At 36.5% G+C, this 72,089-nt stretch overlaps 4 protein-coding genes across 9 annotated transcripts; all 4 read right to left on the bottom strand.

Annotated features, from left to right (window-relative positions):
- Positions 1–15,173: 15,173 nt before the first annotated feature.
- LOC111880782 (uncharacterized mitochondrial protein AtMg00810-like) lies at positions 15,174–16,034 on the bottom strand. The gene has a single exon (XM_023877194.2). The coding sequence runs from the start codon at positions 16,032–16,034 to the stop codon at positions 15,174–15,176; it is 861 nt and encodes a 286-aa protein (XP_023732962.2).
- A 2,438-nt stretch (positions 16,035–18,472) lies between these two features.
- LOC111880780 (uncharacterized) lies at positions 18,473–19,252 on the bottom strand. Its single transcript, XM_023877192.1, has one exon. The coding sequence runs from the start codon at positions 19,250–19,252 to the stop codon at positions 18,473–18,475; it is 780 nt and encodes a 259-aa protein (XP_023732960.1).
- A 1,556-nt stretch (positions 19,253–20,808) lies between these two features.
- On the bottom strand, positions 20,809–29,337 carry LOC111880690 (ABC transporter C family member 2). 6 transcript variants are annotated; one of them, XM_052765517.1, is made up of 27 exons: positions 29,095–29,337; positions 28,848–28,989; positions 28,367–28,768; positions 27,425–27,603; positions 27,305–27,344; positions 27,068–27,224; positions 26,860–26,974; positions 26,701–26,781; positions 26,590–26,614; positions 26,430–26,486; positions 26,277–26,342; positions 26,115–26,189; positions 25,922–26,033; positions 25,694–25,824; positions 25,508–25,614; positions 25,327–25,420; positions 25,085–25,252; positions 24,826–24,966; positions 24,544–24,744; positions 24,361–24,459; positions 23,738–24,264; positions 23,490–23,670; positions 23,093–23,416; positions 22,251–23,007; positions 21,802–22,169; positions 21,288–21,705; positions 20,809–21,177 (listed from the first exon to the last, which is right to left on the bottom strand). In XM_052765517.1, the coding sequence occupies exons 3-27, from the start codon at positions 28,697–28,699 to the stop codon at positions 21,077–21,079; spliced, it is 4,857 nt and encodes a 1,618-aa protein (XP_052621477.1). In that variant the 5' UTR covers positions 28,700–28,768; positions 28,848–28,989; positions 29,095–29,337; the 3' UTR covers positions 20,809–21,076. The 6 variants fall into 6 exon arrangements, with proteins under 6 accessions (XP_052621477.1, XP_052621478.1, XP_052621480.1 ...); XM_052765518.1 differs by having other exon boundaries at positions 28,848–28,915; XM_052765520.1 differs by having other exon boundaries at positions 29,119–29,337.
- A 17,759-nt stretch (positions 29,338–47,096) lies between these two features.
- LOC111880704 (DNA damage-binding protein 1) lies at positions 47,097–52,859 on the bottom strand. The gene is made up of 17 exons (XM_023877125.3): positions 52,570–52,859; positions 51,767–51,815; positions 51,614–51,673; positions 51,420–51,511; positions 51,291–51,342; positions 51,119–51,181; positions 50,909–51,034; positions 50,526–50,735; positions 50,296–50,402; positions 50,091–50,199; positions 49,796–49,996; positions 49,498–49,713; positions 49,321–49,431; positions 48,976–49,251; positions 48,607–48,881; positions 47,876–48,512; positions 47,097–47,802 (listed from the first exon to the last, which is right to left on the bottom strand). Exons 1-17 carry the CDS (start codon positions 52,671–52,673, stop codon positions 47,221–47,223), a joined length of 3,270 nt encoding a protein of 1,089 aa, XP_023732893.1. The 5' UTR covers positions 52,674–52,859; the 3' UTR covers positions 47,097–47,220.
- Positions 52,860–72,089: the final 19,230 nt, after the last annotated feature.

Below are 72,089 nucleotides of genomic sequence, written 5' to 3'. Positions count from 1 at the left end.
GAGGCGTTGAGTCGGCCTCTGAGAGTTTCCATAGCTGACGAGAGGGTGATTTATGCCACAGAGGTGATCCGAGGGTGTGTATTCGAGATTTTTGGTGTTGAGTTCCCGATTGATTTGATTCCTATCGCGATGGGTGATGTCTGTGTCATTGTGGGCATGGACTGGTTGAGTAGATTCGGTGCGGTTATCGACTGCGAGCGACAGCTGGTGACCATACGAGACCCTAGTGGGGGAGTTCTTACGGTGTACGGCGAGGGTACACGTTCTGGGTCAGCGTTTTGTTTGGCCGCTAGAGTGAGGCAGTGTCTACAGCAAGGCTGTAAGGGCTTTGTGGCGTATGTGATGGATACGCGGGTTGATTCAGAGAGACCGAGGTCAGTTGAGAAGGTTCTGATAGTGCGTGAGTTCCCGGACGTATTTCCAGAGGAGTTGTCGCGTGTGCCTCCCGTGAGGCAAGTGGAGTTCAGTATCGATTTGGTTCCGGGGGCCGCACCTATTGCCAAGGTGCCCTATTATCTTGCACCTCCAGAGATGCAAGAGTTATCCTCGCAGCTTCAGGAGCTGTTGGGAAAGGGATTTATTCAGCCGAGCAGCTCGCCGTGGGGAGCGCCTATCCTTTTTGTCAAGAAGAAGGATGGTTCACACCGGATGTGCATTGATTACCGGGAGTTGAACAAGTTGACGGTCTAGAACTGTTACCCGTTGCCGAGGATCGATGATTTGTTCGATCAGTTGCAGGGAGCATCTTGGTTCTCCAAGATCGATTTGAGGTTGGGGTATCATCAGGTGAGGGTGCGAGATGAGGACATTTAAAAGACAGCATTCAGGACTCGCTATGGGCATTATGAGTTTGTGGTGATGCCTTTCGGACTCACCAATGCCCCAGCAGTGTTCATGGAGCTCATGAACAGAGTGTGCAGGCCGATGTTGGATCGGTCCGTGATCGTGTTCATCGACGATATTTTGGTGTATTCGAGATCCAGAGAGCAGCATGAGGAGCATTTGCGGGAGATCCTCGGAGTACTGAGATCGGAAAGGATTTACGCCAAATTCTCCAAGTGTGATTTCTGGTTACAAGAGGTCTAGTTCCTAGGTCACCTCGTTAACCAGAAGGGGATATTGGTCGACCCGGCCAAGGTGGAGGCAGTGATGAGTTGGGAGGTGCCGAGGTCACCGTCCGAGATCAGGAGTTTCTTGGGGTTGGCAGGCTATTATCGGAGATTGATCGGGGATTTCTCCAAGATCGTCGTGCCACTCACCGGGTTAACCCGGAAGGGTGTTGCTTTTTCATGGGGACCAGAGCAGCAGACCTCCTTTGAGACGCTTCGCCATAGGTTATGTGAAGCCTCAGTGTTAGCCCTCCCAGAGGGGATGGAGGACTTTGTGGTGTATTATGATGCGTCGATTTTGGGGTTGGGAGCGGTGCTGATGCAGAGAGGGCATGTGATAGCATACGCATCGAGGCAGCTGAAGCCTCATGAGACGAGGTATCCCACCCACGATCTTGAGTTGGGGGCAGTGGTGTTCGCCCTCAAGATTTGGCGTCACTATCTGTACGGGGTTCGGTGTACGATATACATGGACCACAAGAGCCTGAAGTATTTGATGGATCAGCCCAACCTAAACATGCGACAGAGGAGGTGGTTGGACGTGGTCAAGGATTATGATTGTGAGATCATGTACCACCCGGGCAAGGCTAATGTTGTAGCCGATGCACTGAGCCGCAGGGCGGAGAGAACCCCTTTGCGAGATGTATGTTTGAGATTGACCGTGAGAGCTCCGGTGTTGGACGTCATTCGTGGGGGACAGGCTGAGGCTGTGCAGCCTGAGATGCAGAAGAAAGAGCGAGTTGTTGGGTTGGTATCGGAGTTCGTTACCGATGGCCGGGGACTTATGACTTCTCAGGGGCGTATCTGGGTACCGTTTGTGGGAGGGACGCGTACCATTTTGATGGAGGAGGCTCATCGGTCGAAGTTCTCGATCCATCCTGGAGCCACTAAGATGTATTTAGACCTGAAGAGGGAGTATTGGTGGCCATGTATGAAGAGGGATGTCGCACGGTTTGTTGAGAGGTGCTTAACATGCCGTAGGGTTAAGGCCGAGCACTAGAGACCGCATGGTAAGTTGCAGCCGTTGGAGGTTCCCGAATGGAAGTGGGAATAGATTACCATGGATTTTATCACCAAATTGCCAAGGACTTCTAGGGGAGTCGATGCAATTTGGGTGATTGTGGACAGGTTGACAAAGAGCGCCCACTTCCTTGCTATCAGTGAGAGCTCATCCGCAGAGAAGTTGGCAGAGATGTACGTGAGGGAAGTGGTATCACGGCATGGAGTGCCGATCTCGATTGTCTCAGACAGAGATGTGCGTTTCACTTCCAGATTCTGGAAGAAGTTTCACGAGGAATTAGGTACTAGGCTGCATTTTAGTACCACATATCACCCCCAGACTGACGGACAGAGTGAGCGGACGATTCAGACGCTCGAGGATATACTCCGGGCTTGTGTGTTAGATTTCGGGGGGAGTTGGGACACGTATTTTCCCTTGGCAAAGTTTTCCTACAACAACATCCATCATTCGAGCATTGGTATGCCACCCTTTGAGCTGTTGTATGGGAGGAGGTGTTGGACTCCCATTTGCTGGGGTGAGGTCGGGCAGCGTGTTATGGGTAGTACAGAGATTGTGCTGCAGACGACTGAGCAGATACAGCAGGTCAGGCAGAGGTTATTGACCGCTCAGAGTCTTCAGAAGAGTTATGCGGACAGGCGCCGGTCCGAGCTCGAGTTCCAGGTCGGCGACTTTGTACTCCTGAAGGTCTCTCCTTGGAAAGGAGTGATCCGATTCAGAAAGAGGGGCAAGTTGGGGCCCCGTTATATCGGTCCTTTTCGGATAATTGCAAGGGTGGGCAGGGTAGCCTACCGGTTGGATCTACCTGCAAAGTTAGGTCAGATCCATGACACTTTCCACGTGTCACAATTGCGGAAGTGTATAGCCGATGAGTCGGCAGTGGTACCGTTGGAGGATATTCAGGTGGATGCGAGCCTGAATTATGCTGAGAGACCGGTGGCAATCAGAGATCGGAAGATCAAGGTTTTGAGGAACAAAGAGGTGCCTTTGGTTTTGGTTCAGTGGCAACATCGGAAGGGATCCGAGATGACTTGGGAGTCAGAGTCGGAGATGCGAGGGCAGCATACGGAGTTGTTCGAGGAATGAGACTTCGAGGGCGAAGTCTAGTTCTAGTGGGAGAGAATTGTAACACCCCGAGATTCAGGTGCATTTCCTTCATCCTTGTTCTTTATTGTATTGTCATGTTTAGTCCTTGAGTGGAGGATGTATAGCAAGTGAGTACGCTGGGCGTACCAAGGGGGGTACGTTGCGCGTACTCACGCGCTTAATTTGGACGCGGAGTCGCCAAGGTACGCTGGGCGTACCTAGAGTTACGCCGGGCGTACCCGGCCCAGGTTCAAAAACCCTAATCCTCATTGTGCACTATTTAAAGGGTGTTATGGCTCATTCCTTAGCCTCCATATCAGTGAGTGAAACCCTAAAAGAGAGCCCCATCGTTCTTAGAGTGTGAGAGTGTTGATTTGAGCTTGTTGGTGCTTTAGTGGCTTGGTGAAGAAGGAGGAAAGGAGATCTTGGAGGCTAAAGCTTGAGGTGCCATTTTGGATCTGAGATCTACAGAGGAAAGAGCTACTCTTGGAGGTGTAAAGTTCAAAACTTTCCTCTTCTTTTGGTTGATGTTGTATGAGTCCTTTTTAGGGCTAAAAACCCCAAAGGTGGAGACTTTATGAGTGTAAAGTGCTCCATGGTCCGAGATCTGTCCCTTTTCAGTGTTATTAGTGATGTAGAGCCATAAAGTTCCCATCTTGGATGTTACTATGGAGTCATGCATGTGTTTTAAGCCTTCTAGAGTGGAAGGTTGGATCATTTTGGGAGTTAGTGACTTGTTCAGCCATGCAAAGGATTAAAGTCATCAACTTTATGGATTAAAGGGCTTAGAAGGGGTCAGATCTAAAATATGGACGTAGGTCTTAACTGATTAAGACCTCAAGAGCAAGAGGGTTGATGCAGGGGAATACGCCGAGCGCAATTCCTAGTACGCGCCGCGTACTGGGAGGCGCTCCCCGATTTTGTGGTGCATCCGGGTACGCCCAGCGTACACATCTGGTACGCACAGTGTAACCCGGAGAGTTGACTTTTGGTTGACTTTTAGGGTATGGTCTATTGTGGGGCCTTTGAGCTATGGGAGGGGTAAAATGGTCTTTTACCCTTCTGAGAGTGTCATGAGAGAGCATAGTTTAGCCTTGAGAGTTATATTAAATAGAGTGTTATTTTCATATGATTAGGCGGAGGCTAGGCCAGCATTTACCGAGTCAGAGATTTACCAAGATACCCGAGGTGAGTCTTCTCACTATACTTTACCTAGTGTGGTAATAGAGTTAAGAGACAGAGTATTATAGAGTTATATGCCAGTGTGATTGCATGTTATCATGTGTTGTGATTTATTGTGATATGTGATATGCATGATTCAGAGTTACAGAGTTGGGACTTTCGGGTCCCTAGAGTTAGGGCTAGAGGGCCCACAGAGAGTTGGGGCTAGAGGCCCCCACTGAGACACATTGACTAGAGGGTCAACAGAGTTACAGCCTCGAGTGGCTATTATGTGATTATTATGGTAGTTTGGGGAACTCACTAAGCTTATGCTTACAGTGTTCAATGTTATGTGTTTCAGGTACCAGTGATGACCGCGGGAAGGCGCCGGCTTGATTCGTACACACATATGGGATTGGATGTATTTTGATCTTGGGAGATATTTGTGAAACTAAAATATGATGTTATGACACTTTATGAATGAATGGTTTTAATTAAAATGTGTTTTTCAAATTTGAAAAATTTGTTTTAAATTTTACGGTGCTACACTACTGATCTATAATCCAAAATCTCTCGTCAATTCCACCAACTTATACTCTTGTGCCATTACCTGTAATGCAAAGAAAATTGAGTGGGTCAGGCTTGGGAGCCTGGTGAGCATATAGGGTTTTCAACCCACAATAATATAATTATTATATTTAATCATCAAATAATCGACCCAATTACTCATCCCCATTAACTTCTTTATTTCTTAAGGTTTTACCCTAAGAACCAACAATCCTTCATTCATTCCTAAGGATTTACCTAAGGAATTGGCACGGAGTCCATTGCTGTCAAAGTTTATCTATCAGGTACTAAATCCATAGCTATCAGGCGCTAACTCCATAGTCACCAAGGTTCACTTTAACAGGCGCTAACTCCATAGTCACCAAGGTTTACTCAATAGGCACTAACTCCATAATCACCAAGGTTTATACAATAGGCGCTAACTCCATAGTCACCAAGGTTAACATAACTGGCGCTAACTCCATCGTCGTCGGGGTTTATCTCGTTTATTGACAATATTGGTTATGAGACATCCTCTAGCAATACATATTAATGGGTTTTTAGAGTACACCGGTGAACATCAAGTCCACAACACCGACAAGTTGCGAGCTTGCTAGTGTTCCACAGGACTGTCTAGAATAGTCCGTGGTTGTCATCCCTTACTCTACTGAATGACGAGAGCCATCGTTTGGGTAAAGGTTTCACTCATTTTTCACCTGTCACCCTCATCTCATGATCTATATCATCTTTCGTCTCATCCTCAAACTCATCTTTTCTCACACACCAACTATTTCATCTACCCATGTTCTACCCAACATATTTGTAGATATAAATTACGTATATATAGTTTAAATCATATACAAACCTATATAAAACATTCATCCAACATCCATCTCAAATAAACAAACAATATATAAACACATATCACGTATTTCATAGCAAATACTTCATATCTATGTGTTAGAAGAAAGTAACTACACACTCACACCAAACATATACTTAATACATTCAAACAATATTTGTATTAAAATCGTGTTTATGAAAGGGACTATACACTCACTTGATCAGAATATGATCGGACAACACTACGACTTGTAGAAGTAGTATTCTTTGGTAGATCATGAAGATCTTCACAAAAATTGGCTTCTCGCGGGCAGAGCTTCGGCTCGGGAATTTCACTTCTCGGGATCTTCGGGACTTGCTTCGGGGCTCGGGAATGATATTGGGGCTTCGGGAAATTTTTTGCACGAAAAACGAGGTAAAACAGGAGAGAGAGAGAGAAGAGAAAAGGAGCAAATAACTCGGCTGCCCTTGCATCCCTTTTATAGGGGATGGATCTACACATTATGCTGGGCGTAATGCTTAGCTACGCGGGGCGTAGTGACTCCCCCCCTCCCCTTCGGATAATATCGAAATTTATAATTAAATTTAATATTTTAATTATTTAATAAACTTCAAAAATTCATATCTTTCTCATACAAACTCTGTTTTCGACGTTCTTTATATCCACTCGTAGGTGAGACTACGCTCTACAACTTTCGTTTGGGCTCCGTCGGCTAATTTTGAATTTATTTTTATTATATTATTTTAGTAGGCCGGGACAGGAAAACTCCGTTATAAATTCATAACTTCTTCATTTGACGTCCGTTTTCGTCTGTCTTTTTGCCGATGCACTACTAATAACGAGATATTCGATTCTCGTTTAGATTGTTTCGGCTAAAAACCGCTCGATCTCAAATCGAGTATTCAGGCTGCATACTGCTAAGTCGAAACTTCGGAAAATCATAACTTCCTCATACGAAGTCAGATTTGGGTGTTATTTTTACACACGCTCTCGGTTTAACATATTCTGTGACTTTTATTTAGATCGCTAAGACCAAATATCGCTCTAACGTAAATTCACTATTTACGTCGCGTTGTGTCGTGTCGGTTCTGTCGCGAAACTTTGACAGGTCATAACTTCTTCATTATAACTCGGATTTCGGCGTTCTTTATATGTACGGAATCCTGTAACATATACTACAACTTAGTTAAGATTAATCATTCTAAATAATTTTCCATCAAAAAGTCATTTTTGACGCTTATCGTCTCTAAATTGACTAGCCCGGATCTACGGGCGTTACACGAAGTCCATTCTGACTGAGTATGCATGGCGTACCCAACTGTACGTTGCACGTACACGCTTGATGGCCTGTACGTTGCGCTTACAATCTTGTACACCCAACGTACTTCTCTATTAAGCCCATTTTTTTCCATTAATCACTTAATGCCTAGCCCAAAGGTTCAAACCATGGATCTGAGTCCTAAACAATGTCTAGACCCATAAAGTCACTAACTTGGTGACTTTCCATGCCCCGAATGAACCCAAACTCAAAATATAACATTCTACAATCATGAAAATGGCCCCAACTCATTCATGGATGGATTTAAACTCTAAATATGCCAACTTTAAGGACCTTGAACATCAGAAACACTAAAAGGGGCAACTCAAAGCTCGTGGAATGGAATCAAGACCATTAGATCTCATTCTTGAGACCAAAATAAACCAAAACTCATAAATGGTAGATCTAAGACATCAATGATCAAGTGTAAAGCTTTTTACCTCCAACAAGCTGAAAATGAGACACATAAGCAAGATCCATAAGCTCTTCCTTGATTCCTATCCTTTCACCAAGCTCCATCCTCTTAGAAATGGACCAAATACACCAAAGATTGGCAGCATAAGCTCAAGATGCCACCATGAAGGCTTAAGGACGATTTCTAGGGTTTGAGAGGGTGGGGGCTGACTTAGGAAATGAAGAAATAGGCTAACATTATACGTATATATGGTACAACCCCAAAATTTAGGTTTTCAATCTTCCCCTCGTACGCCCAGCGTACGAGGTCTCGCACCCTGACCCAACCTCGCACCTACGTTGCACGTTCCTCTAGCTACGCCTTGCGTAACCCCCTTTGCCTCGGTACGCCCTGCGTACCACCTTGGTACACCCCGCGTACTAGGGTTTTCCCCAAACCTTAATTCATGCGAAGACCATAACTTTCTTAATACAATTCTGCATCCGACCATCCTTATATCCATGAAAAGGTATCAAGACGCTCAACACTATTATCAATTCATACTCTCCATAAGATATCTCTAACGAACATCTGCTTTCCATAAAAACCCGAGCTGGCAAATCACCAAAATGTCCTTTGATTCTAAAACACAAACTAAATACCCGAACCATCCAAAATACCTTATCCAACCCCAACTGAGTCCAAAAATCAACTCGTCGAAGATCTGAAGCCTGTTAATACCCAGTCCTAATCACCATCCCCGACATGAGAACAATTCGAAACAAGGCGTTACATATGCCAGTCAATCTCATTCCAGAATCATCTCACTCAAGTCCAGACTTGCTAAGAATCCCAAAGGAAATCGCTCTGTCACTGAATTTCTCAATGATATGAGACTCACCTCCGATGAACTTGTACTTGTGCAAAGCCCTGTTCATGAAGAAGATCTTTTGGTCCACATACTCAATCAACTTAGAAAAGAGTATTGACCAAGTACTGTCGCTCTGAAGGTCTGTGGAACCTTAATTTCATTCGCAAAACTATTTGATAAACTTGTTGACTTTGAAAGATCCCTCAAGGAAACCGAGGTTGCTGCTGCTCCAATCATTGCCACTGCTAACTACTTACAGTGCCAACCTAAGTCGTTCAACAATTCTTATCAAAAGAAACTTCTTTCCGTCCCAATAGATCCACTGCTAAAATTCAATCATGAAGTAATTGAGTTACCAACAACCAGAACAGGAACAATCGCTCCTCATCATTCTGTCACTTCTGCGCCATACCTGGTCATGAAACCAGAGACTGCTGAAAACTCACCCGCTTCCTTAAAGATCATCACATCACTAATCACAACCCAGTTGCCAATGCCACTTCCTCGAGTTAAACTTTCACATCCAACCCCGATCCATAGATGTTTGACAACGGAGCCTCTTATCATTTTACTTATAATTCATCTGTTATTCACACTGTATCAGAATATGGTGGATCGAATGAAATTCTTCCAGGCGATGACACTACTCTTTATATCTTTCACACCGGTCACATTAATCTTTCCACTTCATCTCGTCTTCTATCCTTATTTAATGTTCTTTGTGTTCCCCCAGTCTTTGCAAAAATCCTAAATATGTTGCTAAATTATGTCGTGCTAACCGAGTTTCTGTTGAATTCTTGTGACGTCCCCAAAATCTCGGCCAGAAAAGACCGATTTTCATTTATGCTTTTAAATATTTTCAGAGTAAATCCTTTTGATTTGAAAGAGTTGCGGAATTTGTTCCCAAAAACAAAACATGATAAAACAATGTTTACCGAAGCATTTCATAAAAGAAATGTATTTTCATTATAATCAAAACTCGGGGTGTCATGTTCCGATACAGACCAATAAGCATAAACGAATACATTACAAGTCATATAACAAATATAAACATATGCAGACTTGTAAACAAAACAACTTGATGGATCATCCATCTCATGCCCTTCCGCCACTTCCTGTAATACAATTTAAAACTGAGTGGGTCAGGCTTGGGAGCCTGGTGAGCATATAGGGTTTTCAACCCACAATAAATATCATATTTAATTTTCACCAACCAACAATAACCCAATTACCCATTCCCGTTATTCTCACTTTAATGTCCCTAAAACAACTAACATAAGGGACCTAGTCTAAGAATATTTCATCGGGGCGACAACACATGCTTCGGGGGTACCTCAGCAATATAAGTCAAATAAGGCAACCATGAGGGGGATGGAGTATAGCGAATGAACACCCAAGTTCATTAACACCTACAGGTGGCGAACCTACTAATGTTTCCACAAGACTGTCTAGAATAGCCAGTGGTCGTCATCTAAACTCCGCTAGATGACTCAATCAAACAACAACGAGGCCTCTCATCTGTTTATTACACACCAACTGTCTACCCATGTTTTACCCAACATATTAGTAGATAAAAATATACATTTGTATACATAGTTTAAAGAAAACCTGTATAGCATGCTTTAATCAACACATATATCACATAACAGATGAGGCACACACACACATAACACGTATCTCATAAAGAAATAAGCAGATCTATAAGATAGAAGAGAGTGAATACTCATTCACACATAACACAACCAAATATATACACATAGCACGTATTTTATATAAAATACTTCGTATTATTGTATTAGAAGAAAATAACTACACACTCACACTTATAAACAACAATATAATTAATACACTCGAACCAAACTCGTATTATTATTGCGTTTATGAAAGGTAGTATACACTCACTTGATCAGAAGATGATCGGACAGCACTACGGCTTATAAAAGTAGTAATCCACAGCAGATCTGGAAGATCTTCACAAAAATCGAACTTCTCACGGGCAGAGCTTCGACTCGGGAACCGCACTTCTCGGGATCTTCGGGTTCTCGGGACTTGCCTCGGGGCTAGAGTATGATACCGGGACTTCGGGATAGCTTCGGCACGAAAAACGATGCAAAAGACTAGAGAGAAGAGAAGAAATTGAACAACAAAGAAGGCTGTCTTCGGATCCTTTATATAGAGGCTGGAGCCTCGGAGTACGCGGGGCGTACTGCGTTACGCGGGGCGTACTGCCCAAAACGTCATTGCTTACGTATCCGAAGTGCTCGAGTGCGAGTGTCGACATCCCTCGGAGTACGCGGGGCGTACCTCGGATCAGATCGGTGACTCCTTCGGATAATGCTTCCGAATTTTGATTTAAATATAAATACAAAATGATTAATAAACTTCGGAAATTCATAACTTCTTCATACGAACTCCGTTTTCGACGTTCTTTATATCCACGCGAAGGTGAGACCACGCTCTACGACTTTCATTTAGACTCCGTCGGCTAATTTTGACTTTATTTTTATTAATTATTTTTAATAGGCCGGGACAGAAACTTTCGTTATAAATTCATAACTTCTTCGTTTGACGTCCGTTCTCGCCTAACTTTTTATCGTTTCAATACCAACAATGAGATCTTCGATTCTCATTTAGATTGCTTCGGCTAACAACCGCTCGATCTCAAATCGAGTAAAACAGGCTATATATCGCTAAGCCGGAACTTCGATAAATCATAACTTCCTCATACGAAGTCAGATTTGGGCGTTCTATATATATTCGGAAACCTCGTTTCAATTACTACAACATTAACCAAAGACATTAAGTTTATTTTACACTTAAATTTTGACGCTTATTTTTATTCTTAATTAATCAAACCACATAATTAAGCAATTAAGCACAAAACACATAATACTCAAATAATACACTTTTATTATTTCAAAACGGGTTACAAAGGTCAACCTAGACTATTACACTGCTACAAATGGCAAGCCCGAAACACAGGCGTTACAATTCTTTCCTTCACATTTTCTCGTGAAGGATCTATGCACAGGGGCGCCTCTAATGCGGGGGGAAGAACATAAATGATGTCTACTACATCAATCCTTCCTTGAAGTCGCAAAGCAACATCACCATTAAAGCATCACTTCTTAATGATCATTACACACTTGGCCATCCATCTACTCGCATCTTGAAACATCTTGTTAAAGATCTAAATCTTAGTTTCAAGTCCTTTTCGCAATTTAATTTTCATTTTGCTTCATGCTCCATTAATAAAAGTCACAAAGTTCCTTTTGGTGAAAACTCTTTTGTTGCAACAAAACCTTTACAACTCATTTACTCGGATGTATGGGCCCTGTGCAAAAAATCTCATTGATGGCTTTGTCTATTATGTGGTGTTTGTTGATTATGAAAAAACAAGGAGAATTTGAAATTTAAACTGAAAAACTGCATCTGTATTACATTCAGGGCTATAATTTATAGATAAGAATAAACATGGAAAGAGCTCTAATCTAGGCAAGCTAGCTATACAAATAATCACATTAAAAATAAAGATTCCCTTTGACAGATTTTTAGGGATCAATCATGATTCTGATCTGACTTTCCATTCCAACACTCCCCCTCAAGTTGGTGAATGTATATCCCAAATTCCCAACTTGGAAACATTGCATTCGAAATCTGTTTTCAGCAATGCTTTAGTGAACATGTCAGCTTCCTGCTGCTTTGTTGGTACATAGTTGAGACTGATGGTACCATTCTCTACTTCAGTCTTGATGAAATTTCTGTCTATTCGAACATGCTTCATTCTGTCGTGTTGAATAGTGTCACACCCCCGAACCAGACGGCGGAAACGTCCGGGGGCTGTTGTGACTCAATTGAATACCATCACAATGAATATACATGAAACATAACATCATTCATCACCAACATTTAAATATTACAACTGATAGTGTTTACATCCATTACATTGTCTCAAAATATTACATGCCCCAAAATAAATTGTTCATTGTTAATTAAACAACCGCAAAACATCATAAAGTACAATTCTTTCTTCACTTTATCTGTTACCTGAGAATACAAGTATTTTGAAAAACGTCAACATATGAAATGTTGGTGAGTTCATAAGTAATGTTCGAAATCCAATGTTTTGTATTGTTTGAAACCACCAGAAAATCCGATATTTTCTGAAAAGAACTTAGTATAAAAAGTGTGAAGATCCATAAGTATGCTTGTTTGTTTCTATAAATGTAAGAATACGATTTGTAAGACTCGGTATGTAGTTCAAAAGTGTATTAATTGAAAACCCTAGGAAAACCCGACGTTTTCCTATCACTTTACTTTAATTAGTTTATGTGTTGTTATTTCGTTACAACAGGTGTATTCGTTGAGCTCCGGAGGCGTTGGATTAACAGTGGGTTGTGAATTGTTGTAACGTACGTTAATGAAAACGACCAGTTGACAACCGTACTAACGATCCCTTAGGCGTCGCTCGCACTTATTCACATAATCCAACCCCCCGGACTCATGTAGCCCCACGACCGAGAGGAAAAAGAAGGTGCGAAGCCCCCGGTAATTCCCTACGTTGTTCAAAGCTATAGAGAATGCGAAGGGCCCTTAGCCCAACTCGCATTGGAGAAATCTCGACTTTGCTAGCAGTACCGAAGGACCCTTGGGGACCAGTAGCACGTTTGCCATTGAAAGCCCTTTTACGCTGTGTTGGATCATGTAAGACTCAACAACTCGTAAGGTTGATGTCTTTGGGCCTAAAGATCAGGTCATTGGGCTAGTTAGGCCCAACAAACAAAATTTTACACTTTTGGGTCCAAAGATGGTGTATCGACGTCGGTGCACTCTCACGTGTGTATTGAATTCCCAAATTTTCCGTGTATGAATCGAGTTGTCGTCGTGTTAGTAGTTTCGGATTTTGTTATTGATTCGAGACCGAATCAATTCGTTTGATAACGATTTTTGGTGTTGTTGTGTATTGTAATTCGTCGGTAGTTGCAGTGTCAATATTTGATCACAACGGATGTATTGAATTAACATTGAAATTTTTCTGTTTACAGCCCTCTTTATTTTGCAAATTTACTTTTTCAACCCTTTGAATAAATTAATTTCCGGTTTAGTCCTTAAACCATTTTTCTTGGCATTCTAACACCAAAACTTATTGAAATTGATATTTTTCAGCACATTTTTAGTTGAAAACAGTTTTAGTCCCTCAAAACACCGTTTTCTCGGCTGTAACCTCTCTTTTTCGCAATTTTTACACTTTTGGCCCAAATTGGAAAATTTTTGCAACTTTGGTCCTTTTTAATTATGAAAAGCATTTTTAACCTTTGAAGAGGACTTAGAACACTAGTAGTCCACTGTTTTACAAAAAAACACAGTTTCAGCCCCTCAAATTGGAAAATTTCGCATATTGGGCCCTATTGGGCCGAAAATGTCATTTTTAGCCCATTAAGCTTGAAATTTATATTTTTAATCCTCCAAAAGGGTATATTTCCAGAAAATACATTATTGAAACTGTTTTGACTCATTTCACCCATCAGAATTCATAATATGTCATTTTGGGCCCTTTAACTTTACATTTTTAACATTTTGTGTCCAAAAAAATGAGTTTTTAGCCCAAAGAAGATGTTATTAAGTCACTTAGCTATTTTTCTTGGAATACTTTGTATGTATAAATATAATTGATGCTAGTATCATTTAACTTAAAGTATATCTCGATTTTTAGGGGCTTATGACTAGATCCAACATCATAATCACACAAGAACACACATATAAGCATAGAAATCATACAAGGCATACACACAATAATAGATCTACACATTTGCTTGTATTCCCCCCCCCCCCCACAAAACTTATAAAAACCGAAAATAAGGGGGTATGAAGCTCACCTTGGGTGTGGTTTCGGTTTTGGAGAGGATTGGAAGAAGTTTGAAGTGATTTTCGGCCCTAGCACACTATGATGAAGATCTCGGCCTTGAGGTGTTTCTAGGATGCAAGATCATGATTTTTGCATGGATTAGAAGGAGTTTTTGATAAAACAAAATACCTAGATCATAGATCCAAACTTGATCTTACCTTAGGTGAAGAATTTGTGGAGATATCTTCTTGAAAACTCCTTAGATCTCGAAATTATGGAGGAGAAATGAGAGAGTTTCTTGAGAGAAGAATGAGTGAATTGTGTGTGTATGTGTGTTTGAAAATGGCCGAGAGCAAGAGAGAGAGGGAGAAGAAGAGGATGGATTGCTTGGAGAAATGAGTCTTGCATGGATGTTTGGGGTGTAAAGGATTGGATATCCCCCATGCAAAAGTGAGGTGGCATGAGAAAGTCAAACCCCTCTTCTCTTCTTGGATTTGGGCCTTGGGCCGAGAATATGGAAGGGAAAAAGAGTTTTTGGGCTTTACTTCCCCTAAGCCCATATAGGAGTTAAGTTGGATGATTTTTGACCTAAAAAAAATATAATATGATTTTCACACTTTGTTGGGCTAGTTTGAGTTAATTATGATTCATAATATTTAATTTATTTCATTCTAGGCCCAATATGGCCCGAAATGTTGAAATAAATAAACGTGGGTCCAATTAGAGCCCATTTAAAGGTTCTAATTCCATGATAGTCAAATTGGAGGCTTATTGGCCCAATGGGTTCAATAAGAAAGTCCTAGTCCAAAATGGACCTAGACAAGAACTTCTAGGGTTTCCAATTGCTTATTGACTATTAGTAGTATTTGTATGGTGCACTTGTTTGAAAATTAGATGTCATGGAGTAAGCATCATACATGCTCTTTGAGTTTTTGATTTCCACATTTAACTTGAGTGTATAGATTACATGACACAAAATTTCTAGTTGTGACAAATAGGATTATGGACAATTTCAATTGCGGGTTTACTATCACTATTCAACTTCATTGGACCATCAACATCTATTTTAAGATCTTCTAGCAGCCTTTTAATCCAGATTAGCTCACAAATTCCTTGAGATATTGCCCTATACTCTGCTTCAGTACTGCTTCTAGCTACCACAGTTTGTTTCTTACTTCTCCAGGTAACTATGTTTCCCCATACTTTAGTACAATAACCTGTTGTTGACTTGGCCTCAGTTGAGCCTCCCCAATCTGCATCAGCAAACCCTTCAATGTTTCGTTGTTCATTTTTCTTAAAAAATATTCCTTTTCCAGGTGTGCCTTTCAAATACCGTAGAATTTGTTGAACAACTTCGTAGTGTCTTTTTGTGGGAGAATGCATATACTGGCTTACTACACTCACACTGTATGCAATATCAGGACGTGTTAGAGATAGGTAAATTAACTTACCTACAAGGCGTTGGTACTGCTCTCGATCAACTGGAGGGTCATTATTGCTGATTTTAGATGTCCAGTTTCGCTCTTGAGGAGTACTTGCTGGTTTGCATCCAAGTTTTCCTGTTTCTTTCAAAAGATTGAGAACATATCTTTGTTGGGACACAAATATTCCTTGCTTGCTTCGAGCAATTTCCATTCCAAGGAAATATTGTAACTTTCCAAGGTCCTTAACCTTAAACATGGAATGTAACCTTCTTTTCAAGTTCTCAATCTCGTGAATATCATCCCTAGTGATGATCATATCGTCTACATACACAAGTAATATCGACTTCTTACCATCACTAGACTGTTTTATAAATAAGCTGTGATCAGCTTGACTTTGCATGTACCCAAATTGCTTCATAACTGAGCTCAGTTTATTGAACCATGCGCGTGTGACTGCTTCAAACCATACAAAGATTTTTTCAATTTACACACCTGATCCATTCCCTTATTTTCTTCAAACCCTGGAGGAAGTTTCATGTAAATTTCTTCTTCTAGCGTTCCATTGAGGAATGCATTCTTTATGTCCATTTGGTGTAGTTCCCAATCTAGATTAGCAGCAAGAGAGAGAAGAACTCGAATGGAGTTCAATTTTGCCACAGGAGTAAACGTCTATTCATAATCAATCCCATAGGTTTGGGAGTACCCCTGCGCAACTAGCCTTGCTTTGTGTCTTTCAATGGTTCCATCAGCACCAACTTTAATTGAAAAAATCCATTTGCGCCCAATTATCTTTCTTCCTTCAAGTGTTTTGACCACCTCCTAAGTCTTGTTTTCCTTAAGGGCATTCATTTCTTCCATGACAACTTTCTTCCACTTCGGATCAAGTAGGGCCTCATGGATACTTGTAGGAATCACTTCTTTATCCACCTGTGAGAGAAAGGCCTTGTATTTTGAAGATAACTTACTGTATGAAAGATGCCCTGAAATCGGGTATCTACAAGATCGAACCCCTTTCCGAATAGTAATAGGGACATCAAGATCATCAGGATCATGTGTTTGAGCTTCTTCTGGAGCAGATGTTTCAGGAGATGATGATTGGCAATTACCAGGTCGTGGCCTTCTGGAGTATAATTTGAATGTGGGTTGTTGTGGTTCTTCCCCTTGACCAAGATCCTCAATGGTTGGTGGTGTTGAAGATAACATAGGGGATGTAGAAATAGGCTCGGACAATGACACAGAAAGGGAAATTGAGGGATCCCAATGGATTTCTTCACTAAGGTTTGCCCCCTGAAGAGATGTAGGGGGATAAAAACTTTGTGTTTCAAAAAATGTGACATCACAAGTTACAAACATCCTTTTTGAAGATGGACAATAACATTTATATCCTTTTTTAGCTGACGAGTATCCCAAAAAAATGCATTTGATAGCTTTAGGATCTAATTTCCCTCGAGATGGACTTGTATTGTAAACATAGGCTTTACACCCAAAGACACGTGGCGAAAGAGAGTTTAGAACTCTGAGTTTAGGGAAACATTTTTGAAGACATTGTATTGGGGTTGAAAAATCAAGAACTTTTGAAGGAAGCCTATTAATTAAATAGGCAGCAGTAAGCACAGCTTCCCCCCAGAAAGAGTGAGGGACATGACAGTTTATCATGATAGCCCTAGACACTTCAAGAAGATGGCGGTTTTTTCTCTCAGCCACTCCATTTTGCTGTGGAGTTTTGGTACAAGAAGATTGGTGGAGAATACCATGTTCAGTTAGATAAGCTTTGAGATCATTAGCAAAATACTCTCCGCCATTATCAGATCGAAGGACATGGATTCTGGATTGGAGCACATTTTCTACATGCTTGTGGAATTTTTTAAAAACTTCACCACAATTAGATTTGTTTTTTAACAGATACACCCAACAAGCATGTGTATGGTCATCGATGAATGTGATGAACCATCGGGATCCATTTATGTTAAGAGTACGGGATGGGCCCCATATATCACTATGAACAATACTGAATGGTTGGGATGGTTGATATGCATGGCTTGGGTATGTATTTCTTGTTTGTTTAGCACGAACACAACTTTCACATTGAAACCCAGAACAATCTTTATTGATGAATAAATTTGGATTCAAACGACGCAAGTAATCAAAACTAGGATGTCCTAAACGTTGATGCCATAACAAAACATTAGACTCAGAAGTAACAGAAAGAGAAAGGTGTTTAGGGTAATGCGACATGGATGAAGAGCCTGTGAAGTAGTAGAGACCGTTGTATTCTTTAGCAATGCCAATCATCTTCCCCGAAGACTGCTCCTGAAATTCACAATGTGTAGGGAAACAAGTTACTATACAGTTTTGATCTTTAAGAAGTTTAATGACTGACATTAAATTAAACCGGAGATTTGGCACATATAAAACTGAATTTAGTTTTAAATCATCATAGATAGCATTCCCTATTCCGGTAACACGAGAGACTTTTCCATCAGCAACTATTACAGTAATGTAATTGGTGCTTGGTTTAAAGTCTTTTAGTAAATTCTTACTCCCAGTCATATGGTCAGAAGCACCAGTATTAGCAATCCATGCTTCAAATGATCCATTTTTTAACAGAAAAGAAGGTATTTGTTTACCTTGTTGTGCCCCATTACCTAATGGAGTGGAGGATGAACTGGTGGATTGTAAGAGTGACCTGAGTACTTCCATTTGATCTGCTGTAAAAGGGCTGGGAGAGGAACTATTTTCTTATGAAGTCTTTGCAACATGTGCAGATGCGGTTTTGGATTGTACCCTTCAAGGAGTCCAGTTTGCGGGTTTTCCGTGAAGGCCCCAACATTGGTCCTTTGTATGATACAGCTTCTTTCAGTGTTCACACCAGACTTTGGCGTTTGAAGACTTAGAATTCTTTTGTCCTTCTGATCTGTAGGCAGCAAGGGCAGAACCTTCAACATCGATACTTATTAGGGTATGTAGCATCACCTTCACAAGACTTTCTTCTCGTCGAACTTCTGCAAATACTTCTCGAAGAGAGGGAAGTGGTTTGGTGCCAAGGATTCTGCCCCTAACCTCGTCTAGTTCTTTGTTGAGACCTTGAAGGAAATCAAAAATTCTATCTTTTTCAAGCATTTTTGCATGAAGAGTACCGTCTTGAGGACATGACCAGTTTATGTGGTAAAACACATCCATCTCCTGCCACAGTTCTGTTAGAACGTTGTAGTATTCAGTAACCGATCGTCCTCCTTGGTTGGTACTTCGAAGAGCTGAACGAATCTCAAAACATTGTGAGGTGTTTTCAAGATCGGAATACATCTCTTGGACAGCTTTCCAGATTTCATGAGCTGTGTTATAATAGAGATAGGTTCTTCCGATATTCGGGTTCATAGAATTAACCAACCACGCCATAACAATGGAGTTTTCTGCCTCCCATATTTTGTAGTGAGCATCCTTTTTGTTCGGGGCTTCAGTTTCACCGGTAAGGTACCCGGTCTTCCCTTTCCCTCTGATGACAAGAAGAACCGATTGAAACCATTCACGGAAATTCAATCCATTAAGTTTATGTTGGGTAATTTGAAGAGAGGGATTGATATCAGATGGTGGAAAAAGAGATGAATTTGGGTTTGAAGATTCAACAGAGCCCGACATTATGGTGGTAAAAAAAATCAAGAATAAGATGATCACAAATGGTTATTTGGCAGCAACAACTTTAGCCGGCAGAGGTTACACAGCTCTGATACCATGAAAAAACAAGGAGAATTTGAAATTTAAACTGAAAAACTGCATCTGTATTACATTCAGGGCTACAATTTATAGACAAGAATAAACATGGAAAGAGCTCTAATCTAGGCAAGCTAGCTATACAAATAATCACATTAAAAATAAAGATTCCCTTTGACAGATTTTTAGGGATCAAGCATGATTCTGATTTGACTTTCCATTCCAACAGATTACTACTCCAAATACATATGGCTTTATCCAGTCAAATATAAATATGATGTTCCCAAACTATTTCCACAAATTCAAGACCTTGGTTGAAAAATATTTTAATACACCCATTATATCTATGTTCACGGATAAGGATGGGGAGTATCAAGTTCTTATTCCCATGTTTCAATCCATGGGCATCTCTCACAACACCACTCCTGTGCACACACCTGAACAAAATGGCATAGCCGGACGTTGCCATCACCACATTGTCGAAACTGGACTCGCTCTCTTACACTTTGCGGGTCTTCCTTCCTGTTTTTGGTCCCATGCTTTCTAAACAATTGTTCACCTCATCAATCGTTTACCAACACCAGCCGAACGTCGCCATCACCACATTGTCGAAACTGGACTCGCTCTATTACACTTTGCGGGTCTTCCTGTTTTTGGTCCCATGCTTTCCAAACAGTTGTTCACCTCATCAATCGTTTACCAACACCAATTCTAAACTCCCAAAGTCCATTTGACCTAATGTATGGTCGTCACCCGAACTACAAGAAACTCAAACCCTTCGGATGCTTTTGCTATCCATGGCTCCGTCCCTATTCCACCTCAAAACTTCATCATAGATCTTCCCCTTGCATCTTCTTAGGTTATTTTGCTGCAAAGTCGCCCTACAAGTGTTTTCATCCTAAAACTCGCCGACTCTACCCCATGTTGAATTCATTACACATATATTCCCTTACAAAAATTCATCGGTTCCTCCCTTTTTACCCACTGTTGAGGAATTCTTTACCTCTCTCTCTCTCTCTCTCTCTCTCTCTCTCTCTCTCCCAACCCACCACATGCTCCTGTACCATCTTCTCCCACTCTCACCCCTCCAAATACATCCATCTCCTATACTCCTCTCCAATTGGTTCCCACACCTACACACGTCCCCGAGGCCACCTCCGCTGAATCGCAACCTGATCCGGCATCTCCCACTGGCAACCCGTCACCACCAACCGAATTCCCCACCCACTCCGTCATCCCCTCCACCACCTACACGTCATCGCAAACTCAACATACAATTCATACTCTCATAGTAAGAGAGTATGATTGTAAACTTGACTAGAACATGAGGAAGAGGGTAGGAGGGTATGGTGATAAATTAGACTAAAAATATTCTCATCACAAAAAGTTGAGGATTTTTGAATCAAGTTTAAGACTTTAAGCAACTCAAAAATACATAGAGTATGTTCGGTAACAAGCTTTAGCCCTTAAGTAAAAAACTCAAATCAATGAAAATTTATGTTCTTTGCTTCAAAGTAAATTGACAAAAATCCACCTTTGGTGCAAAATTTATTTCAAACTCTATGTAAAAATCTTTCTTAAACACAATTAACAAAAATGTAGATAAGGGGCCAATCCCCGTGTGTCTATAGGCTATCTGGTCAAAATTACAGTTCCATGGAAATTACATTTTAATTATATATTTCAAATTAGACCAAAACCAATCAATCATAATTGATCTTGACTTGAGCATAGAAGCCATTCATTCCATTACTACATCTGAACATGGTCCCAATCAATCGCTTCATCTTTAAATCCCCCATATTCCGATAGCTGGAGCTTGTTACGCCCCAATTTCCCCATCACCGAAAGACCTGGAAGTGGACCCCACACAAAGTCAAATACAAGAAATAACAACCTACTTTTATTAAATACTTTTTTTGCAAAAGTACATTGCTATAATCGGGTATTAAGAATCATATACCTTCCACTACTTTATAGAGAGCAGACCACCATCTCTCCCTAGGGACCTGTGAACGTTCAAGTGACTCTTCAATCTCTTTATCATGTTCCCCTTTCAAAACACCCTGAAGAGTTACAACCGCATCCTTTGTTCTTTTAAGAATATTATTATTATCATTTTCAAACTCCATATGAACAAGGTCGTTTTGAGATGAATTCAGGGTAGCAGAAAGTGCAAACTGGGCGGCAGCCGCCCACCGCGTGGAGGCCAGCCACCTCTTCTGTCCGGCCACCGCCGCCTTCTCCGCCTTGTCACCTTCCGCTTCAAATGCTAAGGTACGCAAATACTGTGCATTTGCAGCCCCTGTACTTTGTACCATTTTTGAAAATGCAGTTTGCTCATTTTGCAATAGCTTTCCTGGAGCATCATACTCAACAACCTGGAATAAAATCAAATAGGAAATCATTTACATTTTAAAAAAAATAATAATAAATAAATAAACAAAAGGGAGATATTTTATATATAATATATATACCTGACCAGCATCAAGAAGAAGGATGCGATCACAATCAATAATGGTGTTTAAACGATGAGCAATGATGATCATAGTACATGATTTGAATTCTTCACGGATTGTTTTTTGGATAAGTGCATCTGTTCTAACATCAACAGCTGCAGTTGCTTCATCAAGAACAAGAATCTTTGATCTTCGAAGCAATGCACGTGAAAGACTTAGTAATTGTCTTTGTCCTACACTGAAATTCTCTCCAGCCTCTGACACCTCAGCATCTAACCCCAAAGGATTCCTCCTAATCACATCCTTCAAGTGGGCCCTCTCCAAAGATTCCCAAAGATCAGGATCATTATGCTCATTGAAAGGGTCAAGATTGAATCTCACAGTTCCTTCATTCACAAAATATCAATCAACAAAAACTAGATTTTATCGTTATTTAATCAAATCAGGATTCAGGAAATTCAACATACCTGAAAAAAGAACCGGTGCTTGTGGTATAATCCCAAGAACTTTCCTCAAATCAGTTAACCCAAACTTCCCAATATCACAATTATCAATTACAATTCTACCCCTCTCCAATTCCACAATCCGAAACAACGCATTCAACATACTCGATTTCCCCGCTCCTGTTCTTCCAACAATTCCAACTTTATCACTTGCAGGAATCAAGAAAGTCAACCCATGGAGGACAGGTGGCAGCTCAGGCCTATACCTCAAAACAACATCCTCAAACTTTATAGAACCCTCAGAAGGCCAGCCAGGTGGCGGCCTGTTATCCTCAATAACTCCCGGAGCCTCAGAAGGCAATTCAATGTAAGTCCCAACACGTTCAACAGCATTCAAACTGTTTTCAGCTAAACTTGCAAGTCTAAGAACAGTTGTTAACAATGTTGTGATGTTTAATGCATAACTTAGAAGCAATCCCATGGTGGATGCAAATGCTTCTTGGTTTCTTGCTTTTCCATTTTGCATAACTGCAAAAGTTGCAGTTAGCCAGATCATGAGTCCACCTACTGTTTCTAACCGAATTGCTAACCAACGGTTTGCACTCATGTTGACTAATGTGAACCGGATGTTGTTGTCCATTGAGTTTCCATTGATTTTTGCCATTCGATCGTATGCTTTATATGCACGAATTGTGGAAAGACCATTTAAAGCTTCACCAAATTGTGCGTATACAGGTGATCTTGTAATGGAATCTAATCTTTTTACTTCACGTGCTGTGCTCTGAGAGAATGAATAACGATTAATGAGTTAATGATGATGAAATTTCATATTTGAGTATAAATGTAGAAATGTGGGATTTGCAAACCTGATAATAGAGATAAGCTCCATAGAAGACTAAGAGAAGTGGTAATATGGCCCATAGAGACATGGTGCTTAATAGTCCGATTAGAACAAAGGTTGACAAAAGCTGTGACACCTGTCCCAAAAACATGTTCACAAATGGGGCAACATTTCGATCTATGTCACCAAGATCTTTTGAAAATCTGTTGATGATACGCCCAAGGGGATTCGTGTGGAAAAAGACCATAGGAGCCCTCAATATGGACCCAAGCATAGCATTATGCAACTTCCTAGCAGCATGAAGACTTGTCACAATCAACCAAAAAGAGTTCACCAATGTCACCATAACCTGAAAATCCCAAATTCTAAGTTTTGAAAGAAAAAAAAAATTGAAATTTTTGTGTGATTGATTAGTAACATACTTGACCAAGTGATAGAAGTGCATAGATGAGATTATAGAATAGTGGACTGTAGTTCTTTGGGGTGCTTTCATCTGTCCAAATACTCAACCATGAGCTACTCAGTATTCTTAAAGTTTCTGTTGCAGCATAACATCCGAATAGTATAACCACAACAAACCACCCTCCTAATGCATCTTTATACCTGAAATAAATAAATAAAGTAAATATAAGTATAGATGTATGTATGTATGTATATGTAAGTGGTTTACCTCTTCAAAACATTGAAGCTGATTACACCTGTTTCGCGTTCTTCTTGTTTAATAAGAACAGATTTTGGTCCTTTCTTTTTATCATCCTTTGCTGACTCACCATTGACACCATTAGCAACAGGTTTTGATACCTTTGTATCAGTTTCTTCAATGGCTTCCTGTTCTTCCACATATTCCTCCATCTTTCCTGCATTTTCCATTAACTTTTGAAAGAGTGCACCATGCTCTGAAAGTTCCTCAAAGGTTCCCTCCTCTTTCACCATGCCTTCATGGACCAAAAGGATCCTATCCACTTGTGAAAGAAAATGCAACTGATTTGTAACTAGAACTCGTGTTTTTCCTTTTAATTCTTCTTTAATACATTTCTCAAACACCTGTCGACCCACATGAGCATCTAGAGCACTCAAAGGATCATCAAACACGAATACATCTGAGTTGGAGTATACAGCTCTAGCCATGGAAACTCTTTGTTTTTGCCCTCCACTAATATTCACCCCTCTTTCACCAATCTCAGTAAGATCACCACCCTATACCATAAAAGATCATATATAATCTCATGAGTGACTTATGCATACAAGAAATTGGAGATCGAAAATTGATGAAACATAATGATATATACTTACAGGAAGCAAGTCTAGGTCATGGTGAAGTGCAGTTACATCTATTGTCTTCTCATATCTACCAGATTCAAAGGTTGATCCAAACAATATGTTGTCACGTACCTGAAAAATAAACATATATAAATTACTAAGTTGGAATTAAGAAAAAGGAATGATATGAGTATATGACTTATGAGTATGACATACAGTTGCATTGAAGATCCATGAGACTTGTGGGACATAAGCAACAGTTCCTCTCATAACAACATGTGAATCACTGACAGGTGGCAGCTCTCCAAGCATGGCAGATACAAGTGATGTTTTACCCTCTCCTGTACTTCCCACAATTGCCACCAGACTACCAATTGGTATATCTAAGTTTATATTTGATAGTGTTGGTTTATCAGGCTGCAACAACCATAACAGAATTTGCAATTAGTCCCTACATTTTGTCATAACTTAAGTTTTAAAATTAAATAAAAAAGACACCTTTGAATCCCATGAAAAGAAGCCATTTCTAATTGAGATAGCTGGAAGCCCTGGTTCAAGAGGTGGATTTGGAAGAAGAAGTCTCTCTTCAGCTAATAGAAGATCTTCCAAACGTTTCAAAGACACATTAGCATTTACAACCTGCAAATAAAAACAATAAGAGTTAGAAGATAAAAGATAAAAGAGAAAGAGAAAGAGATGGCTTGTTCTACAAGAAACTTGTGTAAGCATATAGCATGTGGAATGAGAAGTCATGAACCTGAGTGACCATATTTGGAAGCATGAAGAGTGGAAAACGTAATACAGCGAATAAAGAAAGTGATGTGAAGGCTCGAGCAGGTGTCAGGTCTCCTCCAAATAATGTAAACAACCCAAATGAAACCACAATCACAACCACTGGAATACTATTCAAGAAAAAAGTATTCAACTGCAAAAAGAAAAAGAAATAATGTCAAAATCACAAAAAAGTATTAATTCTTTGATCATTCCTTGATAACATACCGATCCTAGCATTTGTACTCTTCGAAACCATGACAATTCATCTGTTCTAACAACTTGGACCTTTTCTTGGAAACTATTCTCCCAAGCATAGCATCTGATACAAAAGTCAAATAAAGTCAAAGATGGTACTTTAAATAATTTAAAAAATATTGGGAAGAAAGAGAGAGAGGGAGGAGAGTACTTGACAGTGTCCATGGCTGCTAAGATTTCATTCATGAGACCAATTCTCTTATCGGTTCTCTGCAGTCCTTCCTTTGACATTTTTTGCATTCTACTAATAACCAAAGTCTGTTTCAAAATGACAAATTACAAGTTATATGTATGTATGTATGTGTGTATGTATGTATGTATGTATGAGTGATTGTACCTGTATGGGGAACATAAGAACCAGCAATAATGCACCAAGGACTGAAGCAACACCAAGTTGTTGGTAGAGAAGAACCAAAGCAAGAATGATACGAAAAGGTGCAGACCACAAAGTGTGAAGTGATTGGGTTACTTGCTGTTGAAAAAGAAAAGAAAAGAAAATTAGAAAGATAATAAAAATATATATTATATAATATACGACTAAAATGGAGGAAAATGGTAATGAAACATGCCCCAAGTGATTCAGAATCGGTTGTCATCAAGTTAACTATCTTCCCAGATGCAATCTTTCTGCGACTCTCATTAGTTAGCCTCAAAGTCTTCCGGAAGACTGCAGCAATCTTTGAGGAAAAATAGGTTCAATTAGGTGTGCACAAAAACAAGCTCCAAACATCCTTAAAATATGCTAAAAAAGTAATTACCAGAGTTGAACGAAGGCGATAACCAACACGCATCACATTCTGAAAATACTGAGCCTCACACAACACACCAAGTACCTAAATGAACCAAAATAACTTTCTTAAAACATTTTACAAATTTACCCTTGGTTACTGGGAAAAAGAAAAAGTAACAAGAATTTATACCACTCCAACGAAGATTGTGAAAGCATAGATGTAACCAATCTGAGCTGGACCACGTTCTTGCATAGACTACAAATTATCCAATATTAAAAATAGTAAAAAGGGGAATAAAATCATAAATCATTGGAAATGTTTGGAAATTAATAGTAAACTCACCAATAAAAGTTGGTTCAAAATCAGTGGTCCAACAAACTGAGAAAGATCATTGCCAATCTACAAATGGATAAAAAAAAAAAAAGGAACAAATCATGTGAGATTCAAAACTATGCAAAAACAATTGAACTCAAAAGTCAAAACTGAAATATTCATTAAATACCTTCCAAAAGCCTCCCCACCAAAACCTGTAATTAAACAAAAGTTATAATCTTTTAAGAGAAACATGAATTAATATTAACAAAATTTTGTATGAGAATGTTATTCTACAAACCTTCCTCCAAGACTACGATGTAAAGCCCTTAAAAGCCATGGTTTAGGTTTGCGGAGCTCTTCTTCCCAGTATATTTGGAATCTGAAGGGCAAAAATGGAATTAGCATTTGTGGAAAAATATATATAAGTAAAAACTAGAAACTGGAAACAACAACATACTTGCTGTTAAGTGTTTCTGTTTGATCCCAAGTGTCCAGTTTCCATATATCTTTCTCTGTGAGAGGTCTTTTGTAACCTAAAAGCATGAGTGGATTCATCCAAGAGAAGAAGATGCCTAAAAAGAAACAAGAAAAGATATTATAAAAAAGATTCAAGTTGTTATAATTTGTAAAACTAAATTTCAAATTAAACCAATAAAAGGACTTACTAGAAATAATGTTGGTGCGTCTTTCTGGACAAATTTCTTCACTTCCACCAAGTTCTTCATATTCACCATCATCCAACGGGTCAACCCGTATTGGGGTGTAACCCGGATAAGGATCCAAAGTTGGAAGATACACAATCAAGCATACCCCAAAGAAAACCTACATCAGATAAAACAAATGTCTAGAGGATTCATAAATTACAAAAAGAAAAAAGAAAAAAGAAAAAAGAAAAAACTAACCTGGATGGCAACCTCACTGAAATAGAGATACAGTACATCTCTGCAAAAAACAGATTGAATTGTTATAATAAAACTTTCATATGGTGTAAATATGCAAAAATATAGTATTAAAAAACTGACCTTGTGTAATATTGGCTCACAGAAAGCACAAGGTTAAACAAGACAGCATCTCCAAGCAAAGCATAAATGATACCAAATCTCATAAACCAACGAACTTCACAAACATAAATTACGGTTTCGACCCCGAGCACAATCAACACACAGCACCATGCAAGAGTCTTGATAACTAAGGTAACAATCTGCAAAAATAAATGAAAATCTTGAAGTTTGCAACAACTTATAGCATTTATAACTGATTGGTAAATTTCACCCCTCCTTTACAGATTTTCTAACTTCCCTAATAGTTAAGTAGTTATTATTAGTATTGTTGTTGTAACTTATACCAAATGTCCTTGTTTTCAAATGTTTAAAGTAATAGGAACCTAACATGTTTACTGACTAAAAAGTAGTTATAATTACTTAATTAGCATAAAGTTCAAGAGAGGTAGGTTCCATAGCTAGTCAAATTGTAGAATATTATCAATCAAATCAAGCACAATAATGAATAATCAACCTCCTATAGTCCATATTTATAGAGTTATGTTATTATGGAAACAATATATTTACTTAATTAATATTCTACCCTAACATATGCACTTCAATATTCAAGTCTATATGAAAGAAGTGTCAAACATCTTATGAGTCAATTCAAGTTGGCAGGTGACAGAATTTCGGTAAACAGAGAATACAAAGTGTTAAGTATACTTTGCTTTAGAGAAATAAATTTACCAAAAAGGGAAAAAAGAAGACAATAATGAACTTCTCTAATCAGTTTCTCAAATCAATATTCAATAATCAACTAAGATTGTCATAAATATACATTCATATTTAATTACGTGTAACTGAAAGAAAAAATGATCTTTTTCATAAAATCACCATATATTGGTTATAACGAAAGAACAATTAAAGATAACTTATACAAACATGCCATTAAGTCATTAAGTCAATCAGAAAGGAACAAACCTCGTATGGGGCAAGACCAGTCTCTGCATCAACATTGAAAGCCGAAATCCCCATTATCAATCTGACCAAAGGCTCAGCAGTACAGTAAAGAGCCAATAATCCCAAAAAGTAATTGTAGAGATTCGACCTCAATTTGAACCTTTGCACTTTGAAATTCTTCTTCGTCACCCATATCCTGTATATGCAGATTCCCAGAAGTACCAAATGGGAAATGCCAGTAACCAGTGAATCGGTTGCACAAGGTGTGTAAGGCCCAAATTCGTTGTCCACCGCCGTCGCCCATACACCATTTTCCACCGGACGACAGTATGAGTCCACGGGATTAAACCCCATCTTCTCCGACTGAAAATGAATCCGCTGCTTCTAAATTGTATACTTCATTCGAGGTTTTTTTTTGCTTTCCTGCAAAAAACAAGCATTCCAGATCACTCCGAATCCAGAGAAAAAGTATTTAGGATATGTATGGGAACTCGAAACATACATAACTGGTGCAGTAATCAGTTCATATAGAAAAAGTCAACGGCGGCTAATTTCAATCTTATTGAATTCCTTCACACAATAGATTATACCAGATTTAGGCTTCAAACGACTGACACTTCACCGATTCCGTGAAAACTAATAAACTAATGATTGAAGAACGAGAACAGTGATCGTAATCAATCTCAGATAATATTAAGTAAGAAACGAACATGAAAAAACCCAAGAACCCATTAGTTGCAGGGACTTACAAGCGATGATATGATTGTCAATACCTATGAGATTGAGATCTTTGGTAGAAACAAAGATCCCAGCCACAGAAACGGAGCGATTGATGATGATTAGGTTATAAAGGTGATGAATTCGGCGGAGAGAAGAGAATATGATTGAAGGTTGAATGATTTATGGACCTAAGAACTGGGAGATAAAGGACAAAGGGACTTTTAACCCAGTAAACGATCGAAAGTGGGCGTCTTTTTCCTTCTGTGGTCTACACACCACTGATACTGCAATTTATGTCTCGTTATCAACGGAATCGAATGTGAGTTTCACATTTTTATTTTGATTTACTTTTCATCAAAAACTTAATAGTTAATTAATTGTAAAGTTGCTCAAAGGATATTTCATTTATATTCCAACAACTTTAATAAAGAATTATGATATATATCATTATATCGTATCATATTAAAAAAAAAATCATGTATACAAAGCGGAAACGAAATTTATACAAATCCAATTTTGATTTGGCTTGCTAGCATTACGATTAACTTTTATAAAACATGTTTGTGCTTCCCAACGAGTTGAAGCTTTTGATAAAGCATCAATCTTTCATTTCTTTCTATTAGACGATGCCGTATGGGCCAAACGAGAAAGAACGCGGGTGACGTGGCCGGAACACCGCCCCCTGCTCGTTGCAGCTCGTCGAGATTGGATCTCGTTGGCGTCACGACCGAATGAAACGCAGAAAATGGGACCGTTTGCAAACGTTTTAATTGCAACGGTTTAAAAAAAATTAACTATTAAAAGAAACCATTTACCCTATAAAAACCTACTATTTTATAAAAAAAATTCACACACTTTCTCTTCTCCTCTTTACATACTTTCAATTATCTTCAAAAAAAAATATGGATCCTTTCGACTCGTCCGATGATTCAGATGACGATATTTTCTTTAGGATAATGTATCATTATTATACTACCGACCTGCTACAACCAGACCCAACCCCGCTACTAACAAGACGTGCGATGTTAAACAGAAATCGCAAGGAAGGACACGAACATCTATATCGCGATTACTTTGTGGATAATTGTGTATAAGGGGCGAAGGACTTCAAAAGACGATTTCGTTTGAATAAGGATGTGTTCTTACGAATCGCCAACGCCTTTGAAAGCTGGTATCGTTTCTTTACTATGCTTTTATACAAAATAAATAAAAATGTACTACATGTTTCTTTAATTTTACAACATATGCAATATATTTTTAAACTGTAGTTAATTTATGTTTATGTACAATTTTTTTTTTCAATTAAAATATGATGCTAGAGGTAGACGAGGGTTTACAACGTTGTAGAAAAGTGTTGCGGCCATTCGTTTGATGGCTATGGGGGAGTCACCCGACACCATGGACGACTATATGAGAATGTCCGAAAGAACCACAAGAGAGAGTTTGTATACATTGTCAAGGGGTGTTGTTGAAACTTTTAGAGACGTGTATTTGCGGAAACCTTCGTTGCATGATTTGCAAGAATTGTATGCGGTGCATGAAGAACGCCATGGGTTTCCCGGAATGATCGGAAGCATTGATTGCACACACTGGAAAATGGAAAAATTGTCCGGTAGCATGGAAAGGGCAATACATAAGTGGTTATCACGGATCACCTTCGTTGGTTTTAGAGGCTGTCGCTTCTCAAGATTTATAGATTTGACATGCATTTTTGGGGGTTGCGGGTTCCAACAACGACGTCAACGTTCTTGATCAGTCGCCAATATTCGACGATCTTTTGAATGAAAAAACCCCAGATGCTCCTTTCATGGTGAATGGAAACGAATAAAAATATGGGTATTACCTTACAGATGAAATATATCCTCAGTATTCCACATTCGTGAAGGCATTCCGCCACCCGGTTGAAGAACGAGACAAATTTTTTAAGAGAAGATAAGAAAGAGCACGTAAGGATGTGGAACGTGCTTTTGGAGTGCTGAAGGCGAAGTGGCATATAGTCGAACATGCAACACGACCATTGGATTTAAAAACTCTACGATATATCATGTATGCAAGTATCATAATGCATAGCATGGTAGTAGAAGATAAAGGGCGGAATATTGCACACTATATCCCAACGGAGCCCAGACACGTTCAGTTTCAACCAGGAACAACAGATTATTTGCATCGCGTTGTTGACATTCAGGATGCAAATAAACACAGACAACTTCGAGAGGACTTGGCGGATTATATCTTCTGTGATAACAATAACGATAACGAATAGCGTTGTAATTTTTTTTTTTTTTGAATTTGGATGTTTTCTTTTTTTGTTTTTTGATATTATGTGTAATTTAGTCTCTATGTTAATTTTAATCTTTAAAATTTTTTATATGTTATTTATAATTTTTAAACATTATGTTTTATTTATTATGTTATATTTAAAAAATATTTGTCTATATTTAAAAAATAAATAAATAAAAAAAATAAAAAATAAATTATAAAATGGAAAAAAAGTTAGTGTCATAACAAGATACAACACCATTTCCCCACTTGGTGTTATAACACCATTGATGATGTGGCATGTGATGTGGCATCAAAATGATGTTATATCTAATTGCCCACACCTAATGCTCTTACAACATCATATTTTGAAAAATACTTTTAAAATAACTAAAAGTACAATATTGTAATTAATAAACGTTTTACACTTGATCTCATATGGTTCATATTGTAGTGCCCAAAAAAAAATCCAAACGTTTTTTAAATGCATTTTGTTTGCGATACAAGGCTAGGATCTTATGCAATTTCAACTATTTTTGTGAGACTGGGCACCCAAGGATCCGTTATAGCAGTATGCTTATAAAATATATTTCATTTGTTCACCTGCATATTTGTATAAGTAAGTCACAAAATGCAAGTTCTTTTTTCAGCTATCTATAACTCTCATATTGTAATAACTATGTTAATCCATAAGGGTAATTTTGTCTTTTTGGATTATAATGTAACGATTAAGATAGGAACTTACACTGCCACATTACTTCTCTTTTTTCATTTACACTTTTTCTTCATGATGAAACCTTTATGATGGACATGATGGTTGTTTTTCAACACTTTTTGTACGCATAATCGATTTTGATTGGGGATATCAGACTTTTTCTTCAAAGATCCATAATTTTTTAAAAACTACAGAAACCATATATTCGAAATAATAACCAATTCCAAGATTTAAAAATTCTAATATATATATATATATATATATATATATATATATATATATATATATATATATATATATATATATATATATATATGTGTGTGTGGTGAGGTTCAATAAAAAACCATTATTAAAAATGAACCAATCGTGAGCGTCGAAAATCATAATGATCAACGACCAAGAAAATGAATATATACTTGTAAATTTGACGCACATACACTTTATTATACAAAAAAAGTCACATCTTTTTTCGTTTGAATTTTTTTAGGCCATGTTTTTATCGGAAAAAAAAACGAATATACTGTTGTTCACGATTTTTCATCATTTTTTCATAGAGATCTATATTGATATATAAAAAACAATTTTTTTTCCGAAAAAACTCACTTCGTTTTGTTGTTTTTTTGCAATATTTATGCTTATTTTTATCAAAAAAAAAACTAACTATACCAAACATCTCAATTTTTTTGTCCTCTATTAATTAACATCAACATCGATTAAAAAAAACATTCATTAGTTCAGTTTAGGTTCACAGTATGATCTGGATTGTAATATTTCAAATCTTTAATACATTATTTAGTAAATTACACAAATGGTCCCTATGGTTTGGAGTAATTTGTGCGCTTGGTCCTTAGCTTATTTTTTTTAACTTGGAAGGTCCATACTATTTGTTTTTTGTTACACGATTGGTCTCTACCATTCGTTTTTCTTACGCGTTTGGTCTCTGTCTTACATAATAAAACTATTATTTACATAGAGAAAAATGGTGGGGTAGGTAAGGTAAGGTGAAAGGGGTGGAGTTGGGGGTGTGTTTATTTAAATAAATTAAAAAATTAATGGCAAAATAATATTTTTAGGTAATACAGGGACCAAGCGCGTAACAAAAAAATATTAGGAACCTTCCGAGTTAAAAAAAATAATTTATGGACCAAACGTGCAAATTACCCCAAACCATAAGAACCATTCATGTAATTTACTCTTTTTTTTAACATTCACAATGTGACGACTTACTATTTCAACTTCAACTTTTTGATCATTCACAAATTTATTTAATAAAATTTACATGTGAATTGAAATATATTTTCATGTAATTTTATAATATTTTGACGTTTTGATTACTAATAAATTAGTTTTCTAAAATTAACAAATATGTTTATTCATACTGTGAATCTGAACTGTATATAGCTTAGTTTTCAAAATTCACAATGTCAATCAGACTTACTATTATTCACACTGTGAATCTGAGCATATTCGCAGTGTGAATCTGAGTAGATTCGCAATATAAATTTGAGCAGATTCGCAATGTAAATTTGAACTAAAAATTTGTTTTTTTTATGAATTTATGTTTAAAGAGTACCAAAAAAATATGAATCTTTATATATTTATTAAATTTTTTTGATAAAAAATAGGCATTAACTTTTCGAAAAACAAAGAAATGAAGTGGGTTTTAAAAAAAAATCATATTTTATATATCAATATGGATCTCTATAAAAAGATGACGAAAAATCATGAACAATTGTGTATTCGGTTTTTTTTTCGATAAAAAAACCGAATATACAATTAAACGAAAAAAAAGAAGTGAGTTTTGTTATATCACCTTATTCTATTAATTTTATTTTTTCTTTTAATCTAATTTTATTAATTTAATATAATTAAAGTGAAAAAATTTTAAATTTGAAATTTAAAATGCAGAATTAATTATTAGTTTAAGGAAATTAGAGTGAGAAATTTAAAGTTTGAAATTTGAAATGGATAAAATGGATAATTAATAAGTTGACAACTGACATAATATGTGACATATAATATTAATGACGGGTTCTAGTATTATGACACTTGTCAATAGAAGAAATATACTTATTCATTTATTAGAATAGAAATATATATATATATATATATATATATATATATATATAATATTAATGACGGGTTCTAGTATTATGACATTTGTCAATAGAATAATATATTTATTCATTTATTAGAATATATATATATATATATATATATATATATATATATATATATATATATATATATATATATATATATATATATATATATATATGGAGTGGTTCAAATGAGAACCACAAAGATTAAAAACCATAAGAACCCACGTTAATTAATAAATATGTACACGATACTCTTATTAAGCATGTTAAAATCCTAATTTTTTTTGTCCTTTAGGTATGAAAAGGGAAAAATTGTAATTTTTAGAGTATATTATTTTCATTAATACACCAATTCATATTTTAACACAAAATTTATATAAAAAACAAAACTTAATACAGTCCATTAATGTTTAGTAGATAAAATTCACAATTTAAAATTTAAACTCTACCACAACCACCAACTACCATACGCCGACACCAACCATCTATGTCAACGCTACAACCATCATTTTTTCTAAATCATATATATATATATATATATATATATATATATATATATATATATATATATATATATATATTAATGCATTGTTTGCTTAAATATTATATTCACAATTTAATAGACCTATTAATTCACTAATTTAAAGTTTTGTGCAACAAATATACAAACTAATACATTTTTATATATTTATGCCACAAAAATACTAACAAGAAATTTTATACAAACATTCATATTTGAAAACAAAATTCATAAAAAAAAAATCACAACTTAGTACATTTAGTTCACAGTTTAATACACAAATTCACAGTTTAATAAAGTGTATAATAATGCATTGTCAACTTAAATACTATATTCACATTTTAATAAACTTATTAATTCATTAATTTAGAGTTATATGCAACAATCATAAAAACCAATACATTATTACATATTTATGCCACAAAAAATGTTAATAATAAAATTATACAAACATCCATATTTTAACACAAAAATCATAAAAAACCAAAGTTTAGTACAACCAATTAACAACTTAATATATTTAATTCACAGTTTAATACACAAATTCATAGTTTAATAAAATATATTCACATGTTAAAACTTACATCTAGTGATGTTTGGAGCCTTGGATGTTGTATTAGATATCACTTCAGACACTAATCACAATTCACACCTTAAAATACCTAAATTTACATTATTTGATAAAACAAGAAAATAAAAAATAAACATATTCTAAATTCATATTAAAACTTATTAAAATCCATGCATTTGCTGCTTAAAACTTATAAAAATTCATTTAATCACCACTAAAACTTATAAAAGATAATGCATTCACAACTTAGTACTTATAAAAAATCATGCATTCACAATTTAATACTTATAAAAAATTAATCATGTATTCACAACTTACTAAAAGTAGATTCATAACTTAATATTTTATGCAAATATTATAACAAATAAGAAAACTAAATAGATTCATAACTCAATATTTTATGCAAATATTATAACAAATAAGAAAACAAAATTGGATTCGTAACTTAATAACACTGGATTTAAAACTTAATAACAATGAATTCACAACTTAATAGCAGTTAAAACAAATATTAACAATATTAAACAACAGAAAATGAATTAAAACATCAAATTCACAGTTTAACATAAGAAAAAACAATCAAATAAAAAATCGACATACCTGATGCAAATATAGGTGTTGTTTGTTTTTTCTGAGGCAAAATGTTTGCAGTCTGCGGACAACATCTGTAGACCTCTGAAGCAGAAGAGGTGGACCAAACGTCTGTAGTCTGCAAAAAAAAGACTGTTTGTTTTTTTTAACATCTGCAGACTATTAAAATAAACTAAAATTTAAATAAACTGAATTTTTTAAACTACAAAGTGATTTTTTAATATATTTATGACTTTGTTATAAATAGTTAACACATCTAAATAGACTTTTATGTATTATTGTATAAAAATTGAAAATAAAAATGGTACAAATTAACGTATATAATTGATAAAAACCAACAATTTTGGTCGCAAAGTTATGCCTAAACATTGTAATTAGGAATCAAAGAACTTTATATATAAATGAATGAAAAAAAAAACTTCGATTTTTTGAATTAAATAAATTAAAAACGTGCAATAATTATTTTTTCTAAGAAATTAACGATGCTTTATTAAATGATATTTTATAAAATTTGGGACAAAAAATATGAGAATATATTATTATTATTATTTTATATTTATATAAACAACTTTAACGACCATTATTGTAATAAACTTTTATTTATAAAATTGTCAAAAATTCATGTTTGTGTCGGCGAACTTTTTTTTTTAAAGTATTGTAACTTTTTTTTTTCAAATTGTTTATCGCTAATAAAATTGGAATAAATATAAATTAAAAAAAACTAAAATAAATAAAGTATATGTGTTTTTTTAGGCTAGAAGATGACTGAAGATGTTAGAAGACTCTGGTCCACATCTGCGCCAAGAAGAGGGCGTGCATACATTTTTAGGTCTGCAGTCTTCAAAAAAGACAAACAGTCTGCGAAGGCTAATGTTTGCGCTTGGTCTGCGCCGTGAAGACAGAAGATGTCAGGAAGATCTGCGGACAAAAAACATACACCACCATAGTGTTGTTTTAGTAAAGATTAGAGAGAAAAAGATGGAGGTGAGTTAGCGGTGCTTCACCAGAGCGGCAAGGCAACAATTGTGGTGGCAATTAATGTCTGTCTCATATTTGGTCCGTCAATCTCATCGGAGCTCGTAAATCTGGAGGCATAAATGATAGATCCATAAGTGAAAATCATAGATCTGTCGTCGAAGTTCATAGATCTAACGTCGTAGATTGTAGATCTGGATTGAACTACTTCAAATCTGATGAAAACAAAGGGTTTTGGAGGTTGACAACATACATCGACATTTAGTAGAGGATGTGGCGGACCAAATCTGAACATATTTGGTGGTCTTTAATGGAGATCGAGAGAGAAAAAAAAGATAGAGGCAAGATAAAGATGTGTCATCGAAGCTCACAGATCTGAACATCAGTAGTGGAAAAAATCGTACATTTCACCAATCGTCATAGCTAGTAGATCTAGCATAGCAGGTCATAGGAGGAGGAGTTGGTGGAGTAGATCTGATGTGGTGGTGGAACCATCGTTGGACACCAAAAAAATAAACCACAAACTCTAGATCTACACTTGAAATGCATCAAACACACCGGTTCTGATGCAAATCTACACTTGAAATGCATCAAACACACCATATCTGATGCAAATCTGGTGGTGTTTCACCAAAAAATGAAGAGAAAAAGATGGTGCCGGACTACGACAATGAAGATAGCCTGAAGTGACAACGGTCTATGGCGGCAGCGACGATCTACGATGGTGGCGCCGGTAGGTGGCGGCAATGGTGGTAGTTGGTATGATAGACGGAGGGTTTGTGTTTGAGCTCTTGAAGGTGAATGAGAGTGTTTGGATGTAAGAAAAATGACCATATCTTATTTTGTAGTCTAAGTTTGCATTTTGATGTTAAGTTAAAACTTAGAGGTTCTTATGGTTCCTAATCTTTAAGGGTCCTTATTTGAACTTTTACCTATATATATATATATATATATATATATATATATATATATATATATATATATATATATATATATATATATATATATATATATCAAGTGGAAGGTATAGTGAGTTTCCCAAAATACCATATACGAATCAATGAAGTACCTAAAAAATATTTATAATCAACCGAGTATGCACGAAGCTCAGTGAGTTTCCCAAAATACCATATACCGCAATACATATACATACATACAATCATTGGCTCACTATCTGCCAATAATATGTGTATTTTAGACTTATGTCCCAACCATTTCGTCTTCAACATGAGTCTACATGTACTTACGACCTACATGTCATTTATGTTGGATTAGTGTCTAAGTCCATAACTATTTTGGTATGTACTTGACCCGATGGTGCATGGTCCTTTTGGGTTGCCTTCACCAAAGCAACTTGATTGGAGAAATAAATAGAGAGAGAGGTTATTATGATTTATTAATATGTTATAAGAATAATATATTAAAGGAGAAATCATATTTGTTTAATTAATATTGGTCATAATTAATTAAGAATTAATTTTGTGATCAAATGTAATTAATTAAACTAGAGGGGCTGAATTGTAATTATGTGATAGTTACAAAATAGGGTAAGGATTATCCTAAGGATAGGTTGGACGAATTTGAGGTGATAAGGCCTTAGAATTCGACCATGATAAGGATTCAAGGCTTATCTTATGGGTTGCTTGGTGGGCAAGCAACTAGATAAGGATAAGGACTGAAACCCTATCTCTACACCTATATATAAACACCCCTTTGGCTCATAATTCGTCCAGACCTTCCCAAGGCATCTTAGGGACGAATTCTTATACCTCTCCTCTCTCTTTATACCTTCTCCATTTGCTCTTGGTGATTGTGAACCATTAGAGGAGTGACACTTGTGACTCTAAGCCTTCCAAAGTCAATACAAGGAGATTTGGGATTGTTATTTCTACATAACAATCAAGGTAATATTATAAACCTATTCTTATGTTAATATGATTACTTATATGCTAGAATTAGGGTTTTATTATGTGTTCATAATGTTGTGTATCTAATAGTGAAAACATAGATCCAATGCTAGGGTTGCATGTACACATAGGATTGTTTGTATAAAACCCATCAATTTCGTCAACACGGGTCTATGTAAAATGGGTGTTACAAGAGTCGACATTATTTTCCACGTCCATAACAAATGATATAGGGAGGGTCTGGTTGTTCTCGTCCATATCTTTGACCCCATTAAGGTCCTGTTTGATAATTGTTGTCTTGAAAAGTGTTGTTTGGGAAAGCTTTTTGATTGGGAAAGAAACCATGTTGTGTAACATCCCGAAATAAGGTATGATTATCATTCTTGAAACTTTTTCTTAAATGTCAAAATTAGTCCCTAAAAGAAAATTGTTGGCAAGAGTAGTACGTGGGGTGTACGCATGGGTACGTGCAACATACTCATACGCCATGCATTATCACGAAGGACCACCTACTACGCTGGGTGTACCCATGGTACGCTGGGCGTACTAAGCTCCGATGCAAAACCCTAATTTGGAGTTGATCCATGTATAACGAACATCATGGCTTCATTTGTAACATCCATAAAGTATGATCCAAAATTTTCATTTCTAAATTAAATAAAACGGTATTCCAAAACATTATCCATACAACCCAAATGAAAATAAATAAATCGACATCGTAACAATCAGAGTGATATCTCAAAAGCGAAATCAATGTGGTGTGTGCGATGCAGTCAACTCGAGTTCTTCCCCTTGAAACCAGAAGTACCCGAAACATAAACTGATAACCGTAAACACAAAGCTTAGTGAGTTCCTCAAGATACCTCATACCATACATATCAAACATATAACGGGGCCCGCCCGTCATCGGTCCCCAAGTAATTTAGATTCTTGATTATGGGTCATGATTCAATTATTAATCGGATATTATTGATGATGATAGTGCGGGGATTTTTCGTATCAGTAAACCGAGAATTTATCTGAGAGATTCAGCAGTTTGAGGTGAGTTTCCTCACTATGTTTAGCAGGTTGAAGGCACCAATGCCAGCCCATGTTTTATTATGATTAGGATGTTGGTTGTTTGTGTGACTCTGCATGTATGTTTTGTGATATGTTTATCGGGCGGGGCCTGATGATTATATTGTATGCTATTTATCTTTGTGATTTTTGCATGTGTTTATATGTATACCGAGTGAGGCGTGTTGACCGAAAGATCTCTTCCGAGCGGGGCTCAATGTCAGGCGGGGACCGATGACGGGCGGGGCCCATTATATGTTTGATATGTATGTATGTGGTATTTTGAGGAACTCACTAAGCTTTGTGTTTATTGCTTTTAGTTTATGTTACAGGTACTTCTGGTTCGAAGAGGAAGAGCCCGGGATGAATGCAATGCACACACCATGTTGTTCTGCATTTTATATTACTCTGATGTACTTGGATGTTTATTGATTCACTATGGTTTCTATGATGTTGTTTTGGATAATGGTTTTATTAATTTAAAATCAAAATTTTTTAGTCTTAATTTTTGGGACGTTACAAATTATAGACAAAAATTTCATTTTTAATTCATTTCAGAACATTTAGTAATCATGTCAAAACAACCAAAAAAGCATCATAGTGAAATAATATCAGAGTACAAATCTCAAAATCACATAATGCGGAAAACATGGGCGAATGCAGAGCGATCAAGTCGGACCATTCCCTTTCGAGCTGTAAGTAACTGAAACATAAACTGAAAACTATAAGCACAAAGATTAGTAGGATCCCTCAAAATACCCCACACCACACACACACACACACACACATATATATATATAACAGTCAATCATAACAGGGTCTATTTCAACCCTTTTGGTCTCTTTCAACCGATACTAGGTCTATTTCAACCCCTTCAGCCTCTTTCAACCGGTATTGGGTATATTTCAACACTTCGGTCACTTTCAACCGGTATTGGGTATTGGGTATATTTCAACCCCTTCGGTCTCTTTCAACTGGCACTGGGTATATTTCAACCCATTCAGTCTCTTTCAACCAGTATCGGGTCTATTTCACCCCTACAACTAGCATATAACCATAACAGTAAGAGTAACAGAGACATCAAGCATATACATGCATAAAAGGTAATGGTCACGAAGATAATCATCATCCTATAAACATAATATAGTGGGTCGACATTGGTGTCTTTGACCCACGGGTACATTGAAGGAAACTCACCTCTTGATTGATAATCAACTGTTGTTGCTCTCACGGTCAACTACACCAGTGCTACACTACACCTAGATAATCATACAAGGCAAACCTTTAGTCTACCCTTCAAAACCAAGAGTTGACCAAAACTCAACTCTGATCAAAAGTCAACGCCTAAGGTGTACGGTCAACATTCCATCAGTTCACCCTCACGTCGTGACCTGTTCTTTGGTCATGTCGTGAGAATGGACTTGACGCGACCCCACTCAACGAGTCGACTCAGTCACAACTCATCCAACCAGATTCCTCAGATCTGGACAACCTCATTTCTCACGTCGTGAGATATGTTCTGACCAACTTTGAGCATAAAGCTCTTAATCCTTTAAGACATTCATTGGGACCTTCTAAAGGACCTTCCTCGACCCTAAGGACTATAAAAATCGTAGCTTTTCAGTCATGCATGTCCAATGCACGACTAAGATACTAGCTAGGTCAGGAAAGGTAATAAGATCAAGACTCATGCTTGGAGTCTAAAACCAGCACCAAAACTCAGATCCAAAGCCTTATATACAGAAGATGTCTCAATGATCCATAAGCTGCCAACTTTATGGATCCCATGCATGCTACACCACCTAACCATGCAAGGAAAGCTCCCAAAATCTAGATCTAGCATGCAAGAGGCAAAAAGGTAAGAGCTTCATGACTTACAAAGGTCCAAAAGCTCAACAAGACCAAGAGGTAGAAGCTAGATTGCCAAAATGAAGCACCACATGAGTCCTCTTCCACTTCAATGGACCAAAAACCACCAAATAAGCTCTTCAAGGTCACCAATAATGGCCAAAGGTCTCAAGGAGGTCGAATCTAGGGTTTTCAGGAGGCTAGAGAGTGAGAGAGGTTGAGGATGGGCAACTATAGTTCTCTCGTTCCGTTAAATACTCAAAAATTAGGGTTTTGGGTCATCAAGCATTGCTCACGTCGTGAGGTTCAAGAATGCTGGTCAAATGGTCCATGGTCACTCATGTCGTGAGACCTCCTCCCAAAATGCAAGAATTCAATAATTTAAGTACCTTAAGGACTCGGATGCTAGACATTAAGTCTTCAGTTGATCCATATTGTAAAACGGGTGTTACAAGAGTCGACATTATTTGTCATGCCTAGACCAAATGATATAGGGAGGGTCTGGTTGTTCTCATCCATAGTAACTGCTACGAACATTGTTTTTAGATAGTCTCTCTTAGTCGGACACTACCTATAAAAATGATAGACAACAAACAACATATGAATGCATTGATTGGTATTTTTTTTGAAAAACAAAACAATTAGTTATAGAAACTTTATAAATTTTAAATAAACAATTCAAATATGGAACAAAATAATTTTACCACACATCCAATAGCCACAAACATAGCTGGAAACGATCCATAACATTGATTTTGATGTTTGTGTAACTATGGGGGTTCATCCACCGAAGGCCGTGCTTGTAAACAAACATGTTGGTAAAGTTTTATTTGCACTCATTATTAAAGAAACTCATCTTCAAACAGTTATAATAGAGAATTATGGATGATCCGAAGTGTGTGACTAACTAAACGAGATAACATTTTATATAGGGACAACATATCTAATTTTTTGGGGTCTGGAATGTGTGTTCGGAATGTGTACCCGTGACTCGGAAACGTCAGTTCTATGTACAGTATTGACTATCGTACTCCGGAATAGACCTTGTCCGTCCAGAATGTACGAAGTCAGATTCCGAACCCGATACCTACCAACCATCACCAACTCCGGAATGAACGTAACTATTCTCAACTACTATTCTAGAATACACTTTTTCAGTCAAAAACGTATGTGTGTCAGATTCTGGACCCGAAATCTACCAACCACCGCCCATTCCGGGATGAACTCACTTACTCCTGAATACTATATTCCGGAGTAAATAATCATTTTACAAAATTTTTAAAAAAATGGGTTATTGTTATCAAAATGTATGTATAGATTAGATTACTCAATTTTCCTATTTTTTTATATTTAAAAAGGCTACCAAGTTTATAAAACAAAGATCGTAGTTCTTAAAAAAAAATCAGAAAAGGGTAAAAATTGTATACGTACTCTTTCTATATATTATTAAAATATCTTGAACAATTAACTACATTACCAAATTTTGCTGGGTCAATGAATTTTACAAGCTGTAAAAATCAGTTGCGTCACTGCTTATGTAATCAATATAAAATCCAAAATTTTATGAGGGTTGCTGATGTATTTCTTTGTTTGGAAAAGATAGGGTGCTAAAGTTGTTCAAGGAACTGGAACTCTAAACAAAATTTATGAATGTAGGGTCAAACTTTAAATGATTATTATTTTATTTTGGGACGAAAAATCATTAATTTTATATTTTATATTAAATACTTTATAGACGAATGTCGTTTTTGAAAACTATAAAGAAAACGACCGAATCGTGCGCAGTCATGTTAATTTTATTAAAAAAGTTCTAAGATTCAAAAACATGGCCCAATACCTTTGACCAAGATTGGAACAGTTTTATTTTTTATTTTTTATTATTTATTTATTTATTTATTTATTTTTATTATATAAATCTAATTGAGGTAGGGATGGGCTTGAAACTTTTAAACCCGGTTTGGATTCGGAACTAGTTAGAAGTGGTATATGTTAAACTAGTTCGGGCATCGCTGTTTAGGGGTGGCAAATTGGGCCATCGTGTCGTGTTTTTGTCTGACACGACACGTTTATGTAACACGAAAATGACACGACACGATCTCGAGTTTTTTTTAACTAACACAAAAACGAACTGATTAAAAACCGACAAACACGACACGACACGACAAATATAACATGAAATAACAATTAATGTATTTAATTAATATTTATTCATGCATAACACGAAAAACACGACAAAAAATGTTAAATCGTGTCAATTTCGTGTCAAATTTTGAACACGAACACGACACGACACGCCGTCGTGTTTTTTATACTTGACACAAACACGATATGAACACGAATTCGAATTTCAGTTTCGTCTCAATTTCGTTTCGTGTCGTGTATTTTTGTCATATCGTGTCATCAACTGTCACCCCTATCGCTATCACTTTAAGCCTAAAATGGGTATCATATATAGTGGGTCTAAGTTTAGTGAGTATGAGTAAAACGGATAAAAGAACCAACCCAATAGTTCAAAGGCCTTAGATAAAAAATAAATATCAAATAGACTCTATACAAGTTGAAAGTACAAAACGACCATGATTACAAATAAAAAATATACAAAATATTACCTTATTAAAAATACAAAACAACCCCTATACAAGTTGAAAGTACCAAAAACTTATGGTTTTCCGTTTCTAAAACCTGAAACCTGGTTCTATCTTACCACTTTGACATTTCCGGTTCTAGACCCATTTTAGCCGGTCTCGTTTTTTGAACCAGACTATAATCAGTTCCTATATACCAGTTCGGTTTTCAATCCTACTAAACCATGTTTTCAGGTTTTCCGAGTCCATTTGGGTCGGTTTTGGACCAATTTTCAGGTATTTTTACTTATGTTTTTGATTCATCAACTTAGCTTATTTGATGTTTATATTTCTCATTATTATTTTTATTTCAATTAAATAAATATATAAAAGTCAAATCATCTTATTTTTAAATAGATAAATCAAAAATCTAAATGAAAATATCAACTTCCTTTTAATATGTTGTAAAATTTTCTTTAAATAGTATTTGACAAAAGTTTAATGTTACATTTTAGTAAATAAGTCATGTGCCGTTTGAATATATTTTTATTAGGTGTTAATTAGGAAATTTTTCATAATGATATGAAAACATAATACTATATTGATATGAAAATATAATACGACTGAGTTATGGAAACCACGGTCGGTGTATTTAAACTTTTTATATAGATAAAAAATAATAAATGTCAAAAAATAAACCAAGATATTATCGATTGTAAGTAATTATGAATTAATTTGTTAAGCAAACTAAGCATAATAATATTAGTAGGATATGATTTTGTATTTTCAAAATTTGAATTGAATTTGATTTGTTACTAAAATAGGAAATAATAAAAATATACAAAAATGCCACGTGTCAAAGAAACATTCTAAAAAACTGACACTAGTCATTTTTGGGTTTCATTTATTAGAAGAGGTAGATATGCAACTTGTTACTTTTTATGTTTATAAGGTGTAAAGTTACCTTGGTTTTAACCAAGGTTCTAAAAAGATCGGTATGGTTTTGTCATAATATTAAGGCATGTATTTGATGTCATGTTTTAACAAAATGTCGTCTTAAATCATATATGTATATAAATATAAATAATAGTAGAATATATATATATATATATATATATATATATATATATATATATATATATATATATATATATATATATATATAATTGGCGTCTTATGTTACGTCTTACAAACGACATGGTTCCCCACGGCTCGTAAAAAGCTTAAGGTTTTACATTGTTGCTAAGTAGCACCTAACGTTATTTTGAACCTTGGATTTAATAAAGACTCAAGGTTGTATACTCGTATCTTATTAGAAATATTATTTTCTATTTTTTAAAATGTATTATTGTATTTTCAAAGATTTCGATACTTGAGGATAGAAGGAGTTTGAGGAGGATGGGTCGCTTAAACGTATATTGGGTTTGAATATGAAGGTGTTAGTAGGCCAATTACAACTGTTCGACATATTACATTATCATTGTGTTTTCTTGGCCAATAATATTTCAACTGCCCTTCAAATTTAGAAGATTTGTGTTGGCATCAAATATGAAGGCCCATAAACCCATCATTTTAAAGTTTATTGAAATTTAAACATCATTTTGGTGTTATAAACAATCACCATTTTAATATTTGTGGTTGAAAAATCTCTTAGAAGGTCAAGTAGCACCGTTACTATATAAGTTATATGTATTGTTTATCTTGACCCAATGTTTGTATAGCCCATTAGGCTATGTAAGCTTATGTTTATTATATTTAATGATAGATGATTGATCATTGAAAAAAACCAACAACTTTTATAGTATCAGAATCCTCTTTCCATACAATCTCTCTAAAACCTTAACTTTCTCTTCGACCTTAATCGTCGTTGTCGACTCTCCTTTCATTATATCCTCCTCGTAAGCTTTTTTTTACGTCGGCATCGCCATGACAAACTCTCCCAATCTTGATCTTGGTCAGTTGGTTGGGGATTTTGGGTTTTTCGTGTTAGTATGAATAGGACTTTTTAGGTCTCATTTCATTTATTCCACACCTCAAAATCGTAGCCTTCTCTGTTCACTCCTCTCTTCCTCTGCAATGTGAATTTCGTGATGTTTTCTGAGTGCTTGCTTTGCGTTTATCAGTTTTTACATTGTTATTAGAATGAATGGTAAACGCATTAAATCTCAAGGTAAAGTGCATAAAAACTTCTAAGGACATGAGTTAATGAGTTATTTCTTGTAGTTATTGTCAAGAATTTGAGGTTGGTTTTTAACTTTTGTCTCATCTTTTTAATTCATGAGACACTCTTCTTCTATCTTTCTTACGATCATATATGATCGCAAATGATCAAATTGGTTTCTAGATGAAACTTGGTAATTAAATAATAATTAATAAAATTTATTATTTGTCACTAGCTATTCAATATTAGTTTACATTACTAAACACCAAATGGTTTGTCTATCAAGTTTGAAATACAACATCGCCAACTTCAAGTCATGTATTCCTCTTATCTTCGATTTGGATCGCTTGAATTATGATTCCATGACGTGAAGTCTTTCAAACCTATTGCATAGGTTTTGGCTGAAATAACCAAAGTGGCAGTGATGGGGTGGTATCCAGCGAATTATACAAGTTGAAATCAACGACAAACGAATATAAGAACGAGTTGTTTTACATGTGCTGTAATCTATGTATCTTTCTAATCCTCACATTATAACAATCATAATCAATGAAGAAATATACGTATATATAGCTAAAATAACAGTTCAAATGGTCACTTAATCCTCATGGTCCCTAAAAAGCTTATCCAGTTAGGTCCATCTAAGCAAACCAAACCATTAACCCAACAATTCCAAACTGGGCCCAACTAGTCTACAACGATATTATATTACCATAGATGCCACTATCTACCATGAATAAAAAAACAAAAGCAAAAGATAAATTTCACAACACCATACTCTTTTCATTTCCATTATGCAACATGATCACAAAATACAAACCAACATTAAAAAGAAAAAAAAAATAGCAACATTCCATACCAAAGTTCCCAAACAAACTTGTTTCCATTAATGCAACCTAGTCAACTCTTCTACTCTCTTCATAAGTTCCTCAACCGAAACACTCATAACCTTAGAAATCTCCTCCATTCTACTCCTTCCAAGATCAAGAAACGACTCAATCAAATCCCCATCCAAGAAATTCCTCGAATCCACAGTCTTCTTCTCACTATAAAACGACCTCCATTGTTCATGACTCAACCCCCCAACCCCTTTTATCACCTTCCTCAAATTCGTCTGAAGCCTCTCCATAAACACATACTGATCTTGAGGAAGCGAAGCAATAACACCAATCACACCATTCACAGTTCCAAAGATTATAGTCGGGATCTTCCCCACATCCGAATCAGGAAGACGCATCACAAGTGACCCATGTTGGAATCGGTTCACAAATTCACCCAAATGATATTCACCTACCACTTCTAAACGCCCCCGTTCTTCATCCGTAGCTCCTTCACTGTTTTTACGGACCGTAAAAAGGTTAAAATTGTTTTCAGCTCCCAGGTAAATATCATCATCCAAAATCTCAACCGCCGACATCCAATTCGCGTTGTAGTCGCGGGCCCGCTCCTCTATCGCACCTTCTTCATGCTGAAAATCATACACTTAATCTCGTAAGCCATTTGTTTTTTACTTGATATAAATATCATAAGTTATAACATACCTTGTATATTAAGAGTGAGATTGATTTCATGAGATCACCAACAACAATGAAATCCCCACGAGTTTGTACATAAAGAGCGAGAATATGGCCATGGTGTCCACATTCGGATTGTAATTCGCGGGTCCCATCGTCACGGAGCATCCATTTGTAGAGCTGGATTTTTTGATTTATAGCAGCAAGGAGTTTACCATTGAAAGCATTTAAAGAGTAAACAGCGCCTTTGGTTTCTTTCTCAGCTACTAGCTGTAGCTTCCTATCTTCCACCATGAAAACCAATATGCGCCCCTTTGTTGGCTCATTTTCCTCTGGCATAACATAAGCTGTCCCAACACAGTAATATGCATTGTTATCATCTGAGAAAGAGCAATTCAAAATAGAGCAACCATACTCAAATTGGTCAAGTGAGTAAGTTGAAATGAAATCGAATGTTTGATCATCCAACAACCGGATAAAATGCATCTCAGAATCTTCTGTGCTTGATTGATTGTACTTCAAACTACATATTGCAAATGTCCGAGATTGTTCTTGATGACAGATGCGCCTTGCATGTTCTCCAAGAGGAATTGACCGAATATGAAGCTTCTGAATATCATCGATTGTGCCAATTGTCAACTCACCCTCTTTTGCAATAGCAAGACTGTTAAACAAACAAAATAACCGTGTTAGTGTTAGTGTTAGGATAATACAAAAACATAAAGAGAAAATATATAATCAATCAATCAACCAATCACCTGTCAGGAAAAGCAGCAGAATTGAAAGGGCACATGTGACTGACTTCTTTCAGGTTTACATTGCTGTAGAGTAATTTTTTATTACTGCTGTATATAACTGTTGGTCTATCAGAGGCTGCAAAAACATGTGTGGTACTCTTTGATGAAAATGTCCTCAAAGTTATCGGTTGTGTCCCAAGTGACACCTTTTTCCTGTCTGTTAATTCCCCTGTGCTTGTGTTGAGTAAAAAGTTCAAAAGATGTCCATCTCCAAGTGCACACAACAAGTAAGGTATCTGTAATTAAACATTAAAAAAAAGTTATATACAAATTAATTTGCCCTCAGAGATGAAGATGAAGATGAAGATGAGATGAGAATCATATTCATACCCCTTCAAAGGCACAAAGAAGAACAGAACGCGGTATAATTTCGCCACCTAGATGTTCTTCAGTGATGAGATTTAAATCAGGTAGTGAAAATATCTTGACACTAATATCAGTCCACATCCCAACTGCAGCAAGATTACTATAATTTGGATTTTCACCAATTGGATTTATGTCAAGACATGAGATATCATATTTCAGTTCTGCGTGTTTTTTTTCTACTAAAACACCATCACCAATTTCAAGGTAAACCAGATGGCCACCTCTAGTAGCCAAAAGAACCTGTTATGGAGATTAAAAAAGATTAGTCAAACTTATTTATTAAAAGACCAAAATACCCTTTGGTTATACCTGAGTAGCATTGGCAGTCGCGACATTTATAGAGTAGTCATTGGGTGCATGCCATTCGTTTCGTAGCTCTCCTGAACTTGAACTCACCAGTCTCACTGAGCTTGAAGTAACCTAGAAGAATGAAAATTTAATTAAATGGGGTATAAATATAATAGCAAAAAGTTTAGATGATTATACCTGAACAAGTTGATTATGGATAGCATCATGACAGAATAAAGTTTGTACTTGAGAACAAAAACCTTCAATCTCAGTTTCCTCTAATTCATCCTCTAAATTCATTGCCAATATTCGAGTCTCACTGATGAAGCTAACAACCAAAAATGTGTCATAAATGTCGTCTGTTGCTGATCTTAGTGACCACATTCCTTTGATACCTTGTAGCTCCACAGAGGCCTAAAAATGGAATTTTTTAAATAATCAAACTTACAAAGTATTAGTGTATTATTACCAAAAGAAGATTTACTTAAATCTTTACCTGTTCGTTTATCCCAATTCCATTTCTAACAATGCGAAGGGAACCATCTTTATATGCTCCTGAGCAAGTGACAACTTGCCCTTGACCTTGTCTCTCTAAGTCAACCACACAAAAGTCAACAATTGGACCCAAGTTGACATACCTTTCTAGAACTTCCACGTAAGAGCCTTTTGGATCAGGTTGGAGATTCAACTTAATAAGCTGCAATAAGTAAAAAAAAAATGTTAAATTACATTAGCATTTGACATTATTGATATTGATATGATATTTTTATCTGATGAAAACTTTTACATACCTGGGAATCTCCATAGCTTGAGCCAACATACACGAAAGCATTATCAAGATATGATATAGTAGATGCTATAGAAGTTTCCCCTAGAAGCTCAATTTTGAGTCCAGTAACTCTAAAACAATGAAGAGAAAGCGTATCTTTTAGAGCAATTGGGAACACTATTTAATGGTATATATGATAAAAAGTAGAATTATAAGTTATAACTCACTTTTCTTTCTCATGGGCAATGACAAGCAAGTGAAGAAGGCCACTATGGTCACCAAGTAAATATCTGGAACCATCTGCATCCACCCTTCCATATGCTCTAGTAATAGACTGCAAGTTCATGACACAATGCATCAGTTAAAAATGAAAATATGTTGCCATTTTGTATATTTAGCCTCAAAGATTAGCATCAAATGATTAAAAGAGAAGAAAAGAAAAGATTGTTTGACTTACAGGTCTAATTGGTATTGCTTTAAAAGCAGAGGCACTGCAGTAGACAATTGTCTCTTCCCCAATGATTAATACACCACAAAAAGGTGGTGGAACTGGTATCAGTAAATCAGCCCCATTATCAAGATTGTTCTGAGACCATGGACCTTCAACAAAGTCTTTATCTTTTAAAGAAACCTCATATGTTTTTACATGTCGAGCATCTTTGTTATCCTGAAACCAACAAGTAATGCTATAAGATTCCTGAAATGGTGTTACATTTGTACCAAATTCTTTTTTTATTGTCATTTCTATCATTTAGGCAAGAAAAGAGAGCTCCCCAAAAGATTGAATATAAGAAGGAAGAAAATAATGAAACAACATGAGGGATTCGATTGCAGGTTAACCTGATAAAGAACAACAATTGTAGGCTTTGGACAACCATAGAGAAATTTGATATCCAAAACTTGAAGTTCTTCAAGCCTGATGTTGAAAGCTTCTTTGAGCTGTCCTTTGTTATCGAATGGAATGACCTGAAGAAAAGAGTAGTACTGGTTTCTAAGTGGACTTGAAAAGCTAAATAACCTCAAAAATCAAAAAGATATGCAAGCAAATACCTTGAATAATCCATCATACAGATGGAGTCCAATGAGTCTGCAGTCTGGGTCAATTATGCCTATCTACAAATATCAAACAAGTGGGAAGAAAGATAAGACATTGCAAGATATACTCATATAAGTATGATTCAAACTCAATCATGTATTGCTTTTAAAGCAACTCAATACATACCTGGCCATTGTCTGTAGGTCTTCCTATTCGATCTGACACGTCACCCATTGCTCTATAAAGATGATAAACAAATTTGTAAGACTATGAATGTGTTTTTGAGAATAATATAACTTTGTTCTAGGTCCAAACCTTGTAAGAACCTCATTTGCATCAGCATCCCACTGAAGAACACAAAACTTGTATCTTTCTGTTGCAATAAACAGAAGGTCTTGTGTTTCACCCTTCAATAAAGCAAATATATACATAAAATCATGGTATGAATGATGCAAGAAAAAAAAATGTTATAATATCTTTCTTTGAAAACTATGAATTAATTGACTCACGTGAGGTCTGAAAAGTTCTAGTGTTGCAATTCTTCCATATATTGGCACATCCAACATAGGCTGCATAAAATCAGATTCAGTATTATATCGTAGTTGCAGACATAAACTTTGGATGCACAGTGATTAGAGAAAAAAATGTATGCATAAACCCACCTGCAGGCCTTGAGGAGTGAGTAAATGAATCTCGATTCGTGTACATTTCCTGGAACAAATGAATGTGAACAAAAATTATTCATAAGATTATGCAATTCAGAAGTCCAATTTTACCAAAAAGTAATTGGGAAAAAAAGTTGTGAAATCAATTTCACACAATAAATTCCCAGCCTACATTCTCCCTCTTAATTGCCCAAGGATAAACTTTGAATTCTTAGGTCAATCCCATTACTGATCAAATGGAAAACCAATACACGTGTATTTATATACACATAGACACAAATATGTACAGATAGACGTATTTTGTATATATTTAAACCTTGTTTTCAATTTTAACAGCAAAGGGCTCCTTTCTTCCCACCATGTCTATTATCTCATAGGTAATTGTTTGTTAGCGTACAGCTCCATATATCTCAGAGCAACTAAAGATGTTGACCGAAGCTCAGTATCACCTATAAAGGACTATAAATACTCGAGTGCAAACCTAGTTAAAAGAATATACTCCCCATGTCCCAATCTGAATTAATCTTCTACCATGATCTTTTTGCAAGTAAAACACGATTGTCGTTTTTCAGCCTCTTAAGCAGTAATTATTACATCTTTTTCATGGAAATTTTCAACAGAGTATTAACGAGAGCTCTAATATGATTAATTTTCCTCAAAGAATCATCAAGTTTCACACATAATAGCTCAATTTTCAGCGCCCCCTCCATAACACGCAATCTTTAGCAGATTTTCATAACCACTACGAATTTCAACGAAATTTACGAGGTGAAACCCAAAATACAAAGAGGAAAACTTACGCGATAATAAGATTGAGTTCTTGAGGGCCAGTGAAATTGCCGACGCATGAATGAGTGACATTCGTTGGCTTGTGAGCCGTGACAACGTAATTATACGTACTCATCTCCCTTTACAGGACTGGAGATCTCTTGCTAAAATGGAACCCTAAAACCCTTTCTCTCTCCCTCCTCTCTTCTTCGATTTCTGCAAGCCAAACTAAGGTCGATGCTTACCTATTATTTCGCCGATGCGATGGTCCGTACGACGACGTTTTCGATCGCTACTTAGGGGTTCACTCTGCCGCTAAAGAGTCGCTCTTCTAGATATAAATATGGCTAAAGGGCCCAACTCTTCTAGACCTAACCAGTAACCACACTGCTATTTTTTAACTGGAAAGTGATTATTGTTTACCTTACACATACTTCATACTTGATAACAATATATTTTTATACGAATTAATAACCATTCTAAAAGTATATATTAAAGAAAAAAGCAAAAACATACTTGCATATTGATTTCATAATCGATTTAGTCTTTATATCTTTTTATAATTCAATTAAGTTTCAAAAACTCGTATTAAACTTAACCTTTTTACCTACTCAACATATCATTTAATTTCAAAAACTACACTTTTGATACAGATTTTAAATTTTATTATAAATTTGGTCAAAATTTTACATTTTTTGCATATATTTTAAATTTATTACAATTTTTACCTTTTTGGTCTGGATTTCAGAATTTTGTTATCAATTTATCATAACTGTAGTTTTTTTACAACATTTTTTCTAAAAAAAAATTGAATATGTTTTTTCTTTAAAAAATTCATATTTATACAAAAAAACATATTTTCACATAAAAAAATCTTATATTTTATATATAAAAACTTATTAAAAAAAACCTTTTTGTATATGAAATATCTATTTATAAAAATAGGTATTTGTTAAGTACATAAATATATACAAATCCGTTTTTATAAAAATAAAAATATATAGAAACACATATTTATAAAAATATATATATATACAAACACCTATTTCATAGTAAATGTGTGTGTCTATATATATATATATATATATATATATATATATATATATATATATATATATATATATATATACACACACACACATTAGCCTTTTACCTGTGTCAAACGATGTGTGTGAATAGTTTCTTTCGGTATTATTTATATTCGGTAACAACTATGATTGGACACCCAACTTTGCACAAAAGTAATGAAAAGGTAAACCCCCAACAGTGAAATCTAATTTGCTTTGGAAAAAGGTAACTTATAACTCGGAAATTAATCAATTTTGATAGATTATGCTGAGTTTAAAACAAAAATATAACGTTGTGTTGGTTGAAAAAAATTTGTATGACAATAAATTTTGTTTTTAATTTCAACACGCACATTTTTTTATCTGTAATCAAAATTCATTTTGAATTTTGAATATGAGTTAATCTTTTATGGTATTAATTCTTATGTAACTATTATATAGATTAAACATTTAGAATGATAATTTAATTGTCAATAATTTACTTTTCAAATGATGTTTTTTTTTATCAAAAACATGTTTGTATATATATTTTTTTATAAAACCATGTTTGTATACATTTGTTTATAAAACGTGTTTGACTATATTTTTATAAAATATGTGTTTGTATAAATTTTTTATATAAACGTTTTTGAATACAAATGCGTTTATTATAAAATAGGCGTTTAATATATATATATATATATATATATATATATATATATATATATATATATGTATGTATGTATATATATACATATATATATATATATATATCTTATTTTAATAAAAGAATAGGTTTATTCTCCTTTTGACATGTGTCACCATATTAGGCCTCATAATTAATGCATATTTTATTTTTCTTTTGTCATGTGTCACTCTATTATGTCTCATAATTAATGCATGCCACTTGCTAACCTATTGAATCTCCATTTCAAATTTTAAATTTTAAATTTTCCACTCTAATTACATTAAATTAATAACATTAGAAAGGAAATTAAATAAAATTAACACAAATTATAAAGTGATATAATTATACATATTTATTTAAAGCAATGACTATAATTTTATATAACTAAAAAATCTCTTAATGAATAATTTATTTAAAATAAGTGATTAATAATTTTGAGTTTTTAATATTAAAGTTTAAATTAAGTTTGTAACCGTGGTTCCCACGGGTTATAAACTAGTATATATATATATATATATATATATATATATATATATATATATATATATATATATATATATATATATATCATATCCATTTTTCTTGAATTTTAAGAGGTACCACTTATAAAGCTATCATGTGTAATAATCACATGCAAATAAAAAACTTTCATAAAAATAAATCCTTAGGTGGTTTCCTTCGTTAAGCTCACCAATCAAGGCCCAAATATGGAAATATGTCACCAAAATCTTACGTTCTAAACGTCTCATTCAATCATACTTTTCTAACATATCACCACATTCTTTGTAACTCCTTCCCGGATTCGTCGTTCTAATCATACGCTTCATCTTCTCTGCCTACAAATCTCTTCTCCTTCTCTCTCACACACGACTGATGCCAGTCATTATCTACCTTCACTGAAGGTCGATGTCATATCTTGATGTAGGTTGTTTCAGCATTTGATTTTGTTTACTAAATCTGTTTTGAAGGAATGTTTTGATTTGGGAGGAATTGAATATGATCGGACAATATTCATTTTGATCTTTCTATTTTTAAATTTTTTATCTCCCCGTTCCATATTTTTGTAGAAAAATTTCCAGGTATTTAGTGCAGAAAGATCAAAACTTGATTGTATTGTAAGTAGAAATTGATCTTCAGATCCCATAATTGAAGAATTTGCTTGAAAATAAAAGAAAGAGATGTAAATTGGGGTTTAATCGGTTGTAACCCATATGAAACAGGGTAATCTTTAGAGTTTAGACTCGAGATTGTAGACTTTTTTCCCAAGGCAATTTATCTTTTTTTCTTTCACTTGTAATATACGATGGCTTATTACATGTGTTTTCTTAGATTTCAATCCAATATTTTGATACAAGTTCTCAATTATTTGTCTATGAGATTTATAGATATGATTTTTCTAAGAGAATATGCTTTGAATATTGCTTTGTGTTCTTGAAGTTGAATGATGGGGTGAATGAATCATGATTGTTTTTCTTCAATAGGATAGGCAACTAACTGGCTATGGTAGCCTCAAGTCATCAAATTTAGACCCTGGGTTTGTTCTTTATCTTTCCCTTTGTTTTATAAAGTTGTAGATCAAAATAAGCATTTACCATTTCTCCCTTGAACACTATTGGCTGATTTTGCAGGTTGGCACTTACTCAACATGGCTAAATGTTAGTCGAATTAAACTGGAAGATGCATTAGCCTGATGTCCATTAGGTTTATTAATTTATGCATTAAACTATAAGATTTAGAATATGTTTTAAGTATAATACAGAGTAAATATATAAATTTTAATTGTATTGTTATTAACAGGTGGCCTATGTTTTATGGGTTAGTGATCAAGATGCATATGCATGTGGTTAAAAGTGTTCAACACAATTGTTGTTATTCATGCATGAGGTTTCATTAGCTACATATCATATTATTATTATTATTATTATTATTATTATTATTATTGCAGTTGGAATCCGATGAAATTGAAATTCCGGTTCCATTTCATGGTTGGTTTGATTGCCAAATGGAAGGAATCCAATTTTGTCAAATTCCATGTTTGATGGAAAGAATTCACCATTCGTAGGGATGGGTGGAAGCCAATGAATTCAATTCAATTGTTTTGTAATGATAAGACCAAAATACCCTCTATATATTTATTAGAATGAATAAAAATGAAGAATTTATTCTTTAAGTAAAAACTTTATGTTTATATAACTCTTATTATTGATTTCGTTTCATATGGAACCAACCAGACACATGAACTCAACATTTCTTCATACTCCAATCTTGACAGATTCTATTCTTTTCATAATCATTCCACAAACCAAATGTCTATTTAATATCATATTTTGTTCATATTATATACTAAGCAGAACTCAAACAAAACCTTCACTCATGCATCAATTGAGTGACCTTGCTGGTAGGAGGAATCTTGATGTTTTGACTATTGTCCCCATTCTTACAGTTAAGTATGTATTCATTTAAGCAAATTTAAATTGAATCATTAAGATTATTAGTTTTGTGTTTACCCTTAAAGTAATTATTTTATCTTACCAATTAACAAAAAAAGCAATGCTACATCACAAGAACAATTTGCTTTAGATTCCAGAGTCAAAACTACTATTTAATCGTGAAGAATTGGAAAATCATTATATTTCTTCAATATACATCGTGCCATAAAACCAAAAACTATTTTTCTTCCACTTGAATAAATACTAAAGAAAGAACATTATGAGCTTCTTATAAAATAAATATTTGACACATTCCAGATAAGCTAGCGAATGCATTTTTTTCTATAAGTTTTATCAAATGATTTTATAAAAGTTGAGGCTTTTCATAATGGCAAAACTACACCTCACGCCATGGCATGACTTGACGCGCCTTTTAGAACACTGGATATATTAGATGAGATAAAAAGAGTATATGAGATTATGTGAGACTGAACAGAGATGAGATATAACAAAGTATATGATATTGTGTAAAAATGAGGTATAACGGAGTATACGAGACCGGGTATACATGAGATATACCAAGCATATGAGATTGGGTAGAGAGGAGAAATAAACAAGTATATGAGATTGATTGGAGATGAGATGTGATAGAGAATATAAGATTTACCAGAGATGAGTTGTGATAGAGTATATTAACAGAGTATGAGATGAGTTGGAAAAGTGACTATGAGGACGAGTATGAATTAAGAGAAAGAGAGTTAATAAAAGATATGAAAATAACTCACTAGACCTAGTGTATGATATAGTAGAGATTTATGTTTTGCAGGTTCAAGTTTTAGTATTCGTGGTACCGAAAGACAAGACATGAGCACAAGATCAAGATTTAAAGCAGGATACTATTTTCTATTCTTCATTTTATATAAATAGATAGAATTTTATTGTGCTCATTTGATTTAACATGGGATGTAAAAAACTTTAAAATTTTGAGTATATTTTCTGCAACTGTAAATAAAATTGTAATAATTTTTATAGATTAGATGTTAGAGATCGAGGATGTCACATTATTGACAACCAACTACTACGTATCTGAAAGACCACGTAGCAACTACCTCAAACGTGGCTCAATCTGAGAAGAAGACACGTGGTGGGAGGTGATTGTGTTGGTGAAGTCGTCTCTTGTGGCTTAAACATGTGATACACCTTTAACCGAAATTTAGGGTTCATATATACTCATCCATGTGTTTTTGTGGAGTTCGATGAAAGCATATTTGTGTTTCTATATAGGTTTTTTTTAAATGTCCGATGAAAAATAAGCATGCACGAGCTTTATCATGGAGCTATCAAATCTCCACGGGAACACCTTAATAGGGTAGTCAACAGAAAAATAACGTTAATCGGTCCAACATATAATATATCATTTACATCGACAAAAAAAATATAAACATATTGTTATTATATATACAAATTAGAATACATTATTCACATAATAAAACCCACATTACTATTTCTAATAATTACCCCTTTAACAATTGTATAAATCTTTTATATATCAAACTGTAAAAATGATCATTAGTTGTAAGTCACGGTCTATTTTAGTATTTTTGATATTTGTTGGCTACCCATAAAAACAAAATAGTTATTCATTACAATGACCTTAAAAGGTCGACTCATATTTCAAGACACCCACATTTTATTGCATTCTAAAAAATGACCATTTGTCCACTAAGAAAGTACAGTGAATTAGTGTGGCGGATATGACCTTTTTGAACTATGTTAAACTCTCGTGATGATCAACAAAATTTACGACACAACTAGTTCTAAATTGGAACTCGGTTAAACTCTTGTGTTCATCAACAATATTCTCGACAACACATTTTAAAGATTAAAATTCATTGATTAACGTTCGGGAGAGGTACTTGGCCTATTTAAGAGAAATATTGATGTTGTGGGGTTTGGAGTTACTTTGACATTGTCCATGTCGTTGTTTATTCTACCATTGATGGTAAGCCGCCAAGTGTATTTTGAGAACATTGTTGATTAATCAAAACAGTATATTTATATATCAATTTTGGCAATACATGAAGTTCTTCCAACATGATTTCGCATATTTCTCAAAATCATTATTGAAAGAAGCATACGATAAAGTCGATGAATCTTCACTAGAATCAGAAATCAGGCTCAAAGGAATAGTTGTGGGCAATGAAGAAGAACCGTTGGAAATGGAAATAGAAGTAGGCAGATGAAAGGTAGTTTTTTTACTTCTTCATCCGTTTGTACTTATTTTATAAGTTTTGAGCATACGTATTATCGTGTTTTGATCAAGAAAAAATATTTCATGTAATTTTGGTTAATGTTAGTGTATCCCATATTGTACGACGTTGTTCCTTAAAAATTGATATTACTAGATTTATGGTCTGTTGCCGACCTAAAGTTATGAAATTTTATGTGTTCAAGTTTCTAAACGTTTAATTATGGTATTAGAACTAGCGTATAACTTTTCGAAGTGATAAGGATGATTACGCATCTAAACCTTCTCTATTTTAAATTTCTCGTCTCAAACAACTACCACGACATATATAATGTCATGGTGATGACACGTGGTGGATTAGGAAACGATAATGGAAATCGTCAGCCTGAGCCGCGAGTGATTGAGTGTGCACCAGAGGTAGCAACTGCACCTATGCCAATCACGATGACAGGAGTACAAGCAATGATGATAGACCGTCAGATGGATGAGACAAGGCGTTTACTCCAGGAGAATGGAAGAGAACCTACTACACCCGTCGTACAATGTGAGCTGGAAGAAGATCCGTAAGAAGAAGGAGACTACAGTAGAATTGTTAGTCGTGATGAACCTCGATTGGTTAGGAGAAATAATCTAGATAGAAGGGTTGAACAAGACGGATGCAAGTATAAGGACTTCAAAGGTGCCAAGCCACCAATAGCCTAACACCAATAGGAGTCCTGGAATGGATCTCCAAGATGGAAATGGTGGTTAAGAGCTACGACTGCAGCGACTGACAGAATACCATATTAGCGGTCATATTGAATCGAGTCCGACTAACCTACGAAGTAAGTTCGACGTAGCGTACGACTTTTGATTAAAGGAAAAGACAATCGAAGCGACTAACAGAAGTATCACGATTTTCGCTAAAAATTTAGTAGCCTGTAGCCAAAAGTTATACATGCTAAAATGTGATTGTATCACATTAGAACATGAAGGAAGGTATCTTTCATGTTAAGAGTTTGCTCAAAGAGACATGAGTCTAACCGTTGCATCATACGATGAGAAGTCATTAGAACATGAACCATCAGTATGTTACAGTAGTCAAAGTAAGACCTTAATTTAGGTTAAGAAAGAGCAGGAGCCTCCAATGGAGATCAAATTTAGAAGGAAGAGTAGGTGCAACACCATCAACGGTCAAGAAGTGTAAGAGTTAGAAACTCGTTAGAAAAGACCAGAGAGTTACGATTATCACCTTGGATAAAAGGGTAACGTGCGGAGTCATTATACAAGCCATGTTTTGTTGATGATTCCAGGACGTAATCATACTAAGGGGGAGATAATTGTAACGCTTGCAAATTCGGGCTAGTCAATTTAGAGATAATAAGCATCAAAAATGACTTTTTTATAGAAGATTATTTAGGAGAAATCATGTTAACAGAAGTTATAATGTATGTCACAATGATTCCGTACATATAAAGAACGTTAAAATCCAACTTTGAATGAAGAAGTTATGCTTCTTCGAAGTTTCGCGATTAAACCAGCACGACTCTTCATATCGTAAAAAGTGAATTTTTGATAAATCATTTTTTAGCATAAGAGACTAAACGAAATTCATATTAGTCGTTAGACCAAGAGCGTGCATATGGAGAACGTCCAAATATGAGTTCAGTAGAGGAAGTTATGATTTTTCGAAGTTTCAGCGTAACAATATACAACTCATAAATCTAATTTTAGATCGGTTGATTTTTAGCCAAAATGATCTAAGCGAAAATTGAAGATCTCATTAATAAGAGTTTAACAATAAAAAGACAGTCTATAACGGAGTCCGTATGTGGAAGTTATGAATTTTACACGATCATTAACAATGTAATCTTCTTAGACTATTAAATTTAAGATCGGTACAGAATTAGCCTATGGGGTCAAAAGGAAAGTTGTAGATCTCGTTGATAGTTATGTGTAGATATAAATGACGTTAAAAAATGGAGTTCGTATGCAAAAGTTATGAATTTTTGAAGATATGCAGTTTTACCTATGTCCGGTGCCACGTGTCAGCACCCGAGGCGAAACCTTGGTGCCTACGCAAGCTCACGACATGAGAGGTATGTCTCACGACGAGAGGCTCATAAACAACCTATAAATAGATGCTTTTACCTCATTTTTTTCATCACAAATCTCTCCCAAACATTCATCTGTCTTTATAGATCCCGTTTTCTGAAGTTTTCGGGGGTTTGGAGTATCTTAGCAAGTCTCTGAGGCGTCAGAAATCCTACAAAATAGAAGCTATCGAGTCGAGATTCTGGCAGCGCAATTCCCAACTTTTCGCTAGAAACTTTGTAAGTTGAGCTACACTTATTACGCTTTAAGTGTAACTTATGTTTACGTTCATTATCGTTATTATGAACCTATAAACAAGATTTACCAGTGATTTCAAGTCGTTATATTGATTGATCTACTTACGGGGATGATGACAAGACTAGATTTAATAAGGTGTTTAAAGTGAGATTTCCAAACAGTAAACTTTGTATACCAAACATACCCTACCTCCGATATGATATTACTTGGTTGTCCCTTATTAACTATAGATCAGTAGACATTGTGTGACAACCCTATATTTTTCCAAAAGCAATGTAACACTCAAAAGTCAAATACAACGAAAACTAATTGGAATCAACGAAATTAATCTCAAAAATAAAGTGTTCAAAATATCTAAATTGGGATGCATCAAATATTAGATATTGTGCCAAGGTTTCCAAAAATATAAAGAACATTCGAAACCGGGTTATATTGAAGAAACTATAACCACTCAAATATTTACGACACACCCGGTAAAACACCATTTAACGTAAAAAGTTAAATTCCAATAAAATGCATTTTAGCCTTAATTATCTAAACAAAAGTTGTAGAGTTCGTTAAACTGTAAGCGTACATAAAAAGATCGCCCAAATTGGACCTCGTATGAAGAAGTTACGAATTTTCTAAGTTTCGTAACAGTAGTAGAGAGCTAAAAACTCGAATTGAAGATCGAACGATATTTAGCTAACGCAACCTAAACGAGAGTTGAAGGCCTCCACATCAGGAGTAAGATGATAAAAAGACAAACGAAAACAGACGTCGGAAAAAAAACTATGAATTTTTAACGGACTTTAGCAGTCCCGGCCTATTAAAAACATAGCATTAAAAATAAAGTCAAAACTAGCCGACAGAGTCTAAATGAAAGTTGTAGAGCATAATCTCACCTACGCGTGGATATAAAGAACGCGAAAAACGGAGCCCGTACGTGAAAGTTACGGAATTTAGAAGATGGAAGCCAGAATTACGCCCAGCGTAATTCAGGAGTACGCCCAGCGTACTCAGGTGCAGGGTCGAGTCCCATCGGCTACAAGCTCTATGCCTAGCTAGACCCGAGTCGTAAGCCATGACGCAAAGTTACGCCCAGCGTACTCGCGCTTTCGGCCCTATAAATAGAAGGCATAACCTCCGGATTTTAGCACACCTCTCTCAAAATTTCACTCACTCTCACACACTCTTACGTACCAGAGACCATCCCGACACCCTCGGTTCCACACTCGAGCCCCGACGAAGGTTTTACGCCACCGAGATCCCCAAGAAGCTCGAAGACGCAGCTTTCTGCGGTTGAAGTTCTGCTCGACTCTAGTCCCACTCTCTTCAAACCGAGCAAGTGAGTTCATACCCCAATTTTTCAAGTCTTTTCATGTTTTAGGGGGGGGGGATACAAGTACAATACAAGAAAACGTATCGTTTTATATAAACTTAAATGCAACATCTATCTTATTGTTTTTTTTATACCAACATCTTAGTTTACGTATAAAGTTTAGTGTATCACCAAGTTATTTTCACCAAATGGAACATACTTTCTGAAAAACTATAATGGGTATAGTTTGCGAGTTATTCATAGATTCTTATGTATACATCTTGAAAAACGAAATACTTTCATCTAAAGTGAAATAAAGACTTTCTTATCGTAAATCTATTTATACCAAGTGATGTGAGATATTCAAACTTCAACGTACTCTTATGTATACATTTCAAGTCCTGTATTATAAGCCATAATCTCTTGGAGGGAGAGCGTGATACTTGTGTATAGATCTATACGGGATTGACAACCCCGCACCTAAACTGTTAGCTACAGTTAGACCGGCAGGTCTGGGGTGACAAAAGTCATAACACTACAACACCTGAAGAATGTTGTTACAGGCAGTCTGTGTCAATAGTATGGTTATAAGACTCATATGAAAGTATAAAAACAAGCTTGATTTACGAGATTCATACATGCATTCAATATTTACATTATTTTGAGTACAAAACTTATCTTTATCATTTAAATACGAAAGATACTAACGCCCTCCAACCGTGGGAACTTTTCAAACTATATGTGGAAAATATTGGATTTTCTGAAAGCCACGTTCATCGATTTTCTTCCAAAAAGACATACTTTTTCAGTACAAAACATTTATGAACTCACCAACTTTATTGTTGACACTTTTTCGAAACCACTTGTATTTCTCAGGGAATCAGTAATACAGGTAACTACCAGCTTTTGAAGAAGGAACGCTAAAGGCGTTTATTATCAAACATTTTAAATCATCATATTGCAATATTCTTTTGGAAACATGTATAACGCAACAATGTACGTTTTTATTATATATATGATGGTTGTATTACTTTCTTTACGATATTCAATTGTTATGGTACTACGTGAAGTCATCCACCCCCGAATGTTTCCGCCATTCTGGTTTGGGGGTGTGACACATTGGTATCAGAGCATTGTTTATAGTGAACTAAGTATATCGAACCACATAAGAAATACAAACTATAAATGCAAAGGGGAGCAAAAACCCTCTGACAAAACGTTTTCATAAACAATATATTTTCTTTTAAAAATATACATTTTTACTCGGATGCATCGGTCTCGTATCATAACAAAGTTTTCTAAAAAGTATTAAGGCAAGTTGCGACACTACGATTGGGCCTCGAGGTATGTAATCAAATCGTGAATAAATATAGCCTGATCAACTATATTTATCCTGGATTTGACCAACGTACATTGAGGAATGGTCGTAGTGGACAACAAGTCAAAAACTTACCAAATAAAATTTCTAGACTCGCAAAATTTGAAATACTATAGGAGTATTGTTATAAAATAATGGGACGATGAAAAACCTGCACACCATAAGATATAGTTAAACTTAGGATGCCGTTAAATAGAAATTTCTTTTCTTATAAATTTCTCATACCTCTATCCTAGTACAGACAAATGGCCGGATTCCATATACCGGGAGATCCCTACTACCCAAACCAAGGTAACGGCGGATGGATAGAAGAAGATCCGGAAGAAGACCCGGAGGAAATCGAAGAGGAAGTCGAAGAAGAATTTGAAGTCGAAGAGGAAGTCGGAGAGGAATTCGAAGTCGACGAGGAGGTCGAGGAGGAAGAAGAAGCTACTGATGGAACAGACTCCGAGCTGGAAGTAATCGACCCTCCCGCTCACCGTCCTCCCGAAGTCAGAATAGGTTACCAAGGTCCCATTCCCATTTGGGGAAGCCATCTTTACCATTGGAGCCGTCAACTAGGTGTACGTCCTCCCTTTGGCATGTGTTGGGAGTTTTACAATGTCAGTGGGGGAGGCTCAGCTGATCGAGCACTTCCCGTTATTGTGGGCACAATAGCCACCCATAACTACCAGTCAGACATGCAAGCGGCCAGAATCCGTGAGGTCAATGCTGCTACATAGGGTAACGCCGCAGACATCCGTCGTCTGGACGGACTACACGAAAGTACCCAACTCCACACAGGGACGCTTCAAAGCCAAATGGTGACAGCACTGGCAGAAATAAAAGAGATGAAGGAACAACAAGCAGTTCTTGAAAGGCGCCTAATGAGGGTCAAGCAGTCGGATGTCGAGTCTAGCTCCAAACGCACAACACGCCGCAAGTAGAACTTGCCCAACTCCAACAATTTTGATATAGAATAGGACCTCGGATAAAGTTTTTCTTATTTCCTTTGAACTTGCAATCGGAGACCTCTAGATAGGTCAGATTTTCCTAAACAGGAAGCATAATGTAACGCACCGTATGTGTGACATATATATATATATATATATATATATATATATATATATATATATATATATATATATATATATATATATATATATGAAGTACTTCTTTGCATACCTCTCGAAACTTATAGGATTATCTAAATTGCTATATCTACTTTGAAACCATAAACTAAAGTCAAAACAAATTACAAGATAAACTAACCCTCTAGTACACGATTGTCAAATCATTAGAAACTTATAGTGTTCATTATTATTTCTCTACTAGAACATGCCTCCTCATAGATCATCACGCAGAAACTCAGCTCCAACACCACCTCCACCGCCCCCTCCAACTATGGATGCAGCTATGTTCCAAACTGTTGTAACAGCCGTTGTAACCGCAGCAATGGCACAAATGAGTAACAACGGGTTAGGAGGAGGAATAAACAACTTTACAAATGGCCAAAGCCAAGGCCGTTCTGGGGTATGTACTTACAAAGACTTCACCAACGGAAAACCTATTCCCTTTTATGGGACTGGGGGAGTGATGGCTCTATTCCAATGGATAGAGAAAACGGAAGTTGTGTTCGAAATTTGTGCATGCCCTGAAAAAAGCAAAGTAAAATTTGTCGCCTTTACTTTCTCCAAACGAGCCCTGACGTGGTGGAACGGCCACGTCAAGACACTAACCCTAGTGGTGGCGAACTCCATGGGTTGGGAAAACCTGAAACGAATGCTCCTACGAGAGTACTGCCCAAGAGGCGAGATTCAGAAGCTCGAACAGGAACTGTGGGGCCTTACGATGGTAGGCTCGGACATCGCAGGCTATACCAACAGATTCAGTGACTTGATAATACTTTGCCCAGGAATGTTGATCCTGGAAAGCCAAAAGGTGGAAAGGTATATCTGGGGACTATCACCCCAACTTCGAGGGAGTGTGTTAGCCTCCAAACCCATGACATTCGACAACGCCAAGGAACTGGCGCAATCTCTCATTGATCATGGTGTCTGTCAAGGCGTCACGACTATCGTCGCTGAACCAATCAAAGGGAACCACAACAACGATAACAATGCCAACAACAACAACAAGAAGAAGTTCTGGAACAAGAGAAATGGGCAAACTTCACAAGAATCTTCAAAGAAACAAATGGTGGCGGTTCATGCTGCTACTGCTCCCACTATAACTCCTGCTACCCCTGCACCAACGAAACAATATGATGGGAACCTGCCAAAGTGCAGCAAATGCAACTACCATCACCACGGTAATTGCTGCGAGATGCACTGTAAAAACTGCGACAGGAAAGGGCACACTGCCCGTTTCTGTAAGGCACCGGCGCGACCAATCACTCAAGTTCCTGGTACTGGAATAAGCCAGGCATGTTATGGGTGTGGAGAAACTGGGCACTTCAAGAGGGATTGCCCCAAGGCAAAGAATTCTGGCGGTGTTGGGAGAGTGCTGGCGATAGGACAAAATGAAGCAGTGGCTGACCCCACAGTAGTTACGGGTACGTTTCTCCTCGACAACATTTATGCATGCATACTCTTTGACTGCGATGCGGAGAGAAGTTTTATGAGTCAAAAATTCAAACACCTACTTAATCAAAAACCCCAACCACTCAATAAAATATTCACTGTAGAAATGGTAAACGGTAAAACGGAAAACGCAAGCGATATGTACGTAGGGTGCACATTAAATTTAAACGAGCACTTATTTCAAATCGATCTTATGCCCATTTCGATAAGAAGTTTTGATGTCATCATCGGTATGGACTGGTTAAGCCTTCACCATGCCGATATACTTTGTCACGAAAGGGACATTCGCCTCAATCTGCCAAACGACAAAACTCTTATCATTTATGGTGACAAACCTAGTACAAATTTACAAATCATCTCCTGTGTTAAAGCACGGAAATATCTTCGCAAGGAATATCATGCCTTTCTAGCTCACGTAGTAGACCAGAAACAAGAATCGAAGAACATTAAAGACATTCCAGAAGTCTACAACTTCCCAGAAGATCTTCCAGGGATCCCACCAGAACGCCAAGTCGAGTTCAGAATCGACTTAATTCCCGGAGCTACTCCAGTAGCAAAGTCGCATTACCGTCTAGCCCCAGCCGAGATGCAGGAACTGTCCAGTCAATTGAACGAGCTGCTGAGCAAGGGCTTCATCAGACCGAGCTTCTCACCATGGGGAGCACCGGTCCTATTCGTGAAGAAGAAGGACGGATCTTTTCGTATGTGCATCGATTACCGGGAGCTGAACAAACTCACGATCAAGAACCGATATCCCCTACCGCGCATAGACGATTTGTTCGACCAACTACAGGGAGCAAGCTACTTCTCAAAAATCGATCTAAGATCTGGTTATCACTAACTGCGAGTGCTGGAAGGAGACATCCCCAAAACGGCATTCCGAACACGCTATGGTCATTACGAGTTTGTAGTGATGCCCTTTGGATTGACAAATGCACCAGCAGTGTTCATGGACTTGATGAATCGGGTATGTCGTCCCTTCCTGGATAAATTCGTGATCATGTTCATAGATGATATACTCATCTATTCAAGAAGCAAGGAAGAACACAGTTAACACCTCTGCCAAGTCTTGGAAACATTGAGGGCAGAAAAACTATACACAAAATTTTCAAAGTGTGAGTTTTGGATTCGGGAAGTAGATTTCCTAGGTCACGTAGTAAGCAAAGAGGGGATACATGTGGATCCTTCTAAGATCAAGGCAATAGAAAATTGGACGATCCCGAGAACCCCAACAGAAATCCGGCAATTTTTGGGACTCGCTGGATATTACCGAATGTTCATACAAAACTTTTCGAAGATTGCTAAGCCACTTACCACCCTAACTCAGAAGAGTGTGACCTTCAACTGGGGAGAAAAACAAGACATCTCGTTTCAAACACTAAAGCGGGCCTTATGTAGTGCGCCCATTCTAACCTTACCGGAAGGAACGGAGGACTTCGTGGTCTATTGTGATGCGTCAAACCAAGGACTTGGGTGTGTCCTGATGCAACGAGGGAAGGTCATCGCCTACGCCTCAAGAAAACTAAAGACGCACGAAGTAAACTACACAACGCACGATCTCGAGCTAGGAGCAGTCATTTTCGCTCTAAAGATATGGAGGCACTATCTCTACGGCACAAAATGTACAATCTTCACCGATCATAAAAGCCTCCAACATATCCTCAACCAGAAAGAACTCAACATGAGACAAAGACGGTGGGTAGAACTACTAAATGATTACGAATGCGAAATTCGATATCATCCCGGAAAGGCTAACGTAGTGGCCGATGCACTCAGCCGGAAGGAATACTCGGGCCGCAGAGTGAAGTCTCTAACTATGACAATCCATTTGTAACGCCTGTGTTTCCGGGCTTGCCATTTTTAGCAATGTAATAGTCTAGGTTAACCTTTGTAACCCGTTTTGAAATAATAAGATTGTATTATTTAAGTATTGTGTGTTTTGTGCTTAATTGCTTAATTATGTGGTTTGATTAATTAAGAATAAAAATAAGCGTCAAAATTTAAGTGTAAAATAAACTTGATATTTTTGGTTAATGTTGTAGTAGTTGAAACGAGGTTTCCGAATATATATAGAACGCCCAAATCTGACTTCGTATGAGGAAGTTATGATTTATTGAAGTTTCGACTTAGCGGTGTGCAACCCGAAATACTCGATTTGAGATCGAGCGGTTTTTAGCCGAAGCAATCTAAACGAGGATCGAAGGTCTCGTTGTTGGTATCGAAGCGATAAAAAGTTAGGCGAGAACGGACGTCAAACGAAGAAGTTATGAATTTATAACGAAGTTTTTCTGTCGCGGCCTATTAAAAATAAATAATAAACAATAAAATCAAAATTAGCCGACGGAGTCTAAACAAAAGTTGTAGAGCGTAGTCTCACCTTCGCGTGGATATAAAGAACGTCGAAAACGGAGTTCGTATGAAGAAGATATGAATTTCCAAAGTTTATTAAATATTTTGTAATTAAATTTAATTGAAAATTCGGAAGCATTATCCGAAGGAGTCACCGGTCTGATCCGAGGTACGCCCCACGTACTCGTGTATGCCCCGCGTACTCCGAAGGTGTCGACACTCGTAGCAAGTGGCTCGGATGACGCATGCAATGACGATTTCGGAAGCAGTACGCGCCGCGTACTGCAGTACGCCCCGCGTACTCCGAGGCTCCAGCCTCCTATAAATAGGATCCGAAGGCAGCCGAGTCTTTTGTTCATTTTCTCTCTTCTCTCTCCCGTTTTGCATCGTTTTGCGTGCCAGAAATATCCCGAAGCCCCGGTATCATACTCAAGCCCCGAGGCAAGTCCCAAGATCCCGAAGATCCCGAGAAGTGCGGTTCCCAAGCCGAAGCTCTGCCCGCGAGAAGTTCGATTTTTGTGAAGATCTTTCAGATCTGCTGAGGATTACTACTTCTGCAAGTCGTAGTGTTGTCCGATCATCTTCTGATCAAGTGAGTGTATACTATCTTTCATAAACACGATAATAATACAAGTTTGGTTCGAGTGTATTAAGTATATTGTTGTTTATAAGTGTGAGTGTGTAGTTACCTTCTTCTAACACATAAATATTAAGTATTTTCTATAAAATACGTGCTATGTGTATAGTATATTGTTGTTTATATGTGTGAATGTGTATTCACTCTCTTCTATCTCATAGATATGATTTATTCTCTATGAGATATGTGCTATGTGTGTGCGTGCCTCATCTGTTATGTGGATTATGTGTTGATTAAAGCATGCTATACAGGTTTTTAAACTATGTATAAAAATATATATTCTTATCTACTAATATGTTGGGTAGAACATGGGTAGATAGTTGGTGTGTAATAAACAGATGAGAGGCCTCGTTGTTGTTTGATTTAGTCATCTAGCGGAGTTTAGATGACGACCACGGGTTATTCTAGACAGTCTTGTGGAAACATTAGCAGGTTCGCCACCTGTAGGTGTTAATGAACTTGGGTGTTCATTCACTGTACTCCATCCCCCTCATGGTTGCCTTATTTGACTTATATTGCAGAGGAACCCCCGAAGCATGTGTTGTCGCCCCGATGAAATATTCTTAGACTAGGTCCCTTATGTTAGTTGTTTTAGGGACATAAAGTGAGAATAACAGGAATGGGTAATTGGGTTATTGTTGGTTGGTGAAAATTAAATATGATTATTTATTGTGGGTTGAAAACCCTATATACTCACCAGGCTCCCAAGCCTGACCCACTCAGTTTTATTTGTATTACAGGAAGTGACGCGAGGGCATGAGATGGATGAACCATCAGTTGTTTTGTTTACAAGTCTGTATATGTATATATTTGTTGAATGACTTGTAATGTTATCGTTTATGCTTATTGGTCTGTATCGGAACATGACACCCCGAGTTTTGATTATATAATGAAAAATACATTTCTTTTATGAAATGCTTTGGTAAACATTGTTTTATCATGTTTTGTTTTTGGGAACAAATTCCGCAAATCTTTCAAATCAAAAGGATTTACTCTGTAAATATTTTAAAAGCATAAATGAAAATCGGTCTTTTCTGGCCGAGAGATTGGGGATGTCACACCTTTCACACTTGTCCACGCAAATCAAGGAAGCCCAAATAGAAGCCTTAAAATATGAAAATGTGACAGGGGAAGCCTTAAGGGGAATGGATAAGAAGCTTGAAGTCAAGAATGATGGAGTTCGTTACTTCATGGATCGGATCTGGACACCGAAGTTTTGGCGGATTCAGAGAAGTCGTCATGAACGAAGCCCATAAGACACGATACTCCATACATCCCGGCTCCGATAAGATGTATCTCGACCTCAAGAAACTGTACTGGTGGCCGAACATGAAAGCCGAAATTGCTACTTACGTGAGCAAATGTCTGACGTGTGCCAAAGTTAAAGTGGAATACCAAAAGCCCTCGGGATTGTTGCAACAACCAGAAATACCCGAATGGAAGTGGGAGCGGATAACCATGGATTTTATAACCAAATTACCCAAGACGGCAAGCGGACTCGACACCATCTGGGTGATCGTCGACAGGTTAACTAAATCAACGCACTTCCTACCAATCAAAGAAACATATAAATTGGAGAAACTAACTAGAACATACCTCAGAGAGATTGTACGGTTGCATGGTGTGCCCATATCCATTATCTCGGACCGAGATAGTAGATTCACCTCAAGGTTCTGGCAGTCGCTGCAAAAATCTCTAGGAACAAGACTAGACATGAGTACTGCTTATCACCCACAAACTGACGACCAGAGTGAGAGAACCATACAAACCCTAGAGGATATGTTGAGATCTTGCGTAATCGGTTTTGGCAAAGCATGGGACACCCATCTACCCTTGGTCAAGTTCTCGTACAACAATAGCTACCACACTAGCATTAAGGTTGCCCCGTTTGAAGCCCTCTACGACCGTAAATGCATATCACCTCTATGTTGGGCTGAAGTAGGTGACACACAACTAGCAAGAGGACAAGCAACAGACAACACACTCACTGGGCCATAAATCATAAGGGAAACTACGGAGAAGATTGTTCAGATTTGGGAACGACTGAAAGCATCAAGGGACAGACAAAAGAGTTATGTAAATAAAAGACGGAAACCCTTGGAATTCCAGGTTGGAGACCGTGTCCTACTAAAAGTCTCGCCCTGGAAAGGATTAATACGTTTCGGAAAGCATGGGAAACTGAACCCAAGATACATTGGACCATTCGAGATCCTTGCCAGGATCGGTCCGGTGGCTTACAAACTTCGATTACCTCAGGAACTCCACAACGTACACCCTACCTTTCACGTATCAAACCTAAAGAAGTGCTTGTCCGATGAGACCCTTGTCATCCCTCTGGACGAAATTGCAATAAATGAGAATCTCCAATTCGTAGAACCAATAGAGATCATGGATCGGGAAATTAAAAGGACTAAACAAAGCCACATAACTATTGTAAAGGTCCGCTGGAACGCCAAGCGAGGACCTGAATACACCTGGGAACGCGAAGATCAGATGAAACAAAAGTACCCGTATCTCTTCCCTAACCCGTAAACTCAGTCTTAGATTAAATTTCGGGACGAAATTCCTCTAATGGGGGGATGATG

The sequence above is a fragment of the Lactuca sativa genome, chromosome 7 (genome assembly GCF_002870075.4).
Source record: "Lactuca sativa cultivar Salinas chromosome 7, Lsat_Salinas_v11, whole genome shotgun sequence".
Taxonomy (NCBI): Eukaryota; Viridiplantae; Streptophyta; class Magnoliopsida; order Asterales; family Asteraceae; genus Lactuca; species Lactuca sativa.
This window is presented reverse-complemented; position numbering and strand designations above follow the sequence as displayed.

What these genes read in the sequence shown, in the direction of transcription:
- LOC111880782 (XM_023877194.2), bottom strand. Translation starts at nt 16,034, where the DNA reads ATGAAGCAATTTGGGTACATGCAAAGTCAAGCTGATCACAGCTTATTT.
- LOC111880704 (XM_023877125.3), bottom strand. Translation starts at nt 52,673, where the DNA reads ATGAGTACGTATAATTACGTTGTCACGGCTCACAAGCCAACGAATGTC. An exon ending in CAATTGTTGTTCTTTATCAG is followed by an intron (nt 50,736 to 50,908) that starts GTTAACCTGCAA and finishes TGTTGGTTTCAG; the next exon opens with GATAACAAAGATGCTCGACA. An exon ending in AAGCAATACCAATTAGACCT is followed by an intron (nt 50,403 to 50,525) that starts GTAAGTCAAACA and finishes ATGAACTTGCAG; the next exon opens with TCTATTACTAGAGCATATGG.
- LOC111880780 (XM_023877192.1), bottom strand. Translation starts at nt 19,252, where the DNA reads ATGTCGGGCTCTGTTGAATCTTCAAACCCAAATTCATCTCTTTTTCCA.
- LOC111880690 (XM_052765517.1), bottom strand. Translation starts at nt 28,699, where the DNA reads ATGGGGTTTAATCCCGTGGACTCATACTGTCGTCCGGTGGAAAATGGT. An exon ending in GAGTACAAATGCTAGGATCG is followed by an intron (nt 25,253 to 25,326) that starts GTATGTTATCAA and finishes TTCTTTTTGCAG; the next exon opens with TTGAATACTTTTTTCTTGAA. An exon ending in TCTCTATAAAGTAGTGGAAG is followed by an intron (nt 21,178 to 21,287) that starts GTATATGATTCT and finishes GTCCACTTCCAG; the next exon opens with GTCTTTCGGTGATGGGGAAA.